Here is a 72,089-nt window from a genome sequence, read left to right on the forward strand (position 1 = left end):
AGATATAGAGAACATTACAAAAAGTGAAATAGATAATTTTGTTTACATTCAATTAAAAAGGGTTTGTACAAATAAAAGCAATGCCACCAAGATAATAAAGGAAACAATATATTTAAAAAAAATTTTAGAGCAAGTGTCTGACAAAAGTTTCATTTCTTATATATATATATATATATATATATATATACAACTGAGTCAAATTTATAAAAATATAAATCATTCTCCAATTGAAAAATGGTCAAAGGATATGAACAGGCAGTTCTTATAGAAATTAAAACTATCTATAGTCATATTTTAAAAAATGCTACAAATCACTATTGGTTAGAGAAATGTAAATTAAAACAACTGACTAAAATTATCAAAAAGGAAATGATAAATGTTGGAGGGGATGTAGGAATTGGGACACTAATATACTGCTGGTAGAACCATGAACTGATACAATCATTCTGGAGAACAATATGGAACCAGGCTCAAAGGGCCACAACACTATGCATACCCTTTTTCTCATCAAGGTCTGTACCCAAAGAGATCATAAATAAGAGAAAAGAACCTACCTGTACTAAGATATTTTTAGCAGCTCCTTTTGTAGTGGCAAAGAATTGGAAATTGAAGGGTTGTTCATCACTTGGGGAATGGATGAACAGGTTCTGGCATATGGTTGTAACAGAATATTATTGCGCTATAAGGAACAAAGGACAAGATGAGTTCAGATGAACCTGGAAAGACTTATATGAAGGGATGCAAAATGAAGTGAGCAGAACCAGAAAAACAATGTATACAGTATGATCCACTGTGAAGGACTAAACCACTATTAGGAGAGAAAGTCTCCAAGATAGCTACAATAGATTCATGATGAAAATGCTATCCACAGTCAAAGAAGGAACTGTTGCAATCTGAGTGCATTCTATTTCCTTCATGAGATTTTTACTGCATGTGTGTATGTGTCATGATATGAGCAATATGGAAATATGTATTACATAAAAGTATGGGTATAACCTATATCAGACTATTCACTGCCTGGGGAGGGGAAGGAGAGAGAGGGAGAAAATCTGAATTTTAAAATGTCAAAAACATCTTTAAAAAATGTTTCTACATGTAACAGGAAAAAAATTAAAAATTAAATAAAATTTAAAAAACTTTAAAATTAAAATTAAAAAAATTAAAAAAACCTTCATCTGCTTAAATCTGGGGTACTGCTTTACACTCTGTGAACTGTAACAGAATCATAGGGTTTCAGGGGAGGAAGAAATCTAAGAAGCCAAGTTAGCATCCCTGAAGAAGAATCCCTTCTTCAACATTTCCAACAAGGGATCCTCTAATCTTTGTTTGAAGACAGATTTTTAGTTGTTGGTTTTTTTTTTCCCCCACTTGGTGGTGGTGGTGGAACCAACCCTAAAGGCAGCTCAACTCATTATTTGGATAGCCTGAATTATTAGAAAGTTTTCCTTATATCAAGCCAAAATTGTAACGGTAGTTATAATTTAAGTGGCTGAAATATAGTTTAAATTCTAGCAATGTGTTCATGTGAGAGCATTTTCATTATGTGAAAGAAATAAATATCTGTCTCATATATGACTTCTATCGTACATTGAATACCTTTCTACTCCTTTCAAGGAAGCTTTCCACCCATTTGTTCTCTGGAAGCAAACAAAAGAAGTCTAATCTCTCCTTTAACCCCCCCCCCCCTTCAAATCCTTGAAGAGAGGCATCATATTCCCCCTAATGATACACTCTGAAGAGGGAAGGGAATGAGGAACAGCTGTGTGCTGAAGTCCAGGGGGGTTTGCAGCTGTTCACAGTTATTGAATACTCATCTTTCTTCTTCCCTATAAAAGGGGCAATTAGGACATTCTCTGGATAATGGCAATTAGTGGATTAGGAGGGGAGAGTGTCACGAATGGAATGTGTGAAAGTGGTCTTAGAGGAAAGGCACTCTCCCAGCATAGAGAACCTGGAAAGGTCTCCATGCCGAAGATGGAATCTGAGCTGAGTCTTAAGGAAGCAAGGGAAAGCAGAAGGCAAAGGTGACATGGAGCCCTGAGAGACATCTTGAAGGGCTAGCCTTCACATGAGAAGAGATTACTAAGGGATGCACAAGCATATGGACATCGACTAAACACTAGTCAGCATGAGGAGGTCTATGACCCGTAAATCTTCTTTGCACCAAGTTAAACCTTCCCAGGGGCAGTTAGGTGGCACAGTAGATAAAATTCCAGTCCCGGAGTCAGAAAGACCTAAATTCAAATCCAGCCTCAGATAATTACTACTTGTGTGACCCTGGGTAAGTCATTTAACCCTCTTTACCTCAGTTTCCTCCTCTAAATTAAACTGGAAAAGGAAATGGCAGATCACTCCAGTATCTTTGCCAAGAAAAACCCAAATGCAGTCATGAAGTGTTGGCATAACTGAAATGACAGAATAAACAATCCTTCAATCCATCCTCCTAGGGCATAGTATCCCTTGCCAGTTACCATCTAACCTGTCAATATCCCACCTTAGATCTGAACATAATATTTTATGTATGGTCTCACCAAGGCAAAGTACACTGAAAGTGTTAATGCCTTTTCTCTGGATCCTATTTCTCTCTTCATGATGCCTAAAATCCCATTAAGTTCTTTGGCTGCCTGTCCCACTATTGATTCACATTGAGTCTGAAGTCTCATCTTTCTTAAATGCGGTTATCCATGACCCCTCTGATTTAACCATGCCTGCCTAAATCTTGTACTTAAGAGTTTGATTTTTTTAAAACTCAAGCTGAGGGTTTCACATTTATCCGTATTAAATTTAAGTTTACTAGAGCTGATCGATTATTCTAACTTTGGGGATCCTGATGCTTATCATCCAATGTTTAGCTATATGTCTGCTAGTTGTGTGGCTTCTATAAGCATGCTGTTTATAATTTCAGCCTGGCTTCTTCCCACCTTTCTTATAGTGTAATCCCTTCTACCCACTCAGTACCACTGGCCTGCTTGCTATTGTTAGCACAATACTCCATCTCAGACTCTGTGCCTCTTCCTCATTCCTGGAATTTCTTCCCTCTTCATTTTCTTTTCTCATCTTCCCTGGCTTCCTTCAAGACTCAGCTCAAATTCTACCTTCTACAGAATTCCTTCTACTCTGTGTCGAATTCCCATCATATCCTATATGTATCTTGCATGTACATAGTTCTTTAAATCTTGCTTCCCCCACTAGAATGTGAGCCCCTCAGGGAAAGAGACTGTGTTTTCACTGATTTCTATTTCCAGCACATAACATATAATTTGGCCTACAGTAGGTACTTATTAAATGCTTAATTAAATTAAATGATTGATTGAGTTGAATCACTGAAAACAACAACAACAACCAAAAACAAACAAACAAACAAATTAGGGCCAAGATAAATTGATGACATGAAATGCCCAGTGTAACTTTATTAGAGATCTCCCTTCAAGATGAAATCCATTCATGATTACTCTTTAGATCTGGCCATTCAACCCATTCTAATCTATCTAATTATATTATCATCTTGTTTTTCAGTCCTTTCAGTCATATTCAATTTATGACCCCATTTGGGGGTTTCTTGGCAAAGATATGGAGTGGTTTGCCATTTTCTTCTCTAGCTCATTTTACAGATGAGGAACTAAGGTAAATGAGGTTAAATGACTTGCCCAGAGTCACACTGTTAGCAAGTGTCTGAAGTCAGATCTGAACACAGGAAGATGAGCTGCCCTGACACTGAATTCACTGTGCCACCTAGCTACCCTATACCATCATCTAACATCTATCTTTTCCACAAAAAAGTAGCATGAGACTTTGTTAAAATGTTTTGCTGAAATTTATGTCTATGACATTCTCATTGTCTACCAATAAAATAAGTGTCTCATCAAAGTCAATGAAATTAATTTTGCATAGTCAGATCTTGGGGAACCCATAGTGCCTAAGTACATTCCCCTAATAATAGGTTCAAGAATTTTGCCAAGAATCTGTTCAAATCATGGACTTGTAGTTTAAAGACTCCAATCTTCTTGTCAGTACATGTGCCATTCTTTGGTACTGTAGAAAACCATGGAGCTCACCAGTTATACATACTATTTCTTTTAGCCTTCTAAGATGCTATTCATCTAGTCCTGAGACTTGAATTCATTGAGGAAAGTTAAGTATTCTCTTACCAGTTTCTTGCTCATCATGGGTTTTGATTTCTAATTATCCAATTTTGTTTTTCCCACTTTGAAGATATTTCTTTTTGGTAAAAAGAAAAAGTAGATGCAAAACAGGCATTACATTTTATTTACCTTTGCTTCATCCACTCCCAGGCAGCAGTCCCTTCTCTTCCTTTTGAATCTGACTTTTTAAAGTCCTTTTTGGGGAAAAGAACCTGTATGTTCCTGAATATTTATAGTTGCTCTTTTTATGGTGACAAAGAACTGGAAATTAAAGAGATGTCCATCAGTTGGGGATAGATAAACAAGTTGTGGCATATGATTGTAATGGAATAGTACTGCACTAAAAGAAATGATAAGCAAGTTAAGTTTTCAAAAAACAAGGAAAGACATACATAAAATTAGGAAGTGAAATGGGCAGAAAGAACCAAGAGAACATTACATATAGCAAGAGAAATATTGTTTGAAGAATGACTTGTGTACATCCATCTTCAGAGAAAAAACTGATCAATAGAAATAAGTAAGGCATAGTTTTTTATCTTCATAAATCTTTTTATAGAATTATTCCTTTTCTAATGGGGGAGAGAAGGGATGGAGGGAATTTTAATGTAAGAAACAAACAAATAAAATAAATTTAAAATAAAATAAAATAAAAGCCTTTTTGTGATTAAAGCTCTGAGCCTGGAGTCAGGAGGAACTGAATTCAAAATCTGGTCTCACACACTTACTAGCTGTGTGAGCCTAGGAAAATCACTTAACTTTGATATTCTTAGTGTTCATTGGAAACTTCATCTCATATAGGCTTTTGTTTTCCTAGCAATATTCCTACCAGATTCTGTGATACTTTTGTATTCATCCTCCGTTACTTGCCTTTATATACATTTATTTTTGAAATCAAAGTTAGTTGATGAGTTTTCTTATGTATCCACATCTGTTTCCTTGACTGCTTTTCCTTTTCTTCCTCACTGGAATTATATGTCTATTTTCAGTATTTTTTTTTTCTTAAGAGCTTCTTACCACTTATAAGCTAACTTCACTTATAAACTCTTAAAATTGAGGGTGCAAGTTAGACTTTGCTTAGCATTCTCTTTCTGCATCTATCAGAAACTTAAGATGCTGTGTTCACTTCCTCCCAGAGGTGCTGCCCTTTCTACTGTACCATCTATACCTCCATATTGGAATCAGGCTCAGAATAACAAGGTGCACTGATAGTTTGCTTCTAAAGCACAAAGTTATCATTAAAGCAAGTGAAAACAATTAATAACTGGTCTACTTTTACCCTCAAGGCCTCCAGTAGATGTCCAAATAGTTAAAGACCCCCAACACAACCACAATTTACTTTTGTGCCAGTTTCTGGAAGCAACTTTGCAATCTGTTACACTTGGCTAGAAATATCTACAATATTGATTCTGCTTTTTTTTCCCCCCTGCCATTGATCCTTGCCCTAAATGCTTTACATTATGTTTTCATTCTCTGCTTCATGGATTTCCTTAGAGGAGGCTATCTTCTTGACAGCACACCACTCCCCCTTTTATCTGCTTCCCTTTATACTAAGGGATAACCTTTCTTTACCATATTCTAGTCATGAGTCATATCCTGCCAAGTCTCAGTAATGCCTCAGAGGTTGAATTTATCTCTTGTAATTGAGATCCCTGGTTCATTGTGCTTATTGCTCATACTCTTTATTTTTGCATGTAGACAATGGCAACCAAGAGTAGTATTATTGCCTGTCTTCCTAAATAGAGTCCTTCGATTAAACTTCTCTATTGGTATGCGTATTTTGGACAGCTAGAACAAAAAAAACAGTGAGCTAGGGCTGGAATTAAAAAAACATGAAAGAGAACAGGCTATATTGCCTTTGAGAAATTATATAGTTCTTTTAATGACTCTAAATAAATTTCTCCCTAAAATAAAGTCCTACTTTTTAATATTAATATTCTTCTGATTATGTTATATGGCTGTGAACCACAGACAACTAATATCTGAAGAATTGAAGTTAAGCATTACCCAAAGGGCAATGGAGAGACAAGTGATAGCCATTAGTAGGCTGAAAAACATTATGAACTTTGAACTAAGCAAAAAGAAACAATATAAAGATATCATCAGTGGAATCTATGAGGGAGAGAGGAAATAATTAATTAAAAATAAAACAAAGTACTTTACAAATATTAATTTATTTAATCCTCACAATAATCCTGAGAGGTGCTATTATTATGCCCACTTAAAAGTAGGGGAAACTAAGGAAGACAGAGGTTATGTGACTTCTGTAGGGTCACACAGAAATTTGAACTCATGTCTTTCTGACTCTAGACCCCACCCCAATATTTTTCTATACCATGGACTTGGCTACTGTAAGATTAAAAATTAATATCGAATACTCCAAGTATTATATTTTAATAAGATTTATTAATAATAACTTGAAGTAGAGGAAAGTAAAACTGTCAGTAAAGAGAAGCTTCCTGGACCCCGCAAGCATGAGAGAGAGAGAGAGAGAGAGAGAGAGAGAGAGAGAGAGAGAGAGAGAGAGAGGGAGGGAGAGAGAGATCGAGCAGAGTTATAGAAACTTTATCCAATAGAACATAAGGATGGAACATGGAGACGAAAGGAAAGGGATGCTGGGAAATGTAGTTCAAGGCTACAAAATTCCAATTAAAAATCCCCCTGTGATCCTTTGGGAGACTAGGCTCCCCAAGGGATCATTTAAACATAACCAACTTATAACTTTAACTAAAGTTACATACACTATTGCAGTTTTTAAAGGGAAATTATAATAATTTGGAGATAAAAGGGAAATAAAAGAGAAAAGGAACACAACCAATGATTGCTATATTTACAAAAAGCCAATTTGGGGGCAGTCTCCTTTGGCATAAAAGTATACATTCAAAACAAATGAGTTCAACCATCCACAGTTCAAATTCACCACATCCCAAAGTTCACTCTGGATGTTTTGGTGCAATGTGTGGTTTCTGCAGGCATTTTCATGGCACCTTCTCCAAACAGTTCACTTTCTGGATTCAGGGAGGTAACAAGTTTCTTATCCTAAAATTACTTTCAAAAGAATTTAAACCTTGCATTATAGGATAATATACTATTTAACTGGGAATAAAATAGGCAATTCTAACAAGGATGAAGTATGACAGGGTCAGCTAGATAGTACAGTGTATAGAGTACCAGGAGGACCCAAGTTTAAATCTGACCCCAGATACTTTCTTGCTGTGTGATCCTGGGCAAATCACATAATCCTAATTCTCCTTATTGCTCTTGGGTCTTAGAATCTAAGACAAAAGGTAAGGGCTTAAAAAATAAAAAAAGAATAACAAGTGGTTATGATATGTGTTTCATTGGTACCCATCCAATATCAAGAGAACTAGCGGAAAGTCCTCAGTATGTTAGGTGAACATCCATGGCAGATTTAAGAAAGGAGATGGATAAGAAGTGTACAAGATGGGGGAGGGGGAGGACTGATGGATTATAATCTGCATGGTGGGAGGAAGTACCTACTTAGTCCAGCAAAGAAGTTCTAAAATTTTCCTGGGTACTGTCTCTTTTGGAATTACTAGATATTTCCACAGCCATTTTAATTTGACATTTATGTAGCACTTCAATGTTTTCAAAGTGTTTGACATTCATTATCACATTTCAATTTAATTCCACTAGCATTTATTAAAGGCCTAACATTTACCAGGCACTGTATTTGATGATAGAGATGCAAAGAACAAGATGACACAATTCCTGTCCTGAAGGAGTTTGCATTCTCCTAGGAAGAAATGGCACACAAATAGCGAATTAAATAGTAAAAAATTATGTAATTTCTGGGGGAGAGCTCTTGTCTGATTTGAAAGACAATTTGTGAATAAAAGAACATGGGTACAGAGGGCACAGGATAAGATAGCCTGGGACAGGGGACATGAGGGATGGGGGTAACAAGGGTAGGTTGAAGAGAACAAGTTGTAGTATCCAGGGAAGAGAATTTCAGTCCTGGCAGCCAACAATTCAGAATGATTATCAAACCCTTCAAAACAGCAAGGGGGAGGTTGATCTGCTTATCATTTATTGAGTAAGAGGTAGGGAGGCAGAGAAAGAGTACAGTGTAGGAGGGCAGATGGGGAGTTTCTCTCTGGTCCTGACTGATGGTCAAATGGCAGAATAATTGAGAGTCTCACTTCTCTCCTTTCATAATCATTTTAATTGAATGAAAGCTCCTTGGGGATGGAGATTATTTCATTTTTCCGTTTTTATTTCCAATATTTAGCACAGTATCTTGCACAATGAAAAACACCTAATGGATATTTATTGAATTGAAATGAATTAGATGCAAATGCCAACTTGATCAAATGAGATAGTATTTATAAAGTGCATTACAAATCTTAAAGTGCTAAGTGCTGGTTATTATCATCATCATTATTATTATTACACCTAGCTGTCTTGTCATCTACTTCCTCCTTAAATTTTTGTTTCCTTACTATTCTAATCCTCACTGTATTCAGTCATATCAGTTGTGTCTGACTCTGTGACTCCACTTGGGGTTTTCTTGGCAAAGATACTGGAGTGGTCAGTTTATAGAGTTAGGTGACTTGCCCAAGGTCACACAGCTAGTAAGTGTCTGAGGCCACATTTGAATTCAGGTCTTTCTGATTCCAGTCTTGCTGCTCTATCCATTATAGCTGCCCCTAGTCCTCACTGCTTCACTGAAATTCCCCATTTCTTTTGGTTCTGTCTTTTGGGGCCAAATAGAGCAAGTCTAATTCCTGTTCCACATAATAGCCCTTCAGATACTTGAAGATGGTTATTATGTCCTCCAAGAGTCTTCTTTTCTCCAGGTTAACTCCAGGTTAACTATGCCCAATTCTTTTAAGCAGTCCTTATATGACATACACTTGTCATCCTGGTTGCCCTCTTCTGGACACTCTCCAGATTATCAATGTCCCTCTTAAATCATGTTGTTCAGAACTGAACAAAATACTCCCCATGAGATCTGGCAGGGGCAGAACACAGTGGGGCCATCTCCTTTCTACTCATGGAATCTCTGCCCCTCCCAATGTAGCCTTGTATTGAACTAGCCTTTTTGACTGTCATACAACATCAATGATTCATATGGAACTTACAGGGGAAGGGAAGGGGAAGAAGTATTTATAAAGGACTTTCTCTATGCCAGGCACTATACTAAATGCTTTATAAATACAGTCCACTGAAATCTTCAATTTGTCTTTAGAGCTATTTATCTCTTTCCCTGTTTCCTTCATCTTAGACTTGTGAAGTTGTCTTTTGGTACTTAAATGTAAGATTTTAAATTTATTCAGGGGCATCCTGGTAAATGTTTAATTATTGGTTCTGTGAAAAACAACTTTAAATTTTAATCTGCATTATTAACATTTTCTACATCACTTTAAGTCTAGACAATCAATAAGCAATAAATCAAATCCTTAATTGTAGTTTGTGGATTTCTGAGATGTAAATGCTCATGCTGAAAATTTAGCAATTGCTTCTCCCAAGGGGCAGCCAGGTGCCTCAGCAGATTTAGAACCAAGCTTAGAAATTTGGTCTCAGATGCTTCCTAGCTGTGTGATCTTGGACAAGTCACTTGACCCCCATTGCCTAGCCCTTACTATTCTTCTGCCTTAGAGCCAATACACAATATTGATTCTAAGATGGAAAGTAAGGGTTTAAAAAAAAACACAACAAAAACCAATTCTCTCTCCTAGGGTCTATAAGTTGGCTTCACCACACCTCTACATTTATCCTTGTGGAATTTCATCTTTATTTAGATAGAACTCAATGTTCTAAATTCAGTTAAGGATCTTTGTGATTCTTGCTTTTCCATTTGGTATGCTAGCTATTCCTCCCAGCTTTGTGTCATCTGTAAAATGTAAGCACAACATTTATGCCTTTATCCAAGTTACTGATGAAAATGTGGAGCAGGGTAGCACCAAACTCAGATTCTCCAGGCATTCCACTGGAGACCGCCTGACATGCTGACATGGAACCATGAACAACTCAACTCCTCTTTGAGTTGAAGCCTGGCTGCCCAACCAGTTTTGAATCTGCCTCACTATGGTCCCACCCAAAGCTCTAATAAACTAGGTAAAATATATGCACAATTTTCCCCTTGTTTTTTAGCTATGTAATACTGTCAAAAAAAAAGAAATAAGGCTAGTATGGCATCACCTCTTCTTGAGGAAGTCATGCTGGCTAGGTGTTATCACTGCCTCCCTTTCCAGATGTTCACCAACCTTCTTTTTAATGATCCTTTCTCGAATTTTCCATACTATCAAAATCACGTTCATTGACTTATAGTCTGCAGATTCTGTTCTCTTCCTATATTTGAAAATCAGGACAATATCAAGCCATCTAATCCAATCTATACCTCGACAATAATCCCTTTTACAATATCTCTGATCAGTGTTTGTTCAGTCTGCCTGAGAGATGGTAAGGAGAAAGAAAGATCACCCAGGGCAATGCATTATGTTTTTTGGAAAACTATTAAGTACAAGGAATTTTTTCCTTATGTTGAACTGAAATGTGCCTCTGTGTACTTTAACCTCATTTCTCTAAGGTCCTTATTCTGGAGGGGGAAGGGAAGGGAGTAAGCATTCATTAAGTGCCTACTATGTGTCAGAATCTGTGCTAAACACTTGTTTTAGATATTAGCTTATTATATCCTCACAACAACCCTAACAAAGAGGTATTGTTATTGTCTCCATTTTAGAAATGAGAAAAACTAAGGCAGATGGAGATTTTGTACTTGCCCAGGGTCACCCAGTTAGTAAGTGCCTGAAGTCAAATTTGAACTCAAATCTTCCTGACTCCATGCTCAGTGTCCTGTCCACCTGAAGCCTAGCTGCCTCTGATTACTGTTTTGCATGACCACCCTTCATATACTTAAATGATCCTTGCATAGCATGGTCTGAAGTTGCCTCTTGATATTCTTCTTCTGGACTTATTCTAGTTTTTGTCATTGTTCTTTCTAAGGAGTGTCAAGAATTGAACACAATCCCAAGGGTATTATTATAGTGGAACTATTGTGTCCTTTGACTAAGCTCTCTTTCCCTATATTTTGAAGCCCTTTGCTTTGATCCTTCTTTTATCCTAATCACATTCTACTTTGTATCATTTTTATTTGTAAATAGTTCTTAATCTTATATTAAGATCATAAGCTCCTTGAGGGCAGAAACTATCATGTTCTCAATTTTCTGTCCCATAAATCTTAATTTGTTGAATTGGTTTGAATTTCCAATTGTCTTAATAGGGGAAAAAATTCAGAGTCAAATAGGTGAATTAATAAAAGGCAAAGTGAGAAAGGCAAATAGATTAAAAAAAACTAACTCTTTACCTTCTGGCTTAGTATTAATTCTAAAATGGAATTGCAGCAAGGACTATGCAATCAGGGTTAAGTGACTTGCTCAGGGTCACAAAGCTAGGAAGAGTCTGAGGCCACCTTTGAACCCAGATCCTCTGGACTCCAGGTCTGGCTCTTCATGCACTATGCTACCTAGCTGCCCCAATAAATATATTTTTAAGTGACACTATTTGAGCAGAAGCTGTCTTTAAAAGACATAATTTAGACTAATCTTCTGGCGAAATATATAAATTAAATAATGGTATTTTTCTTTCTCTGGATCTTCATGGAGACTATGGCAAGAGAATGGTTGCCTCCCAAAGCTTTTTTAATTCCTAGAGCTTAGTTCTTGGTGATAGTATATGTTTTGGTGGAAGGAGTGATCACAGTGATGAATTTACAGATCTTTTTGGTTTCAGTTAGTTAACAAGCATTTAAGTGCCTACTCTGTGCCAGGTGGGGCAGGTAATACTTAGTGGATAGAGCATTAGACCTAGAGTCAGCAAGTACAGAGTTCAAATGTGACCTTAGACACATTATCCATGTAATCCTGAACAAGTTACTTAACCTTGTTTGCCTCAGTTCCCTTATCTGTAAAATGAGCTGGACAAAGAAATGGCAAACCACTCTAGTTATCTTTGCCAAGAAAACCCCAAATGGGATCAGGAAAAGTTGGACATGCCTGAAACCACTGAACAACAACAACAATAACAACAACAACAACAAGAAGTCAGGTGCTGTATTGTATACTACAAATACAAATACAGGGAAAAAAAATTTTAAAAACTGAACAAAAAATGGTCCTTATTCCTAAGAAGGTCACAATGTATGGGACAAACAAGTGTATACAAATAAGATCTATACAGAATAAATTGGAGATAATCAACAGAGAGAGGATACAAACATTAAGGGGGATCAGGAAAGGCTTTTTTTTTTTTTGGTAGAAGGTAGAGTTTTAGCTGGGACTTTCTGAAGGAAGCCAGGGAGGCCAGGAGATAGAGCTGAGGAGGGAAATAATTCCAGGCATGGAAGACTGCCAGTGAAATAGCCTAGAGTTGGAAGACTCATGAAGATCAATAAGGTCAGTATCCTTGTATCTAAGTGTACATGGGGACAGTGCAAGGTGTAAGAAGACTGGAAAGAATAAATGGCTTTGAATGCCAACTAGAGCATTTTTAATTTGATACTAGAAGTGAAGGAAGACTGGTGTAATTGACTGAATGGTCAGTCCTCTGATTTAGGAGGACCAGTTTTACAGATGAGTAGAAAATAGAAAGACTTGAGGCAAGGAGGCCAATCAAAAGATAAATAGAAGAAAGAAAAATTCAATTTATAAAAAAAGAAAAAAAAAGAAAACTTGGTAGATTTTGTGTCCATAACTTCTCCCTCCACTGCCCCATTCTCCAAAAAGAGAGAAGAAAAAGTTCTGGTCCCAAAGTATTCACAGTCAAAATAAAATTTGAAAGTCAAAGAACCAGAAATGTTGGGTTGGGAGGTAGAAGAAAGAAATCAAAGAGATCGTCATATCTTTTAGGGATGGGGAAGAAGAAAGTCTAGAAATGCTAATCAATGCTAACTGCTTAGCTACAGTGGGTATTCTTTCAGAAAATAAAGAAAAGGGACACTCATTCATCAGTGGATAGATGGTGACACAAAACAACTTCAACCAACACTCATTCTTTAGTGGATAGACAATGACCCAAAATAACCAATACTCATTCATCAGTGATGATGATGACACAAAACAACTCAACCCAACATTTATTAAGTATCTGTTAGGTACCAGGCATTTAACTAGGTGTTGAGAATACAAATATAAAAAAGTAAACAGTCCTTGCCTTCAAGGGGCTTACATTCTACCAGAGAAGACAGTATGTACATACATGAGTATATACCAAAAAATACAAGTTAATCTAATTGTTGCCTATGTAATGATTATTGTCAGCTACAGAAAAATTTACTAGTATACATATGTACTGCCTAGGGGAGGGAGCCCTGCTAGGAAAATTCAGTGTGTTGCTGGTTTTCTGGTACTGATTAGCAAGACTGGGTTAACATCTATCTAGGGCACTGAATGGGGGAAAAAATAGAAGAGAAGTGCAATCAATGCAGACCTCAATACTTCTGCCAACTACTGTTAATTAAGTCAATGAGACTAGAGGGAAAAGGGTCACTATCTCTGTCATCTGGGCTGGAATTCATTTAGCTTTAATCCTTGCCATTAATTGAGAAGGTTCCCTTTCCTGGCTTAATTGGTTGGACAGCAGAATTGCTGCCTGAAGCTCTAGGGTGAGTTATAGGATATGGTAGTCTCTTTCCTCTCCCTCCTAACTCTCTCTCTGCTCCTCCTCCTCCTCCCTCTCTCTGTTTCTCCATCTCTGTCTCTGTCTGTCTGTCTGTCTGTCTGTCTCTGTCTCTCTTGTCTGTCTGTCTGTCTGTCTCTCCATTTCTGTCTCTTTCTCTTCCTCTCTCTCTTTCTCTCTCTGTCTCTTCCTCTCTGTCTCTTCCTCTCTCTCTCTCTCTCTCTCTCTCTCTCTCTCTCTCTCTCTCTCTCTCTCTCTCTCTCTCTCTCTCTCTCTCTCTCTCTCTCTCTCACACACACACACACACACACACACACAGTCTGCTCCTTCTGCCTTAACATTGCTCTGAACACCCCGTGTTCAGCCTATGAATCCCTCAGGCTCAGCCAGGGGCTTGTACTATGCTAATTTAATGTTTGCTTCTCAGCAAATAATAATAATAGACTTGTGAGCAGTGCCCTGGGATCTTGAGCTCTGTCCTAGTTGTCAATGGTCAGGCCTTGTAGCTAAACAGATGATGTTTATTGGTGGTTTGCCTTCTGACCTGAGAGGCAGTGGGAACAGAGGAATGGAAATTCTAGGTGGAATAGAAATTCAGTTCATTCAAAAATGGTGGTCAAAGGGTAATTTACCTGCGGTTCACATAAACATGGAAATCCCTGAATGATTAAGACGCGAAGACAGTGAAAAGTAATGACAGGAATCTATGCCTTTGATGAGAGCTAGAGGGCAGCAAGGGAAATCTCATCGCATTGTAAATGGGTTCTCTGTATAACACAGGGTAACACTAAAGTAAGCCAGTAAATATGATATAAAAAATATATATATACAGACAAACTGGATGGGATTCATTAATTCTGGCCCTGACAGTAATTCTAAGGGATTTGTTATAGAATAGGATAGATGAATTATATGGAATAAGATGTTGATTAACTTAACATGTCCAAAACTGAACTCATCCTCTTTTCCTTGAATTGTTCTTCCCTTCCCACCTTCCTATTATTCTAGAGGGCAACATCCTCCCCGCTTCACCCAGGCTCTCAGGGTGGCAACCCAAGAGTCATCCTGGATTCCTCCCTCTCTCCCCTCCCTCTCTTCAATCTATTGCCAAGACCTGTGGATTTCAGCTTGGTAGCATCTCTTGAATATGGTCCTTTCTCTTCTCTGACATTCCCACCCCCTCTCCATCACCTCATACCTCAACTGCTGTAATAGCCCCTGCTGGTGGCTCTGCCTACCCCAAGTCTCTCCCCATTCCAATCCATCCTCCCAATAGCCAATAAAGTGATTTTTCTAAAGTGTGGGGCTAGTCACATCAACTCTTTACTCAATAACCTCCAATGGCTTGATTGCCTCTAGGATCAAATATGAAATGTTCAATTTGGCATTCAAAGACCTTCATAATCTGGCTCCCTCCTACCTTTCCAGGCTTCTTATCCTTTACCCCTTTTCATATACACTTTGATCCAGTGACCCCAGCCTCCTAACTATGCCAAGAACAAGACAATCTATTTCTTGGTTTTGAACATTTTCTCTGGCTCTTCCCCCATGCCTGGCATGTTCTCCATCTTTATCTTGGCCTATTGACTTCCCTGGTCCCAACTAAAATTCCATCTTCTATGGTTAGCCTTTCCCAAACACTCATTTCTAAAGCTTTATTATTATTATTATTATATTATTTTGTTAATTATTATTCTTAATTATTTCCCATTTACCCCATATATAGCTCATTTGTACATATTGTCATATTGTCTTCCCTATTAGATTGTAAGCTCCTTAAGGGCAGAGATTGTATTTTGCCTCTTTCTCTGTCCCCTGGACTCAGCATAATGCTGAGAAAAGTAGGTGCTTATTATAAATGTTTATTGACTGACTGATAAACCTAGACACAAACCTCAAAGACGAAGGATCTATATTCTAGCTCCAGTGTTCCTTAATAAAACTCTAACTTCGTTCCGGGTAATCATGGCTGCAATCTAGATGCCACACACTTCCTCTCCCCGGCACCAAAAGAAATAGACTACATCAAAGGAGCATAAAAATCACCTTTGGAGGAACAGAAGGACTCCCCAGTACTCCCCAGTACACCACAGAGGCGAAAGGACGTGGGGTTTGAACATTTCCACACTATAATAAGAAGGAGGAAAAGCTCTCACAGAAACATGAACTGAGCCACCCTCCCCCCCACCTCCCCCACCAAACCAGAGTGAGCTACCTGAACCCTCACTGGGACAGCGAATGAGTGGGGAACGTCTCTGTCTGGGGGGGGGGGCACTCCAGGGTCCTTGGGATCTGGGGACAGCCAGGAAAAAACATCTCAAGGCAATTTCACGGAGAACCCAGTGCTGAGCACGGGGGTCCTTGGAGCTGTACTTGGGGCGGTTGAGCTAAACATCTGGGCGAAGCTAAACACCAGGGGCAGACCACTCCCTGATTATCTGGGCTGAGCTGAACACCTGGGCAGTTTGGCTGTGATCAGGGACCTAGCTCTCTAAGAAACCTCGGAGGCTGGGAAGAACTAGTCTGAGGCAACCTAAATTCACAGAAAACCCGCCCATATCACCCAGACCCCAGACCAAAAAGGAAAGGTGAACAAAACCACCAAAGGGATGGCTCACATGGCCCAAAATCAAGCCTCCAGGAAGAAAGGGAAAAAGGTGACTATTGAAAACTTTTATGGTGGAAGTACCCAAGGAAAAGAAGAGAAAGAGGATGAAATCCAAAAAAAAAAAAAGAAATCAGAACATGCCTCCCAAAATGGAAACTATCAACAAGCTCTGGAAGATCTCAAACTGGAACTTACCCAAAAGATGGAAACTTTTTGGAAAGAAAAATGGGAGAAAGAGATCAGCAGTCTGACAGATAAGACTGCTCAATTGGAAAAAGAGCTCAAAGCATCCAATAGAAGGGCAGACAAAGCTGAAAAGCAAAACCAGTCCCTAACGATCAGAATTAAGCAACTCGAAGAAAATGAGATCATAAAACAGCAAGAATCAATAAAGCAAACCCCAAAAATTAATGAATTAGAAGAAAACATAAAATATCTCACTGAGAAGGTCACAGACTTGGACAACAGAGGGAGAAAAGACAACCTCCGAATTATCGGTCTTCCAGAAAAACCAGAGATAAACAATAAACTCGATATTATTCTACAGGAGATTATAAAAGAAAATTGCCCCCATGTTCTGGAGCAAGGGGGCAAAATAGAAATAGAAAGGGTTCATAGACCACCCTCTATACTAAATCCCCAAAAGACAACTCCTAGGAATGTAATTGCCAAATTCAAGAGCTTCCAAGAAAAGGAGAAAATCCTACAAGAAGCCAAGAAGAGGAGCTTCAGATATAGGGGGGCTCCCATAAGGATCACATAGGACTTAGCGGCTAACACACTAAGAGACCACAAAGCATGGAACACGATATTTAGAAAGGCAAGAGAGCTGGGTCTCCAACCAAGAATCAACTACCAGCAAAACTGACTATATACTTCCAGAGGAAAGTATGGGCATTCAACAAAATAGAAGATTTCCAAGCATTTGCTAAGAAAAGACCAGAACTTAGTGGAAAATTTGATATCCAAGCAGAGAAAGCAAGAGAACCATGAAAAGGTAAATATGAAAGAAAGGGAAAAGGAGATAAATCTTATCTTTTTCTTTAAGTCAAACCCTCTTCTATAAGGACTACATTTACATCAAATTATATATATTAATATGTGGGGAAAATGTTTTGTGTAACTCTCAAAAATTATATGCATCATAAGAGTAGTTAGAAGAAACATGCATAGGGAAAGATTGGGGCATTAAGAAGATTTGCGGAAAGTGGGGGCAAAGAAAGGAAAAGGGAGGGGGGGAACCATCGATAACACTAAGATTTACTTCAAGAAATAGGGGGGGGACTTAATAGAATAATCTTTCCCATATAAAGATACACATGGGAAGGGGAGGGGAAGAACTCTCATATGAGAAGGAGAGGAAGAGAGCGTGACGTGGAATTACTTAAACCTTACTCTCAGTGAAATCAAATCTGAGAGGGAAGAACATCTAGATCCAGTGGGATCCTGAATTCTATCTTATCCAATAGGGCAAGAAAGAAAGGAAAATTAAGGAGGGAGAGGGAGGAGGGAGTATAAAAAGGGAGGGAAGGGGAGAGGGGAGGGGAAGGGAGCATAAAAATGGAGGGGCTAGAAAGGGAAGCATCTCAAGGGAGGGGACTAGGGGGACTGACCTAAAGTAAATCACTGGTTCAAAAGGAGATAGCTAAAGAAGAAAGGTCAGAACTAGGGGAAGATATCAAAATGCCAGTGAATCCACAAATGACAATCATAACTTTGAATGTGAATGGGATGAACTCACCCATAAAATGTAGACAAATAGCAGATTGGATTAGAACCCAAAACCCTGCCATATGTTGTCTTCAAGAAACACATATGAGGCGGGTTGACACTCACAAGGTTAGAATTAAAGGTTGGAGTAAGACCTTTTGGGCCTCAACTGATAGAAAGAAGGCAGGAGTTGCAATCATGATATCTGACAAAGCCAAAGCAAAAATAGACCTGATCAAAAGGGATAGGGAAGGTAAATATATTCTGTTAAAAGGGAGTATAGACAATGAGGAAATATCACTAATCAACATATATGCACCAAATGGTATAGCATCCAAATTTTTAATAGAGAAACTAGGAGAATTGAAGGAGGAAATAGACAGTAAAACCATATTAGTGGGAGACTTGAACCAACCACTATCAAATTTAGATAAATCAAACCAAAAAATAAACAAGAAAGAGGTAAAAGAGGTGAATGAAATCTTAGAAAAATTAGAGTTAATAGACATATGGAGAAAAATAAATAGGGTCAAAAAGGAATACACCTTCTTTTCAGTACCACATGGCACATTCACAAAAATAGATCATACACTAGGTCACAGAAACATGGCACTCAAATGCAGAAAAGCAGAAATAATAAATGCAGCCTTTTCAGATCACAAGGCAATAAAAATATTGATCAGTAAGGGTACATGGAGAGCCAAATCAAAAGTTAATTGGAAATTAAATAATATGATACTCCAAAATTGGTTAGTTAGAGAGGAAATCATAGAAACAATAATTTTGTTGAGGAAAATGACAACGGCGAGACATCCTTTCAAACCTTATGGGATGCAGCCAAGGCAGTACTTAGAGGAAAATTGATATCCCTGAGTGCATATATTAACAAATTAGGGAGGACAGAGATCAAGGAATTGGAAATGCAAATCAAAAAACTTGAGAACGAACAAATTAAAAACCCCCAGAAGAACACCAAACTAGAGATCCTAAAAATTAAGGGAGAAATTAATAAAATCAAAAGTGACAGAACTATTGAGCTAATAAACAAGACTAGAAGCTAGTACTTTGAAAAAACAGACAAAATAGACAAAGTACTGGTCAATCTAATTTAAAAAAGGAAAGAAGAAAGGCAAATTAACAGCATCGAGGATGAAAAGGGGGATCTCACCTCCAATGAAGAGGAAATTAAGGTAATCATTAAAAACTACTTTGCCCAACTATATGGCAATAATTATACCAACCTAGGTGATATGGATGAATATTTACAAAAATATAAATTGCCTAGACTAACAGAAGAAGAAATAGATTTCTTAAATAATCCCATATCAGAAAAAGAAATCCAACAGGCCATCAAAGAACTTCCTAAGAAAAAATCCCCAGGGCCTGACAGATTCACCAGTGAATTCTATCAAACATTCAAAGAACAGCTAACTCCAATACTATATAAACTATTTGACATAATAAGCAAAGAGGAAGTTCTACCAAACTCCTTTTATGACACAAACATGGTACTAATTCCAAAGCCAGGCAGGTCAAAAACAGAGAAAGAAAACTATAGACCAATCTCCCTAATGAATATAGATGCAAAAATCTTAAATAGGATACTAGCAAAAAGATTCCAGCAAGTGATCAGAAGGGTCATCCACCATGATCAAGTAGGATTTATACCAGGGATGCAGGGCTGGTTCAATATTAGGAAAACTATTCACATAATTGACCACATCAACAAGCAAACCAATAAGAACCACATGATTATCTCAATAGATGCAGAAAAAGCCTTTGATAAAATACAACACCCATTTCTACTAAAAACACTGGAAAGCATAGGAATAGAAGGGTCGTTCCTAAAAATAATAAACAGTATATATCTAAAACCATCAGCTAATATCATCTGCAATGGGGATAAACTAGATACATTCCCATTAAGATCAGGAGTGAAACAAGGATGCCCATTATCACCTCTATTATTTGACATTGTACTAGAAACACTAGCAGTAGCAATTAGAGAAGAAAAAGAAATTGAAGGCATTAAAATAGGCAAGGAGGAGACCAAATTATCGCTCTTTGCAGATGACATGATGATCTACTTAAAGAATCCTAGAGATTCAACCAAAAAGCTAATTGAAATAATCAACAACTTTAGCAAAGTTGCAGGATACAAAATAAACCCACATAAGTCATCGCATTTCTCTATAACTCCAACACAGCTCAGCAGCAAGAACTAGAAAGAGAAATCCCATTCAAAATTACTTTAGACAAAATAAAATACTTAGGAATCTATCTCCCGAGACAAACACAGGAACTATATGAACATAACTACAAAACACTTTCCACACAACTAAAACTAGACTTGAACAATTGGAAGAACATTAACTGCTCATGGGTAGGATGAGCCAATATAATAAAAATGACCATCCTACCCAAACTCATCTATCTATTTAGTGACATACCCATGGAACTTCCAAAAAAAATTTTTTACTGATTTAGAAAAAACCATAACAAAGTTCATTTGGAAGAACAAACGATCAAGGATATCCAGCAAAATAATGAAAAAAAAATACAAAGGAAGGGGGCCTTGCAGTCTCAGATCTCAGACTATATTATAAAGCAGTGGTCATCAAAACAATTTGGTACTGGCTAAGAGACAGAAAGGAGGATCAGTGGAATAGACTGGGGGCAAGCGACCTCAGCAAAACAGTATATGACAAACCCAAAGATCCCAGCTTTTGGGACAAAAATCCACTATTTCATAAAAACTGCTGGGAAAACTGGAGGACAGTGTGGGAAAGATTAGGTTTAGATCAACACCTCACACCCTACACCAAGATAAATTCAAAATGGGTGAATGACTTTACATAAAGAAGGAAACTATAAGAAAATTAGGGAAACACAGAATAGCATACATGTCAGACCTTTGGGAAGGGAAAGGCTTCAAAACCAAGCAAGAATTAGAAAGAGTTACAAAATGCAAAATAAATAATCTGGAATACATCAAATTAAAAAGTTTTTGTACAAACAAAACCAATGTAACCAAAATCAGAAGGGTAGCAACAAATTGGGAAACAATCTTCATAAAAACCTCTGACAAAGGTTTAATTACTCAAATTTACAAAGAACTAAATCAATTGGACAAAAAATCAAGCCATTCTCCAATTGACAAATGGGCAAGGGACATGAACAGGCAGTTCTCAGCCAAAGAAATCAAAATTATTAATAAGCACATGAAAAAGTGCTCTACATCTCTTATAATCAGAGAGATGCAAATCAAAACAACTCTGAGGTACCATCTCACACCTAGCAGATTGGCTAACATGACAGCTATGGAAAGTAATGAATGCTGGAGGGGATGTGGCAAAGTGGGAACATTAATTCATTGCTGGTGGAGTTGTGAATTGATCCAGCCATTCTGGAGGGCAATTTGGAACTATGCCCAAAGGGTGATAAAAGACTGTCTGCCCTTTGATCCAGCTATAGCACTGCTGGGTTTGTACCCCAAAGAGATAATAAGGAAAAAGACTTGTACAAGAATATTCATAGCTGCACTCTTTGTGGTGGCCAAAAATTGGAAAACGAGGGGATGCCCATCAATTGGGGAATGGCTGAACAAATTATGGTATATGTTGGTGATGGAATACTATTGTGTGTGCTAAAAGGAATAATAAAGTAGAGGAATTTCATGGAGAGTGGAACAACTTCCAGGAAGTGATGCAGAGCAAGAGGAGCAGAACCAGGAAAACATTGTACACAGAGACTGATACATTGTGGTACAATCAAAGGTGATGGACTTCTCCATTAGTGGCAATGCAATGTCCCTGAACAATCTGCAGGGATCTAAAAATACTACCCACAAGCAGAGGATAAACTGTGGGAGTAAAAACACAGATGAAAAGCAACTGCTTGACTACAGGGGTTGAGGGGATATGACTGAGGAGAGACTCTAAATGAACACTCTAATGCAAATACCAACCACAGGGAAATAGGTTCGAGTCAAGAATACATGTGATAACCAGTGGAATTGTGCGTAGGCTATGGGAGTGGGAAAGGTGGTAGGGGGGGGGGGAGGAGGAAAAGAAAATGATCTTTGTTTCCAGTGAATAATGTTTGGAAATGACCAAATAAAATAATGTTTAAAATTAAAAAAATAAAACTCTAACTCCAATATATCTTAATAAACAATTATGAATTTATCTTTTACTTTAAAATTAAAAAAAAAAAGAACTCTTACCGTTTTTCTTAGAATCGATACTAAGTATTGGTTCCAAGGCAGAAAAGCAGTAAGGACTAGGATCACATAGCTTGGAAGTGTTTGAGGTCCGATTTGAATCTAGGACCTCCTGTCTCCAACCCTGACTTTCAATCCACTGAGCCACCTACTTGCCCTTATCTTTGACTTAAAAAAAAAATTGATACCTATACTACCTCTTGAGGGTAATGGGTTGTCTAAAGAAGCTAATTAGCTCTAGTGGAAATGTGTTATAGTGGAAAGTACAGAAAATGTGGCATCAGAGCCCAGAGTCTTAATTTTATATCTGTTAGTGTGTGACTTTGGGCAAATCACCTTCTGGACCACAGTTTTCTTTTATATAAAAATGGGGAATGGGTAGGGTAGACTTCATTATTTTTAGGCCTTGCCTGGCTCTTAATGAATAGTAACTAGAGTTAGAATATCAAAAGGTATAGTAACTGGAGTTAGAATATCATTTTAGCTGCCTTCCTATTGTTCTCTATCATCAATTCTTAAATAATGAAGCATCATGTCACAGGAGAAAAGACTCTGGATTTAGAATCAGGAGACCTGGGTTTGGTTCTCTGCTATGAAATTTACTACCTGTGTGAATGTGAGTCACTTCATTTTTTTTGCGACTTGATTTCTTTATCTGAAAAATGGGAAGCTAAGCAAAGAGCAACATAATCATACGTTATTACTATTCCATTATGTCCTTACTGAGTTTCAATTTCCAAAACAAAATTTAATCTTCTAGATACATCCTCTTTATAGGTTTGTACAAGAGTAGTATAATGAGAAGCAAAATAAGCTTCTATTCACCTTCCTGTATTTTTTGGTGTTTTTATTCACAAAAGCATGTCTGACAGCTATATGGAAGGAATATAGCAAAGTATAGTAGAAAGGGCACTAGATATGTATTTTGCCTTTCCCATTTTCAGTTTCACCCACTAAATTGGGTGGGGGTTGCACTACATTTTTGTTAATATCTTTTGTTTTCATTTTTTAGTTTCTTTTAAAATTTCCTTTCTCCTTTCTTTTTCCTTCTTTTTTTCTTTTCCTTCCTTCCTTCCTTCCTTCCTTCCTTCCTTCCTTCCTTCCTTCCTTCCTTCCTTCCTTCCTTCCTTCCTTCCTTCCTTCCTTCCTTCCTTCCTTCCTTCCTTCCTTCCTTCCTTCCTTCCTCCCTTCCTTCCTCCCTCCCTCCCTCCCTCTTTCTCTCTCTTTTTTTTTCTTTCTTTCTTTCTTTTTTTTCTTTCTTTCTTTCTTTCTTTCTTTCTTTCTTTCTTTCTTTCTTTCTTTCTTTCTTTCTTTCTTTCTTTCTTTCTTTCTTTCTTTCTTTCTTTCTTTCTTTCTTTCTTTCTTTCTTTCTTTCTTTCTTTCTTTCTTTCTTTCTTTCTTTCTTTCTTTCTTTCTTTCTTTCTTTCTTTCTTTCTTTCCTTTTTCTGTCTTTCCTTTTTTCCCCTCTTTCTTTCTTTCTGTCTTTCTTTCTTTCCTTTTTTCCCCTCTTTTCCCCAAAGGGATCTCTCCTTTTCTCTCCTCTCCTCACACAAGAGAAGGCATCATTTGACCAAAAAAAAAAAGAAGAAGAATATATAAAACTATGACTTGCTCGTTTCTATGAGTGAAAAATCCTCTAACCCCTTATATGAGGATTAGATTTTAGTGTTAGCAGAGCATGGGTCTCAATTTCAGGCCTTAGCTTTAATTTGCTATATCATGCACCCTCAGCAATAATTTTGGTCTTGAACTTGTGATCCAGTATTTATTACTTGGCCCAACCCTGGGTTCAATGTCTGATACCACCCAGCACCACCTACTCATCATTTACATCATCAGTTCAGGCTCCCCAACTCCCCTGTTGCTTATCAAGTGACTTTCAAGTCATCATTGAGTGACTTCTACCAATGATATTTCCTGAATACTTCAACCAATCCACATCCCTCTATTTTTATCACTGTCTCGAATTATTTTTAAACTGGTATAAAAGTTATCTTATTCTTTAGGGTATAAAAGAAGTCCTCTCACAAGGTTCTGGGTCTTTTGATCTTGACCAGAAGTTCAGCTTTATTGTGAGACTGGCCCTCTACCAATAAGCCTATTTCTTTTTGGCTTGGAGACTTAGTTTCTCTTATTTGTGTTCCTGTGGTTAGAAATTGTGCAATATTTCTATTTGTCAATTCTTTTTCTGCTTTTATATCACTTTTATTTCCAGATATATCTTTCCTCTCTTTCCATAGCCAGAGAGCCAATTCTTGGAATAAAGAATTGTTTTTAAATGTATTCATTATTTACTTGTTAACATTAAACATTTTTTTTATTTCAAACAAATAAAAATAAAAATCTGAGTTCTAAAATCTCTCCCTCCCTCCAGCCTCTCCTCCACCCACTGAGAAGGCAAGCATTATGATATCAATTATACATGTGAAATTATGCAAAAACATTTCTAATTTAGCTATATCACACACACAAAAACCCCAAGAAAAATGAAGTGAGAAAAGTATGTTTTATTTGCATTCAAGGGTTCCATCAGTTCTTTCTCTAGACGTGGACAGCATTTTTGTCTTAAGTCCTTTATAATTACCTTGGATCATTGTTTTGATCAGAGTAGATAAAGTATATAATTGATAATCATTACAATATTTTTATTACTGTTCTATATCTGTTCACTACACTTTGCATCATATAGGTCTCAGATTTTTTTGAAAGCATCTTCCTCATTGCTTAATAGAATTCCAAATTCCATACAATCATTCATATATATATATATGTATATATATATATATACATAACTTGATGGGCATTCCCACAATTTCCAATTCTTTGTCACTACAAAAAAAAGAGCTACTAGAAATATTTTTGTATATAAAGGTTTTTTTCCTTTTCCTTTGATCTCTTTAGATATTGCTGAGTCAAAAACATGCACATTTTTATAGCCCTTTGGACATAGCTCCAAATTGTTCTCTAGAATGGTTGGTCTAGTTTGCAACTCTACCAGTAGTTCTATAGTATACCTCTTTTCCCTCACCTTTTCTAGGATTTTGTAATTTCTGGATGTGAGGTGGTATCTCAGAACTGTTTTAATTTGCATTTGTATAATTAATAGTAAATTTAGAAAAAAAATAGTGATTTAGAGCATTTTTTTCATGACCAGATCATTTTGATTTCTTCTTCTGAAAATTGCCTGTTCATATCCCTTAATGATATATCGATTGGAGAATAGCTCTTATTTTTATAAATTTGACTTTGTTCTCTACATATTTGAGAAAAGAAGCCTTTATCAGAGAAACCTGCCATAAATTTTTTTGTTTTTACTTTATTGTCTATATTGTTTTTTCATCAAAATATAGGTTCTCTGGTTATCTCTTTTAATTAGGTTTATTTTTTCTTTTGCTTTGTCTGAGATCATGATTGTGACTGCCTTTTTTACTCCAGCTGAAGCATAATTGCTTCTGCTCTATCTCTTTATTTAACTCTGCGTGTATGTCTTTCTGTTTCAAGTGTATCTCTTGTGAGCATCATAATGTTAGCTTCTGGTTTCTAATACATTCTGCTATCTGCTTTGTTTTATGGCTAAGCTCATCTCATTCACATTCACAGCTATGATTATTCATGGTATATTTCCCTACATTTGATTTTCTTTTGTTTATGTGCTCTCTCTTTTTATCCTGCCCCTCCTCAAAAGACTGTCTTGCTTCTGACCACTGTCCTCCTTAATCTGCCCTCTCTTTTGTCATCTCTCCACTCCTTTTGGAATGAAGAATTAAAGAGAAAAAAATTGGCAAAACCAACCAAACCATCAATCAATGTTCATAATATAAGAAACGTTACACACGGTACCTAACCTCTCTGATGAAGGGGGGAAGGAGAGTTACATTACATTTGCAAAAAATAAGTTAGACAAAAAATTCAATGTCAGTGGGGCTGTGGAGAATTAGGGACACAATTTTACTGTTACTGGACTCGGGAATTGGTCCGATCTTTTTAAAAGCACTATGGCATTATTCTATCAGAACTATAAAGTTGTTCCTATCTTTTGAACCAGTGAGGCCATAAAGATGACATATCCCAAGGATAGCATAAACAGAGGGAAAAGATATCTGCATAAAAGCATACATATTGGCATTCTTCATCACACACACACAAACCAGAAAATCACCCATGTGTCTAACTATTTGGAAGTGGTTAAACAAATTATGAGAACAGCCAGGTGGCACATTGGATAAAGTTTTGGGCCTGGAGTCAGGAAGATCTGAGTTCAAATTTGACCTTAGACATTTATTAGCTGTGTGACCCTGGGCAAGTCACTTAACCCAATTTGCCTCAGTTTCCTCATCTATAAAATGAGCTGAAGAAGGAAATGGCAAACCACTTCAATTTCTTTACCAAGAAAATTCTAAATTGAATCACAAAGAGACAGAAACAACTGAAGAAACTGAACAGCACAAAATCAAATTATAAGAAATGAATTTAATCCAATATTGTTATGCTTTAGAAGTAACAAATATGAGGGATATAAAGTAATATAGGAAGGATATTTGAAGTTATACAAAAAAAAAGTAGAATCAAAATGAGATTTGCATTGATTACATCTGAGTCAAACAAACAAAAAGCAACAAACTCCATAAAAATCTTCAGAAAATGCTTGGAAGGAAGGTGACCAGGACCAAAAATGTCATGACTGTTATTATCTTGTCCAAGTTAATATAAGCTGTTTAAAGATAACAACAACCTGTAAATAACAAAATTGATGATTGTATGCCTCAGCATTCATTTTTATGTACCTAAATATCATTTTTGTTGATGGATACTAAGTTAAGAATAAATTGTAAAAAATGCAAATCAAAACAACTCTGAGGTACTACCTTATACCTAGCAGATTGGCCAAGATTGCAGCAAGAGAAAGTGATAAATGTTGGAGGGGATGTGGCAAAATTGGGACACTTGATGCATTGTTGATGGAGTTGTGAACTGTTCCAACCATTCTAGAGGATAATTTGGAGCTATGCCCAAAGGGTGCTAAAAGACTGTCTGCCCTTTTATCCAGCCATAGCACTGCTGGGTTTGTACCCCAAAGAGATAATAAGGAAAAAAACTTATACAAAAATAGTCATAGCTGCGCTCTTTGTGGTGGTAAAAATAATTAGAAAATAGGTGAGTGTCCCTCGATTGGGGAATGGCTGAACAAATTGTGGTATCTGATGGTGATTGATGGAATATAAATGTACTGAAAGGAATAATAAAGTGGAGGAATTCCATGTGAACTGGAACAACCTCCAGGAATTGATGCAGAGTGAAAGGGGCAGAACCAGGAGAACCTTACACACAGAGACTGATACACTGTGGCACAATTGAATGTAATGGACTTCTCCACTGGCAGCAATGCAATAACCCAGGACAATTCTGAGGGACTTATGAGAAAGAACACTATCCACATCCAGAGAAAGAACTGTGGGAGTAGAAACACTGAAGAAAAACATATTGATCACATGGTTTGATGGAGGTATGATTGGGGTTTTGATGTTTGTTAAAGGAACACTCTACTGCAAATATGAATAACATGGAAATAAGTTTTGAACAATGATACATGTATAACCCAGTGGAACTGCTCATCAACTCCAGTAGGAGGGAAGAGGGATGAAAAAAATCATGAATCATGTAGCCATGGAAAAATATTCTAAATAAAAAATTACAAAGCATAGGAATAAATTGACCTTTCATTAAAATAATAAATAATATTGATCTAAAACAAAAAAATAAATTGTAAAAAAAATAAAATGAGCAATTTAGATAGGATGATTAGTGAAACACTTTCCAACTCAAAACCCTGATTTCTATGAGTCTCAATTTCCCTTTCTGGGACACTGCATAAAGCTCAGAACCCATCATGTAAGTCTTGCGTGGGTGTGGGTACCGATGGGTAGAGATGGGGGACCTGAGGAATTAGTCAGTCCACCTCTGATTGATTCCTTTCATTCTTCCCATCTTTCAGCTGATGAAATCAGAGAAGAGGCAGGTAACAGAAATAACAAGGTGTTAATATTTTAAACCAAATGAAAAAAAAAAGTCTCCCCCACTTTGTTATTTCTTTATAGGGTGTCAAAAAATTAATCAAGAGTTGCTAACTACTAGACTGTCAAGGGGAGGACCCCTCCCCCCCCCCACCCGTGGCCTTTTAAAGAACAAAACAAAACAAGACATTTCCTAGAGACAGTCGGAGGAATCTACTCCAAAGAAAATGAAACTTATACCACAAAAGAAATCAAAAGACTCAAGAGAGAATTAGTCTAGACAGTCAGAAGTCAGGCTGAAGAAAACCGCATTCTTGGGACACCCACCTGAGTGACCCTGAGTGAAGGGAAGGGGGCAGCTGGCGGGGGTGGGGGGAGTGGGGTGGTGGAGGGGGCAGAACAGTATGAAGTCTTTCCGAGGAGAGAAAGCACATAGGGCTAATGGTAGAACTTGCCCTGGCCATAAGTATTCCGTTGTGATTAAAAATCCGTGGAGACAGTGTATTAATTTAAAATTATTTACTAGTAAAAGTTAGAGAGAGAGAGAAAGAGCACCAGGCTGCCCTAACAAAACCTCCAAGAAGCACCATGCTTCCTCCGCTCCAGCACCCATTTGGGGCTCAAGTGGAACTTTAAGCACTCCAGAGAAGGGTCCAGCCAGAGGGAGAAGCCCAAACAAAAAGACCCAACCTACTGCTCATCCCCTTTCCTATGAGGCCAATGATGTCACTCCTCCTGCTCTGATTGGCCAGGCTTAACTTCAGGCCATGTCCCCAAAGTCGGGACTCCCCTTACCACCAGCACTTTAGACACATGACTCACTGGTGTCTTAACTTAATCAGCATGCATGGGTAAGGGATGTTTCAAATGGAGTAAGGGGCATAAAGATTAATATTAATATACAATAACTGTTATGTTTTATAAAGTTTTATTAATAAACAACTTGAAATAAAAAGCTAGAGTAAAACCTGCCTAATTGGACCATGGTCACAAGAGAAGAGAGAGATACAGAGGAGCTTCAGAATTTATAAACAATTCTGTGAATATGCAAATGTGCACAAAGAAAAAAGCATTCTGGGTAATGTAGTTTTAGCGGTTCAAGATTTTCTAAATATATAGGGGACACATTTTATATTTATTTACTTTTCCCTTGGAAAAGTATATTTATTATAATTTATTACATATTTATAATAAATTTTATAAATTACATTATTATTTTACATGTTATGTTTATGTATAAGTGATAACTAAAAAATAAAAATACAAAGGATATATGCCTATTATACAAAAGAGCTGACACAACACATTTTATATTTAATTTACACATCCTAATGTGTATATCTCACTACTAAAGTTGTCTATCTAGGTATCTACTCTTCCTACTATTGTTGCATGTACTCGGGGCAATGTGTGCCTTGGGTTTATTGGGTAAATATTCTGTAGCTACTGCTCTTAGAATGTAATCTTTTAAAATAAACTTTTATTTTAATAACAAATTTCCACATGTTTTCCAAAATCATATGATCTATATTGTCCCTCTTCCTGCTCCCAGAATTGACTCTTTCAATGCCATCTTAGTAAATGCTTTTGCTTTGAATCCTCTCTTGGTTGACTCTTAAAATTAAGCACATGATCTGGAAGCTCATGATCTAAAGTTTTCATAGTATAGATCCATTAGGTAACCTAAACTTATGGTAGTTGCTAGCCCCTGGGTGTGCGACCTGTAACTTGTGAGTTGGGGCTACAGCCCAGAGAGGAATATATTAGTATATTTTAAAATACATTTCCCTCAACGTATTACTTAGTAGTTATCTAAAATAAAACTTACTTGTCTAAAGAGTCTTAAAAGATCTAATAGTTTTTCCTCAAGAACTGGGCATTCATTCATCTCTCTAGCTCCATATTATCTGCATTTTAAAAATGTGTCTCTCTGCCTCCTTCTTAAAAACTATTTCAAACATGTGAAATAAGATGAATAGTATTCATTACAGGGAGAGGCAAAGTGGTAGACCAGGAAAAAAAAATACTAAGGAGGGCAGTCAGAAGGCTGTTCTCCATTGTTAGAAATAAGGATAGCCACAGGGAGATTTCTCAGTCAGTCAGCCCTCCATTCAAGTTAGTTGGTTGTTGTCCTTCCTAGTCAAGAGGACCAAAATGACATCCCTAGTGCTGTCTGTTGACTCATGCATAACTTGGATTTAAGTGAGGCAGAGTCACACAAGTCACACATCCTTATTCTCTGGTCCAGTCATCAGAATCCAATGACAAGACAAAAAAGTCAAGATGACTAGACAGTCCAGGATGCAGTGGATGACCTTGGCTTCTTCAATGTCTAACCAGGCTTTAAGAGCTCTGTAGGTTCATTTTTGCCACCTTCGTGGTCCTTAGAACAAACTATTCTTATTCATCCTTTCTGCCTAGGGGAAGGCTTTACATGCCTAGGGTAGACAACCAGCCACCCACCCTCCCAAACTCATTGTTTTTTGAGGATTGTTGGTTACCTTCAACCTAGTCTATCTCATCTTTGGGGACAGTTTTACCTCAGTGTGGCTCCTGCAAATGCTACAGCTTCTTGGAGTCACAGATGAGAACTGGGTGGCAGGTGGACACCAAAGAAGGAAAGCAGTCCTGAAAAGGGCTCTGCAAGCTCTCAGGTGAGAGGTATTATTATTTCCTGAACACTTGGTGCAGACCTCCAATTAAATACATATCACATGCCATGAGTTCTGCACAGAGAAGAACACAAAGAAGTATTTTAAATGGTCCCAGACCTCCAGAAACTTACAGTGATTTGAGAGATGAGACACAAACACAACCACAGAAAGTGCTCATGATAGAACCAGGATATGTGATGTAAACAATAATAAATAAATGAAAATGCATTTAAGTGGTTACTATGGGCTCATCATTGTGCTAATTGCTAGTGATATAAATACAAAAAAAAAAGGAAAATAATCTCCACCCTCAAGGACCTTACATTCTAATAGGGAAAGACAACAACTATAAAGGAATGGAGGTCAGAGAGAGGAGTTTTGGTCTTTTAGGGTCAAGAGAGCCACAGGGTTCATAGGATTGACGGCATGGATTTGATTAAGGTTCTACTAATAAGAGACTGAGAGAGGGGTTAAGTGACTCTATGCCCAGAAAAATAGCAGAAAATCTAAAAATGTAAACTCCATGAAGGCAGGGGCTATTTCTCTCTCTCTGTCTCTCTGTCTCTCTGTCTCTCTGTCTCTCTCTCTCTCTCTCTCTCTCTCTCTCTCTCTCTCTCTCTCTCCACTCTCTCTCTCTCTTTCTCTCTCTGTCTCTCTCTCTGTCTCTCTGTCTCTCTGTCTCTCTGTCTGTCTGTCTGTCTGTCTGTCTGTCTCTCTCTCTCTGTCTCTCTCTCTGTCTCTCTGTTTCTGTCCTTCTCTCTCTCTCTTCCCCATCGTTCTCTTTCCATCTCTGTCTCTCTCCCTCCCTCCCCATCTTTCTCTTTCTCTTTCCTTCTCTATCTCTGTCTCTGTCTGCCTGTCTCTCAGCACTTGGGAGACCCTTACTAAATACTTGTTGAACTGAAGTAAATCCAAAGTCCTGTACAAAACGGTACAGATAATAATCACTTTGGCCTTCAGAATAGGGAGACATCAATTGCATCTGAGATGGTCATGGAAAACTTCCTAGACAAAGTAGAATTTTAGCTGATCAGTGAAAAATTGGCAGAAGAGGGTACAGAACATTGCAGGTAAACAGAGTTGAGAAAAAGGGAAAGCTCAAAAAGGAACTTTATACGGGTTAAATTAGCTCACCTCAAACAAAACACTACTTTGTGTCAGAACATAGTGGGAGGTAAAGGATTAGAAAATAATATTAGATTAGATAGAAGAGCTTGGGAAGCGAGGCGAAGGAGTCTATTCTGTGGGATTTGGAATTTTAGGAAGGTTGTCTAAGCGAGGCCAAATGTCGGTTATTGTCATTTTTTACTAAATCTAGTAAATTTCAGTGAAAGAAGAAGCTAGTTTCATTTATTCACACCATGTATAAGCTAATCTCTCAAAGTGCTCCCAGGCAAGAGGTGACTTTGGAACCTGGAGTGACTTATGTGTTGCTGCCCTCTATTGACCTATGCTCGCCCAGCATGCATTAGCAAGAAGTCCAAAAAAAAAAATGCCCCCAAACAGGACAGTAAATGTGACTAGGAGACAGACTCCACATCTAGGAGTCAGATTTTGTTAGGTTGGCCACTTTAAAATGTACAGATCCATAAATATTGACTGCATGACGCTAGACAAGTTACTTAACCTGTTAGTGCCTCTAAGCAACTTTCTAAATCTGGGGAGATTCTTAATATGGGATCTAAGAACTTTTTTCTTAATTAAAAACTGTTTCAGTATAATTTGTTTTCTTTCTAATCCTGTGTATTTATGCAACTAAAACCATCATTCTGATAAGGGGTTCCCAAGACTGCCAAAAAAGATTAAGAACCCTTGCTTTGAACAAATTGCTGAGCAGTTGCCAATCTGCATTGGTAGTTTCCTCCTCAAAGAATTCCTACACCTATTAGTCATGGCTCAGGTAAAAGAAAATTATGATCTATTTTCTTTTTCTTGAGTAATGTCAAGTAGGTGGGATGAGTTAGGAGGTTACTACTGAGTCAGACAACAAAAAAGCCAGGAACACTTACTGGATCATAGGAATGGAGGATCAGAGATCGGGTGCTAGAAGGGATCTCAAAGAGGCACCTCCTCTTTTCATTTTACAGATGAAGAAACAGGACCAAGATACTTCACCCCATGTTCTCAGACTATTTAGAGATATCAGGAGAGCCATGAACCTGGATGTGAAACCTATTATATGTTTATTTTCAATAGCCTTTGGCTTTCTTTGTTATCTTACAAGTCTTATGTAACAGTATTGTAACAAACATTATTCTGAGAAGGCATCTCTATATTTCCCTAGACTGCCAAAGGACCCTATGATACAAAGTAGGTCAAGAATCTTGTTCTAGGACAAAGTTTTTGGACTTCAGAGCCATTGCTCTGTTCCCTGCATCAGGATTCCTCCCCTTCTTGTCACCCACAAAAAAAATGGGCAAGATCCACTTTCTTTGGAGACTTGTATTAAAGAAGGTTCCAGAGAAAGGATTGGATCTAGTTACCTTATTTTTTGACTGCTAGGTGGCTCAATGGAGCCTGTAGTCAGTAAGACCTGATTTCAAATGTGACTATAGACACTTACTAGTTCAGTGACCCTGGATAAGCCCTTAACCTCTGCCTGCCTCAGTTTCCTCATCTATAAAATTGATATAATAATATCACCTACCTACCTACCAGGATGATTGTGAGGATCAAATAAGAAAATATCTATAAGGTGTTAAGTACATTACTTGGCACATAGTAAATGCTATATAATTGTTAATTACTATTATTTTGTGAGCAGGGATTTGAGGAGGAAGACTTTGATACTGAGAGGTCAGGATAAATGGGGGAGACTAGAATATGGGAATTGGGGTATCTGAAGAGATATGGGGGTAGCTGGGTGGTTTAATGGATAGAGCACTAGGCTTAGAGATGGGAAGTCCTGGGTTCAGATCTAACTTCAGACATTTCCTTAATGGGTAACCCTGGGTGAGTCACTGGCCCTTGAGAGAGAGAGTGACAGACAGACAGACAAAGATGGAGGGAGAGGAGAGAGAGACATATAGACAGTGAGATAGAGAGACAGACAGACAGAGATATGGAGAGAGAGACAGGGAAACAGAGAGAGTCAGGGAGAGAAAGAGATGGAGAGATACAGGCAGACAGAGAGATGAGGCAGAGAGAGAGACAGACAGAGACAGAGAGAGGGACAGAAAGAGACAGTCAGAGAGACAGAGTCAGAGAGAAAGAGGAGAGAAGAGAGAGAGACAGACAGAAAGAGAGAAACAGAAAGAGAGAAAGAGAGAGAGAGAAAGAGAGAGACAGAGAGATACAAGCAGACAGAGAGATGAGGCAGAGACAGACAGACAGAGGGACAGAAAGAGAGAGTCAGAGAGAAAGATGGAGAGAGAAGAGAGAGAAAGAAGGAGATGGAGAGATAGAGGCAGACAGAGATATGAGGCAGAGACAGACAAGAGACAGATAGATAGAGAGATAGACAGAGAAACAGAGAGAGGGACAGAAAGAGAGAGAGAGAGAGAAAGAGAGAGAGAGAGAGAGAGAGAGAGAGAGAGAGAGAGAGAGAGAGAGAGAGAGAGAGAGAGAGAGAGAGAGATGGCTGTTGCTGCCAAAGAATTTTCAGGAAGAGAGGGGAGACTGGGAGGGTGGAGACAGAAGTTGGAGCAGGACTAGTCCACAAGGGTAACATCTGTACCAGATTTTTATGTAGAAAGAAGCTGAAGGGGCAACTAGATAGCTTAGTGGATGGAGAGCCAGGCCTGCATTGGGAATTTCAAGGATCTGGGTTCAAATTTGACTTTTGAAATGTCCTAATTGTAACCCTGGGCAAGTCATTTAACTCCAATTGCCTAGCCCTTACTGATCTTCTGCCTTGGGATTTATATTTGGTGTCAATTCTAAGACCGAAAGTATTTTTTTTAAAAATAGAGAAAGAATCCAAGTCCCTCTGTTTTTAATCTCTTCTTCTCCTTGCCCAGGAGCCTGAGATTGATTTCTTAAAAAAAAAAAATAAGGAAGAGCCTGGGCTTGGTTATGGCACTCCCATTACCCAGCAGCCAAGGAGATCTAGCCTTGGTTCCAGTAATATCCACACTTGCCTACCAAGAACTTGGTCACAAATGCCAGGGGCTATGATGGTATATCTAGGTGCCATGACAACTTGGCATTTGTGATCTGTGAGTCCCTAACATTCAAAAACTGGCTAGTCAATTTTGAAACACTAAATAAAGCTGAATACCCTTTTTGCTGGGCAAGGCATGCATGGAGGGTGGACAACAGGGGGTAAATGGCATGCTGCGGTGACCCCACTTATTCTCTTATGCTCAAGCAAGAAATAGAGCATAGCCAGAGAATGCTGGGAAGCAGCAGGTAGTGAGAGCAGAGAGAGGAGCTTTATCGGACAGGGTTCAAAGCTGGGGGTGAGGGGAGTGAGGGGGGGGAGCTCACTTTGTGCAAATGAGTGAAAAGCCTGTGACAGCACTAATAACAGCCCCAACCACAGACCAAAGGGTATGTTTTTCATGTATGCGAAAGAAAAAAATATACATAACACCTCTCTAGCCTTTTCAGTGACACACTAGTCATTAGCAATATCTCTGCATATAAATAATTGGCTAATGTTCCAGGAAGCCCAGAAAGATCAGTGTGTTTTCCCTTCTCTTATTGAACTGTCACTTCCTAAATCAATAGTTCATTTTGTTTCCTGCTGGCTGATGTTCTCATTAGGATCCATTGGTATATTCAATTTAATTCAATGGGCATTTTCTAATCTCATATAATAGTAGAAGATATAAGAAAATAGACAAACATAGATTAAATACTTACTGGGCTCCAGGCACTGAGAAAACAGAGACAAAAAATCGAAATAGTCTTTGCCATCTAGCTGCTTACATTCTATGGAGGGGCAACAACTTCTACAAATATAAGTAGATAAAAAATAAATGTGAAATATTTTTATCTCATTTAGGGGGCTCAGGGAAGTCCTTATATAGAAGGTAGAGAACCAGTTAGGTAGCAGAGTAGATAGAATCTTAAGCCTGGAGTTAAGAGTACCTGGGTTCAAATTGTACCTCAGACAGCTCCTAGCCTTATGTCCCTAGATAAGTCACTTAACCCTGACTGCCTGGCCCTTGCTGCTCTTCTACCTTAAAAATGATGCTAAGATAGGAGGTGAGGATTTAAAAAAAAAAAAGTAAGATAGGGCTTGAGCTAAATTTTGCATAAATGAATTTTTAAAAAAGCATTTGCTGAATTCTATATATGTAACTTGGCCCAATGTAAATGATAGAATTATTACAGAATTATAAAGGAGATGGGATTTCACATTTACAGTGCCCAACATTGTACTAAATACAGAGGACTCTAATACAAAAGCAAGATAGGCCTGCCCTCAAGCTTATATTCTATGAGGGAGAGCCATGACATATAGGGGAATATTGGCCAGGAAGAAATATTTTGGTATGGGGAGTTACATGCACAGAGATATAAAGGATTGATGGATGAGTCATTTCTAGTAGCAATGGCTCTTTGGATCTGATTGTAGTTTTCAGAGAAAGAGGTGGGAAGGGGAAGGAGATACATGGCACCAAAGGCAAAATTAAAAGATGGCAGGCATGGAATTGGAAGTATGGCTAGGATCAGCTGGATCTAGTGGGCCATGTGAATTTGCTCTCACCTACGGTCACCCATCTGGATAGAGTGGGCCCCAGGGTAATAATCCCAAAGTTGAATGGGTTAGGCCCCCAGAGCATTGTTTCTGGAGGTCCAGTGGGTTCAACATTTCAGCAGCAGGTGCATGGAAAGAAGATTTGAAGTATTCTAGGAATTCTAGGAGGTGGAGGTAAAGAGGGAGTGAATACTAGACACAGGGTTCAGTTCATTCAAAAGTACTGAGACAGGAGATGGAATTTCTGGCATTGTGAAGAGTTCCAAGTCTTGTTTGTCACTAGACATGTAAAATACATATGGAGTGATATATAATGAGTCTGGAAAGGTAGCTTTAAGCCAGGTTGTACAGCATCTGAAATGGCAAGCAGAGGAGTTTATGTTTGAGCTTAGAAGCAATAGGCAAACATTGAATCACAGAGAAGAGGGCAGAGGAAGAAGAAATAGCCTGGAGGAAATGGAAACCAGTGAGATCAGGAGATAGTTAGGGGTTTAGGAGAACATAGAGTCAATGATAATCCCAAAGTCTTTAGCCTGAATGACTGGGAATTATTCTAAAGGCAAGGAGTTTAGAAGGAACAGATTTTTTTTGCTAGGGATTATGCTAAGTGCTTTACAAGTATTATCCCATTTGGATCTTGAAACAATTCTTGAAGGTAGGAACTATTATTATTCCCATTTTACAGGTGAGGAAACTGAGACAAATAGAGGTTAAATGACTGACTCCAAGTTCATATAGCTGGCAAGTGTCTAAGGTTTCATTTGAACTCAGGCCTTCCTAAATGCAAGTCCAACACCCTGTTCACTACTCTAAGCATGTCAAATTTTAGCTTCTAGAGGGACATCCAGGTGAAAATAATCAAGCATATTCAGAAATGTCTGACTAGAGCTCTGGAGAAAAACTTGTGTTTAGTATCTAGATTTGAGTTATGATTTGAGAGATAGGATTATTGAAGTCATAAGAATTAATGCATTAATTGAAGGAGTCAATGGTGTGAGAGAGAAACAGAGAGAAAGGAGAGACAGGCAGATAGGAGAGAGACAGAGAGAAAGAGACAAAGATAGGAGAGAAAAGGAGAGAGACAGAGCTAGATGGAAGAAGAAGAAGAAGAAGAAGAAGAAGAAGAAGAAGAAGAAGAAGAAGAAGAAGAAGAAGAAGAAGAAGAAGAAGAAGAAGAAGAAGAAGAAGAAGAAGAAGAAGAAGAAGAAGAAGAAGAAGAAGAAGAAGAAGAAGAAGAAGAAGAAGAAGAAGAAGAAGAAGAAGAAGAAGAAGAAGACAGAGGGAGATGGAAAGAGAAAGACAGGGAGAGAGAGACAGAGACAGAGACACAGAGACAGAGAGAGAAAAGGAAGAGAGAAGAGTCAAGCATGCTCTCATTTAGTTATTAAGGAGAGGAAGAGGAATAGCAGAGGAGATAAATGGTGTTTAATCAAGGAAGGAAAATCAACAGAAAGCAGTATCAGAAAGTTGAAGGAAGAAAGATCATCCAGCAGAAGGATGATGATACTTTGCTGCAGAAAGACTGAGGAAGATGAGGATTAAGAAAAAGTTACTGAATCTGGCAGTTAGGAAATCATTGCTGCCCTTAAAGAGTAATTTCAGGAGAGTGGTAGGGATGGAAGGCATATTGCCAGCACTTTTGGTTAATAGTCAACACACTGACTACATCTTCTAGTTTAGTAAACGGTAAGAATCATATAGGACAATAACTTGAAGGAGTGACATGGTCAAGGGAAATTTTTTTCTTCTTCCTTCTTTTCCTCCTCTTCTTTTCTTGGCTTTTCCTTAGGATGGATCAGTATTGGGAATTTTATAGACAGAAGGAAAGGAGCCAGTAGAGAGAGATTGATGTAGCTGGTTAGACTGGGCCCCTTTCTCCAAAGGAGAGGAAGGGAGCTATGGCAATAAAGACAGCTATAATGATTGATGAATATCCATGAGTGCAGCCTCTTGATACCAAAGGAATTCTAATAACCCTCCTGTGTTGAACCTTATCTGACCTGCTCATAATTGGTTTATTCAAAGGTACTGGGGTTTGTTTGTCCTAGATTGGGCAAACTACCTCATTTCCTTAGTAGAAAACCCCATAGCTCCTAACTACAGGCCATCTGGAATAGGTCTATTAAATGGATAGAACCAATTTCCTGGGTATGTGACTTCATTTCCCAGAGCCAGATAAAAGCTGGACCCAGGTTGGCAGGAAAACAGATGTATATTTCTTCTTCTAAGAATGAGTATTGTTTGTATTATATCAATAAACTCTGTAGTTAAGTTAGGTTGGGAAGAGGAAGGATCAACACATTTTGAGGTTGGAGGGAGAGAGAAAAAGGTGAGTGATGATGTAGGGAGATTTTAAGGTATGAAGAACAGGAGACAAGAAAGCTCGGTGTTAATGGTCCTATTATTCTGATTTAAACAGTATTTTTTTGAATCTGTTAGTGAGATAGTTTCTTCTTTTTTTGGGGGGGGGTTCCTGGTCAAATTATTGGGTGGTTGTTTAAGACAACAAAACTCTTCAAGTAAAATACTTCTAAAACTCTTTAGTGTGGTCAAGGCCCACCACAATCAATCTTCAACCTACTTGGTATCATTTATATCTAACTCAACTCTCCATGCCATTTCCTCCCACCCCAAACACCAGATATCTAAGTCTACATGATTTTTTAGCAACTCTCAAATTTCTTATACTACTTTTGCATTTATCCCATTCTTTATTACACTATTAAAAGAGTTTTACAATTTCCCCAAAGTAATCCTTTCCACTTCCCTCCTTCTGTGTCCAACTCAGTGCCTAATTATACATACTGGTAGAAAAATCTCTATAAGTTGTTTATTCAAATTCATGTCATATATGGGCAATAAACATTCTTTTTTTTTTAACTCTTACCTTCAGTTGTAGAAGGCAGAAGATTAGTAAGGACTAGGCAATGGAGATTAAGTGACTTGCCCAGGGTCACACAGGTAGGAAATGTCCACTGAGCCACCTAGCTGCCCTTTAATAAACATTCTCCATCCACTTGATCTTTATCAGACTCTTTTGAAGTTGTGGTAGATATTGTCTAAAAGGCATTGCACTGCTCTGACTTTTGATGCAATTAGCCAAGATCATTCACAAATAAGAAAACTGGGAGAATTTTAACATGAGTGAGGATCCTTCAACATGAATTCTGTGATGGGTTTCTTCCATCACAATGGCAAATCTTTTTGGCAAGCACAGGTCTTTATGTTTAATGCTTTGCCAGAAATGTATGACCAGAGCATTGTTTTATATAGGGTTGTTTCTGATTTTGTATCTTTTAAATCATGTTGAATCATTTTGAGGAGAAGCATTGTGGTTCAGTGAAAAGAATACTGAAGCTGGAGAGTTGAATTTGAAGTCATGAGACCTGAGTTTGAATCCTGATTTTGTCTGTTTATCCTTGGCAAGTCACCTAACCTCTCTGAGCTTTTATTTTCTCATTGCTTAAATGAGGGGTTTGGACTTGGTGACCTTTAGGTTTTTTCTAGCTCTAAATATATAACTCTGTGAGATATGGCCAGGAGAAACTTTGTTGGAAAAGAGCCTTTAAGGCAGCACTTTGCTGTACTCTCTAACTGTGTAGCCCTGGGCAAATCACTTAACCTCTGTCTGCCTCAGTTTCCTTGACTGTAAACTGGGCATATTAATAACATCTGTTTCCTAGTTTTGTAGTGAGGATTAAATGAAATAATATTTTTAAAGCTCTTAGCACAGTTCCTGCTCCATAGTAGGCAGTTAAGAAATGCTTCCTCCCTCTCTTCCTTCCTTTCTCTGCATCAAATGCCTTTTCATAATCAAAAGTAAAAAATATTATATATATTACATTCTGTCTTTCAGTCAACTGTAAAATGTTAAGTGTATTGAACTCTTGAATTATGCTTGTGAAAGCCTTTCTGTGCTCTGCTAGTACCCTCAATGAAGCTCCTCTTGATTTCTGTGTAGATGACTCTCCTAAAGATTTTGGATCTTTGTATATGGGAAAGTCAGTCTATAGGTCTGTGATTAATGTTTTCTTGGTTGCTTTGTTTTATTTTATTTTATTTTTTATTAAGAAAGTCTGAAGCTTTCCATATATTCCCTTCATTTAGATATTTTGTGTATTGATCTCTCAATACCCTCACTTCTGGCACATATCTCTCCTCTATACTCTTAGTACAATCTGATTGTTTTTACCATCTTTGTTCTCTTTAGTGCCATTTCTATTGTCCCTATAAGGGCAGTAGAATGTCAAGGTTCCTATATGATGGCTCTTCTGTCCTTACCAATAATTTTCCAATTGCCAGATCCAGTGGTCTTTTCTCAGAGTTCATCTTCCTTTAATGACTACAAGTTTCCCAAGGAAACAACAGCCCACCTTTTCCATATTAACATTCTATTGCTTGTGTGTCAGCTATGGGAGGGGGTTAGGGGGAAGGGAGGGAAAGGACATAATTTTTGTAATACTGGAAAAATACTCTAAATTAATCAATTAAATAAAAAAATTATGAACTCCTCAAGGGGAAAAAATATTCTACTGGTGTTCCCATATGACAGTGAAACATAAAATGCAATAGATTCCAAAATGTTAAAAAAAATGAATAACACACAGAGGATATTGAGAGGAATATAGCGGGTGTGAGTAGGATGTAACATGACCAGTGAGGAACATCAGAGAGAACAGAAGTCAAAACAGGTTATAAGGGAAATGTCAGATGAGAAGAAAAGATGGGCTGGCCAGATGGTAACAGTGTGGGATGACAGGTGGACAGACAGGGCACTCCAGTGGTATCCTGATAAAATTAAGGGAAAATGAGAAAGACCTACAACATATTGGTTAGCCCTCTTATGATGAATTAACAGGATCACATGGATAAAAGCCACATAACATGGGTAGACATGGATGTGTTGTGATCAGCATTGTTAGAGTTCTCTTACAAATAAATGAGATCACAAATCCATTTAAGGGGAGAAGCTAGGTGGCTCAGGGGATGGAGAGCCAGGCCTAGAGACTGGAGGTCCTAGGTTCAAATTTGGCCTCAGATACTTCCTAGCTGTGTGACCCTGGGCAAATCCCTTAACCCCCATTCCCTAGCCCTTATGGCTCTTCTGCCTTAGAAGCAATACACAGAATTGATTCTAAGATGGAAAGTAAGAGTTAAAAAAATCAAATCCATTTAACTATTTTCTTACACTATGGTTATTAGTAGGTGTAAATTCTTTCCCTCTTTAAAGTGTATACCCCTCAAAAGAATTGGTGTTGTATACATCTTTGTAATCCTAACACCTAACACAGGCTCTCTATACATTGGACTCTTAATTCAACTCAAGTACAATCTCAAAATTTGTAATCAATAATGGATACAAATGCATCTTACATATATGTACATATACATACATAAACATGCATACATATATACATGTACACATATCACATGAATCTGGAACACTTACCTCCTTGTCCTAACACCAGGATAGCCAATAGATCTCCTCTGTTTCAAAATGCAAATATGTCTTGTATTAAGCAGACTTCAGATCCTGGAGTAGATGGATAACCATGATGGTGATGATGGTCCATATTTCCTTTGTGTGCCATTAGGAGGTAGTACATATTCTTTTTTCTCTAGAAAGAAAAGAAAAGCTGACATTGGCTTTTGGAAAACCAGAAAGAATGCTGAAAGTGCTCTTATAACATGCAGCATTTTTTTAAATCTATGAGAACTGAACAATTCAGGCATGAATTTATAGCAGCAAAAAATTGGAAACAGAGATTTTGACCATTGGCTAAGGAATGGCTGAATATACTGTGGCATATGAATGTAGGGGACCATCACCATCCCATACACAATCATGAATGTAAGGTGTATATGGAAGACTGTAAAGACATATGAAGCCAAGCAGAATGATGTGAGAAAAACCAGGAGAATAATATGTTTATTGGCTATAATTATGCAAATTGAAACAACCTTAAAACCTGCCTAACTCAGACTATTGGCATTGATCAACATTGGTCCAAGAGATCAAATGATATAACATATAATCCAAGATAAAGGAGTTGGAGATCACAGGAGGAAAATATATAGTGTCAGGCATTCATTTTGTCAGTATTAACTGTTTTTCCTTTTGTCTAAGGGAGGAGTCAGTGGGGGGAATGGTGTCAAGAAATGATTAGGGAGCAGCTAGGTAGCACAGAAGATGGAGTACTAGGCCTGGAGTTAGGAGGGCCTAGATTAAAATATGGCCTCAAATACATCCTAGTTGTGTGGCCCTGGGCAAATCACTTAAACCCTATTTGTGAAAAGAAAGAGAAAGAAAGAAAGAAAGAAAGAAAGAAAGAAAGAAAGAAAGAAAGAAAGAAAGAAAGAAAGAAAGAAAGAAAGAAAGAAAGAAAGAAAGAAAGAAAGAAAGAAAGAAAGAAAGAAAGAAAGAAAGAAAGAAAGAAAGAAAGAAAGAAAGAAAGAAAGAAAGAAAGAAAGAAAGAAAGAAAGAGAAAAAAAGAGAAAGAAAGAAAGGAAGGAAGGAAGGAAGGAAGGAAGGAAAAAAGGAAGAAGGAAAGACAGAAAAGAAGGAAGAAAAAAGAAGGAAGAAAGAAACAAAGAAAAATGGTTGGTATGAAAAACAAAATGCATCAATAAAAATGTTTTAAATGGGGCCTATTCCTCACAAAATGTTTTTTTTTTTTTTTGTGCTTGAGTAAAAATAACTGTTGGAACCTAAAACATTTTGATGGAAAGGACTTTGATAGGCCATTCCTAATCTCATCAGGGTTACCAATAATTTCCTAATCATCAAATCCAGTTTTCTCTCCTCAAAGCTCATTCTTTTTGAGGATTTTGCAGTATTTGACACAACTGATCATGCTCTCCTGGATATGTTGATTTTTTTCTCTCCTAGCTTTTATTACACTATTCTCTCCTTGTTTTCTTTCTTGACTTGGTCTTCTTTGCCAGTTCACTAAGCTCCCAACATAACTGAGCAACATGTATGTAAAGGATGATCAGATATTGACAACCCATAAATACTGTCACATACTAGTTTAAGCCAAGATTTGGCTTAAGTCATAGGATCACAGATTTAGATTTGGAAAGACCCATACTAGTCACCTATAAGAATGGTGTGTCTCATCTCAACTCAAATGATTGATTCTAAAGAAGATGTTCTGTGTCCTAATATTTTATCAAAGGAGAACATTTCTTTGATGGACTTACAGAATTAACTATAGGCAGCAAAGAGAACAGAGAATCAGCCCAAAGGTAGTGTAACCTTCCCCCTCCCCTAACCACTTATCACACCATTAAAGAAAATGGACCAGTAACAAACGATGCAACTAGTCTGAGAGAGGACAAAATTGATATATGGAGGGAAGTTCATTTTAGGACTCTTCAATATCCCTAATCTTTGGGGCCAAGGAAGAAGCTACACACATTCAAGGGAATTTCATGAGATCTCTAGAAAGGAAGAAAAGACTTATATGTAAGTAATTCCTGTGAACTACCATTTTGCAACATATGTTCTCTAAGTCTGAGCCCATTTTGTTTTGGACTCTATATGCTTGTGGGAGAGCATGTCTCAGATAGTGAGGGAATTAAAAAAAAACTTAACTCCTTATTATACTTATATAATTAAACATCCCTCTGATAATTGATGTTAATAAAATTGATATTAGGGAGAGATTAACTGGCTAAATGAAGCATACTGGTGGGGGCTAAGATGCTATAGTACTAGAAAATCACACCCAACCTCTCAGTATTACCCTTATAATTTTGAGAGGAGAAATAATTAACTGCTATCTGGTCACCCAACCAGTAAAAATGAAAATTGGCAGAATGAACCTAGAGAGAATGCATCATATTCAATCCATCACTCTCATTCTACATAAAGGAAACCAGGAATTGCTCTTGAACACAAATACAGTGGTCAAGGAATCTGGAATCTGAATTTAGGTCTTCTGACTCCAAACTGTCTTAGGAAATTTGACACATTTTACCTAAGTTATAACTTGTTGATATGGTCAACATTAAATTTGGCTGGCTTTACCCTATACCTACATGTTTCTTATAAGTGGACTAATAAGGCAGATTTCAGGAGATATGGGTAAAAGGCCCCTAGGAAAATAGATGGGCTAAACAAGAATTACTAAGAAAGGATATGTTCTCAGCATTATGCCTTTCCCTCCCTCCTCTTCTTTCCCTTATTCTCCCATCCCCCCTTTTACCAGACCCCCCCCTTATCCCCAGTTAGGACAAAATGGAAAAGTTATATCAAAAGCTAAAAATTATGAATCCAAGACTTGAACTTGTCTGAAACTTCTGCCATCACTTTGATTGAAAACAGTCAGCCAGTTGAAAAGGAAAGGTATAGAGTGGAGGCTTATCATTATAGACTAGAAAAATGTATGCTCTATTTTGAAACTATGCCCAAAGGGCTATCGAACTGTTCATACCCTTTGAGTCGGCATTATCAGTACTTTCTGTATTCCAAAGAGATAAAAACAAAGGGAAAATGACCTATTTCTACAAAAATATTTATAGCAGTTCTTTGTGGGGCAGCAAAGAAATGGAAATTGAGGGACTGTCCATCAACTGAGGAATAGCTGGACAAGTTGGGATATAATTCACATGGAATACACTTGTGCTATAAGAAAGACAAGCATGATGCTTTCAGAAAAAACCTGGGAAGACTTATATGAACTGATGCAAAGTGAAGTGAGCGAAACCAGAACATTGTACAATGTAACAGCAATATTATAAGATGATGAACTGGGAATGACTTGGCTATTCTCAGTAATACAATGATCCATAATAATTCCAGAGGACCTCCAGCGAAAAAACAGGTGGAATATAAATACAAATCAAATCATATTTTTTACTTTATGTTTCATGATTTGGTTGGCTTTTTTTGGTATATTTCCTTTGCAAAATGGCTAATATGGAAATATGTTTTGCATAACTACACATACCTAATCTGTATATCAAATTGCCTTCTCAGGGAGGGAGAGAATTTGGAACTTAAAAAAAACACCAAATGTTAGAGTTTTAAAAATGTAATTGGGAAAACAATAAAACAAGAGAAAGAGAAATGTATTCTCCTTGTATGAAGAGCTGGATCATCTGTCATCTTTTTTGTTCGGGTAGCTAAAGGGTTAAAATTTGAGAGAAAGAAAAAATATGTGAGGATGGGGAGAAGAGGGATCGAGACTGCTCATGAGCTGACCAAGGTGAAGGATGGCCTCTATTATTTCAGAAATAACCTTGCTAGTTTCTGTGTTGTTTAGGAATTTATAAACTGAGGATTTTTTCCTTTACCCAGCATTTCATCTCAAGGAATATATGGAGAGACAGGACAGATAGATCAAAACAAGAGTCACCAAAAAAAGCAACAGGACATCCTGCAAATATCACATGAATGCCAAATTTTCAGGGTCCAAGTCTGGCTCACCAGACTTGTGGACTGAGGTATCCAATATAGGAGTGCAGCAATACCATTACTGTGATGGACAATTATCAAAGAGTCAGTTCTCTAAACCTTGAACTGGGCCTATGCAGGATTATGCCAAAGATATGATAAGAAGGAAAAACAATCATAGGAGAAAGACACCCTGTACTATTTATGAATGGCATTTGGAGAGCAACCTATGAGCATCATGGGCATAAAAGGAGGAAAAGACATTGGCTTATTAAAAATGAAGTGGTGTATTTCTGGGAGAAGACAGTTTTTCACCAACCATTTTTTTTGGTTTTCTTATGTACAGAATGGAGGTGGGGGAAGCCCCTCAACAACCACCTGAATGCACAGTCAAGGAGTGTATGTTCTAAAGGGGGAGACAGAAAGCAAATAGCTAAGTACATACAGAGAAAAAAGAAGATAAAGGGGAAAGCATTAAGGAAAGTCTGAAAAAAGATGGCTACAGGAGGTGGGATTTGAACTGAGACTTGAAGGAAGGTGGGGAGCTTAGGAGGCATAAGAGAGAAGGTAGAACATTTTAGGAATGTGGGACAAATAATGCAAAGGAATGGAGACAAGAGATTAGATTTGTGTCTGTGTATGAGGATCATCAAATAAGGCAGAGTAGCTGAGGGAGAGAGGAACAGGCAAGCAAGAAAAGGACCAAGCAGTGAAGAGTTTAAAAACCAAACAGAGGATCTGGGTAATTGGGGTTAAGCGACTTGCTCAGGGTCACACAGCTAAGAAGTATCTGAGGTCACCGCTGAACTGAGGATCTCCCTTCTCCAGGTTTATTTCTCTATTCACCTGACTGTCCTTACTCTTATTTTTTAGGAGAATCCTCTAGGCAGCTGAGTGGAGGACGAACTGGAGTGGGGGGAAGTGCTGTGGCAGGAAGTCAGTTAGAAGGCTATTGCAACAGTCTAGACAAGAAGTGAGGTATGAGTCAATGGCAGGGACCCAGAAGACACATGTTGTGGAAGGAGAATTTCAGCTGTGCTTTTCATTGTCCCCTACGGCTGCTAAGTTACAGTTACTGGAGAACCACATTTGTGAAATGGGGTAATTGGCAGGTGATCTCAAAGGCAGTCACTTCAGGTCTATCATTTTATGAGTGTTTGAAAACGATAACCCAGTTCACCTCAAGGCTAACTAAATTATAAACACAACCTTCATAGCAGTCTTCATTTACCACCCAGCTGTGTAGAATCAGACCAGGCAGGACTTACCAAACAAAAAGGGGGGAAAGAAAAGAAAGAGAAGGCAATGGAGGGTCCTTTCCTTGGAGGTGCTGCATCAAGTGGCAGGTGTTCTTTAGTAGATGAATTATATCTCACTTTTCATGACCTCATTTGGGTTTTCTTGGCTGAAATACTGGGTGGTTTGCCATTTCTTTCTCCAGCTCATTTAACAGGAGAGGAAACTGAGGCAATAAGGGTAAGTGACTTGCCCAGGGCTGCACAGGTGTGTTTCTGAGGGTAGATTTGAGCTCAGGGAGATGAATCTTTCTGACTCTAGGCTAGGAGCTCTCTACCACAACATGTAGAAATCCAAAATGCACTGGGGCTGAGCAGCAGGTAGAGAAGAGGGAGGGAACTTGTAATCTCTTCTAATGCTAGACTTGGTACAACTACACCTCTTACCTGTGTATGTAATTCTCAAATATGTGATCAGTGGATCACTTCCATAACCTATACCTAAAACCTCTGGGATAAATGATTATATTTCTTCTTCCCTTTTTCTTAGAGGTAGAATGGTATAGTGGACAAGTAGACTTGGAGTGAGGAAGGCCTAGGCTCAAATCTCACTTCAGACATTTAGCAGCTGTAAATCCCTTAATTTTCTCATCTGAAAAATGGGATTAATAACAAGAGCTACTTTGCAATTCAATATGTAAAGGTGGCATAGTGGATAAAGCACTGAACCTGGAAGTAGGAAGACCTGAGTTCAAATCTAGTCTCAGACACTTATCAGCTGTGTCACTTAACCCTTTGCCTCAGTTTCCTCATCTATAAAATGAACAGGAGAATGGCAAACTACTCCAGTATCTTTGCCAAGAAAACCCCAAGTCTGGTCATGAAGAGTCGGGCATGACTAAAAACAATTTTAAAAAGTGTTTTTCACACCTTGAAAGTACTTTTTTAATAGATGAGATCATCATCTTCATTCCTCTAAAGTACCACCTACTGTATTTAGAAAGGCTCTTTCACAGGAGGTGTCACAGAAGTCACTTGTTTTCATAATAAGCTCCACTATCCTAAGATACCCAAAACCCTACTAGTTTTTACCAATGAGAATGCACAGAAAGCAATCAGAAATAGAAAGCAGTAGACGTGGTCATTCAATATAGAGTAACCCTGTGTAGTACATTTTTGTTTTTCTTTTTCCTTTTCAAGGAGACAGGGAAATTAGTTAACCACTCAAAATTTTTTTTGTTCCATTTGCTTTCCTTATGCCTGGTTTCCAGAGTTCAAAAAAATCTGTGAGGCATTATCTTTTTTACAGAAGGAAAAAAAGCCAAAATGTATTTATCTCAGAGATCTTCCTACTGGCATATTAACTATAAATACTGTACAGCACAAGAGTTCTTAAGCATCTAATTATAAGGGAACAGCTTGAGCTACATTATTAGCAATAGTTAAAAATAAACTATATTGATTATATTTTAGGTCCTTGGGGGAATAAAGGTGGTCACTGAGAAACCAAATACTGCTAAGTGACAGCTCTGCCTGGAATTGGAGCTCACAGGTCAGAGAGTGTCAATATTCTAGATGAGAATATTAACATTTGTTCTTCTCTCTGAGGTCAAAGCAGCTTTGATGGCCTCCACTGAGCACCTCTTAGCTAAATCCAGCTTGTTGATGAGGAAAGTAAATTGCTAGCGAAGATAGGATGCAGCAAGGTCAAGGGAGATGATGGCAGATGAAAGATACAGTGCTGCATTCCCAATAAGTAATGACACAGACTTTCCATTTGGATTGTGATGCCAATGAGAAAAAAGTTTTTTGGGAGGGAGTAGTGTTGAGAAAATCTATTAAGTTGTGATGAGTAAGGCCCAGACAATGAGAATGTGAAGAGATTATAAAATGCCTGCCAGAACTGTCCTGGGAAGAAATCTATAGACAGAGCTGAGCAAGAGAGGGCTTGTGACCGAAAACTCAGACAATAAAATCAAATCTGATCTGTTGCTGATTGAGATTACTCAGTCTGTTCTAAGAGCCAGTGAGTCTGACAGAGACCCAGGGAAGGGTCAGCAGCCAGAGGGAACCTGGAGCCACTAATGTCTGTGTGATGGGATTTCAGAAAGGGCTTTAACTGCAATGAACTTAGCTGGAGCAGATAAGAATTGAAAAGTGATTTCATTAGTGATGATCAGTCCCAGTGAGTGTGTGTCAGATGAAATGAGAATAGACAGAGAAGTAAAGCAATCCAAAGCAAGAACTCTGCTAGCAAGCAGCCCATTTTTCTGTCTCACTGTGTGGAGAGCACTGGGGTTGAGTGCAGAAGGTATAGCAACCACCACTATTTTGTGTTTCTAAGGGAGTGGTGAGGGGGCAAAAGAATTATCTCGATTTTCTTCCATATGGGATGACTTATAAGACATAAGAGATCATGGAAAAAACATTGACTTAAATCCACCAACTAGCTGTGTGACCTTGGACTCATGGATTCATAGTTAGAGCCCCAAAGACCCTCAGACAACAATTTATCCAACCCTTCATTTTTATGGATAAGAACACTAAACCCCAGAAGGGTTAACTTGACTTGGTCAAGGTCACAGATATAGTAAGTGGCAGAATTGGGGTTTAAAGTCACATCCTTTGTCTCCAAATCTAGAGTTTTCCCCAATATACCCAGTCTTTGGTCCATTGAAAACCTCAGTTTTCTCATCAGTAAAATAAGAATGTTGACCTGGATAATCTCCAGGGTCCCTTTCAGCTCTAATGCCCTGTGATTCTAGGACTTAATTTGCCAATAGCATAGAGTGATTACAACCACAGAATCTTAGAAGTGGAAGAGATTTTACAGAAACACAGATAGGGTTCATGCTGAAGCTTTACAGAGAACAGAACACCCAGCTTTCAACCATTCTTCCCTCCAGGAAATTTATCTCTGCTAAAGAATGCAGTCATGGAATATGGATTGATTCCTGTGATTACAGAGGATTACAAAAATGCACAGTAAGAAACAATATTAACATGTGAATACTTATCTATCTTATTCATTTTGTTTTAAGGGTATCTTTTTCTCTAAAGGTATATGTAACACTTTTATCCTCAGAGGTGTTATAAGGAAATGATCAGGAGGGATTGCTACAAAAAGAAGAAGCAGGAAGGTTCCAGAATTCTAGGAGAGTGACAGAGTTGCTTTTCCTTGGGGCCAGTTGAAGCTGGAGGTTGGTTGGTCTAACTAAGCTCCTTGAGTGGACCTTGTGAGTTTGACTAGTCTCCTTTAGCTGTCTTTCTGATCCAACTGCTTGTTACTGTGTTCCTGTGTGTATCCAGTTGTTGCTGATAGAGTGATATTTCATCAGAGTTGCTTAAGATATCCAAGAGCCAACTGTCAGTGAGAACTTTTTCCCTTGTGAATTTTAGATTTTCTATGCCCTGATTAGTTTTTAAAAAATCCTAACAAACAGGAATGGCTACACCCCTACTTAAGGATTAAGTGTTGAGGAGGATGGCCTATGACAGACATGTGCTAGCAAGTGACAAATAAGAAACAACTGAAAGACCCTCTGGGCTGTCCTAAGTCAAGCTTAAGGTAACATTGGTACATGTAAATTGCAGGAAGTGATGTAAAAAAAAAATCTATATATTCGCATGACTTCCTCTTGATGGTCTCTTTTTGGCAGTGGAGGCGTGGAGCTCTGGGTCTCTCTCTGGCTCTTTCATGGCAGAGACGTGGCTGGTGGCAGCGTGCCGGGCATCTTGGTGTGCCTGCAGCTCTTGTCCGGTTTTGGTGATGAGGGTCCTTGCTGAGGTGACTGGGTCAAGTGAGGTGTCTTCCCTGAGGTCTCTTGGAGTTTAGGCTGATTCCTTTTTTTCCTTTACCTTTCCTAAAACGCTATCTTTCTAGGACGCCCCTCATCTTGGAGGAGGCCTTGTGGTTGGAAGCCGAGCTAGATTAAATCTTGGAGGAGGCCTTGTGGCTGAGGTCTCTGAACTCCCCTTGGTTTAGGCTAGGCTGGAGAAATCTTATACCCCTTTCTCTCTCTCTCATCTTTTTAATTCCTTCCCTCTATATTAATTAAACCACCATAAAATTCCCAAACTGACTTGAGTATTTTTATTGGGATTTGAATTAATCCCTGGCAACCATTAGTATAATATATTAGTCAAAACTGCTACATTTACCCCTTATACTCTTTTGTCCTGTTCCTGCTTACCTTCAAACCTTACCACCTTTATTCACCATCTTAAGGGGGGTTAATTTGGTTAGTGAAAGGTATTTATTGTAGAAACTGGGACTTTAGGTAGAGAGGTGATAGATAGTGCAGATACCAACTGTCATAAGATAAGACCTGGATTTGGGGGGGAGGCTTATTTATATTATTAAAATAGATCATCCTAATTCTCTTCTCTTCCTTCCCTAAACTTGAATAAACCCTGTTACATAGTATGTTGTTATCCGGTTAACTTTATCCTGTGGGCTTTCCCAAACCCTGAGATCCTTCTGATTACTGGTCCTAATAATATTCCCTGATCTACAAACATCCGTATACTACTAAGTATCATATAGTTAGTTATTTCACTCTCATGCTTCTTTTTTCCTACCTAAACAACTAAAGCACCACTAATCTGTTCAGGGGGGACTAGCACCTCTGGAATGAGGATTTTCCAAATCTTTTTCAGGACTGCTCATCCATGTTTGGTATCCACCTGTCACCCAACTTTCACCTATGGCCCCATGAGGCTATACATGAGCATGCACAGTAGCCATAACCTGGTAAAACTGTCTCTACAGACAGGACAAACAATGTTGAGGGTAAACTATAAGCCTCCAATCCTTCAGTGAGTTAGGGAGATGTCTATCCTAAGCATGTAAAGACTTTCCCTGGCAGAATGGGCAGAGACAAGCGCTCTGCTCCAATGGCCATGAAGGCAGATGAAGTTAGATTGACCATTGGAAAGACCAAGATCCTCTCCTGAATCCCAGGCCATCATCACCAGTTATCCCCGACTTTTGTCTTACCGTTGGACTTCAATGATTCTAGAAGAGAGAGTAAGGCTGATGACTTTGGGCATATTTGCCTCACTTCAATTCAATTCACTCTCTGGTCAATATATCCCCCTATGATGTCACTGACTCTCTTCAAAAAACAAAGGAAAAACAATAACAATAATCATTAGAATGAACTAGAACTGTTTCTAGTGTGGACCAATAAGATCAGTCCTGAGGAATTCAATAGATTGAATTCCTCGTAGGTTTATGAAATTTTCTGTAATGGGGAGAATGCAGCCAAACCAGATCTTGTAGCAAGTTGGAAACCTCTGCCCAAGTGCAAACAGAACTACCACATTCTTTAATCTCCTCTAGCTTACCCTCATAGAGGGGAAAGATTCTAAGCTGCAAAGTGAGCAGCACCAACAAGAGAGAACACCAAAAAGTATATTCAGACAAGAATGGGGGCAAGAGGTGGAATAGGATAGAATAAGCCATCCTTGTTATAACTGCCAAAATCACCTTCCTAAAGCACAGGACTAACCATTTCACTATTCTACTCAAGAAGTTTCAGTAGTTCCCTATGGCATCCAGCATAAAGTAGAAACTGCGTAGGTTGTTCAAAGTCTGGTTCTAGCATACCTTTCCACACATTACTCTTCTTCAGGTATAATAACTAGGTCATTGCCAAATGAGACCATTTGCTATTCCCGGTACCTGGCATCCTCTCTGTGCCTTTAGAAGGACATGCTGCATGCCTAAAATATATTTCTTCCTCATCTCTACTTCACAGGATTGTTCTTTTCCTTTAAGACTAACCTTGGGTACCTCCATCTTAGAAATGCTTCTTCTCCTCAGATGTTTTGCAACTGGACAATGGCTCTTTAAAAGTTCCCAAACTTTCTTGGAGCAATTTACACCTGACAGATGTCTCTATATGTACTGCTCAGAGGGAAGTACCATCCCACTGTCCTCAGCACATGGGCATCTCCATGAAGGTGAAGAAGGAAAGAGAAAGATTCTTATAAAACACCCTTGACAATCTCATTATAACCATGTCTACTTTTGATAGGCAGATCAAAGAGTGGAGAAAAATAGATGAGGCTGGCCAGTCAACCAGAGAAGTTTCCTGTTGTTTTACAACTATGCCCAGCATAAGCTTGTAATCATTAACACCCCATTCCACCTACTGACCAAGAGAAAACATGTAAATGTGTACCCAAGGGCCCAAAGAGGGTCATCTTACTGATTATAACCTCATTTGGCAACAGGTGACATTTGGGTGACTGCGGTGACTGGTGATATAGGGTGCTAAGTAAATATGCTCCAAATACTCATTAAGGCCATGATCGATGTTCCAGAAAGTGTACATAGATCAAACTCCAGGGGGAAATGGACACCTGCAAGGTGCTATGTCAAATGATATATCAGGACAATCTTAACAGAAGCTCTCCTGGGGCAGTGAGGTAGCACAATGGATAGACTGCTAGGTCTGAACTCAGGGGGAGGTGGGTTCAAATCTGCCTCAGATACTTCCTATCTGTGTGACCCATGGGCAAATTGCCTAGCCCACTCTCCTGTCCTAGTATTGATACTAAAACAAAAAGTAAGGGTTTAAAAAATAAGAAGAAAAAGAAGTTCTTATAGCAGCTATTCTCATTAAGAGGAACTCATTGAAAGCAGGGTCTGTCTTTTGCCTTTCTTTGAATCCCCAGAGCTAGGCTCAGTACCCATTCTCAGAAGGCACTTAATAAATTCTTATTGACTGATTCTCACTCTCAAACCTATAGCAATTTGAAGGTCCCAATGGTATCTACTATAGACAGACATAAACACCATGGACATTGACAAAAAAAAATAGGCTCAAGACTTAATACCTCAAGTTTTCCATCTGTCCCATTTTGACTAGAATCAATATCATAAAACTCAAAAATCAATGGTATTTACTAGAGAACTAAGTCAAATGTTGCAGTGTTTGCATTTGAAAGATGGGCCTCAGGATTATAAGATCTAAAGTTGAAAAGGATGTTAATGGATCATTTTTAGAGAAAAGGTAACCAAAGCCCCGCCAGGAGGGGAAATGACTCATCCAAAATCATGTAGCTGTAAAAAACATAGCTAGAATAATGCAGTATAAAAGTAGGTTTCAAATCCAGGTTCTACAACTCCAGATCAAGCACTCTTACTCCAGAAATGTGAGATATCTTCACCAAGGTCATACAGATAAGAAGCAAAGCTGAGATTCCAACCCAAGTCTTGTAATTTCCACTTTGGTACTCTTTCAACTACTTTACATTGCTTTTTATGATGCTGGCTATATGAACTTGGGAAAATAACTAAAGTTCCATGAATATCAGTTACCTCATCAATAAAGTGGAGAATCAGTCATTCTCCAAGCACCAAACTCCCTCAAAGGATACAGATGAAGAAACAGTGGCTCAGGAGGTGAAGAACTCACTTCCCCTAGATCATATAAGCAGCATGTGGACGGAAGAGGAAATTGAACCCAGGTCTTCTGATTCCAGAGCCAGGACTCCTATTTTAGATCATATCCATATTTTTCTAGAAGCAGAATAGAATAGTGGATAGAACACTGGACTCCAGAGTCAGGAATGCTTGGTCTCTCTGATGAGTTCAAATCTCACCTCAGATACTTACTAACCAGGTGACTTGGGCAAGTCACTTCTTATTTTTCTCAGCTGCAAAATGAGAAGGTAGGACTTGAAGGTATCCCAAGTTTCCTTCAAGTTCTAAATCGATAATCTTAAGATACTATAGCTGCCAACTATATTCCAGGTATTGTGCAAAGTGCTGGGGATAGAAAAACAAAAATGAAAACATTCTTGTCCCTAAGTAATAGGAGGAACACAAATACTCTCTCTCTCTCTCTCTCTCTCTCTCTCTCTCTCTCTCTCTCTCTCTCTCTCTCTCTCTCTCTCTCTCTCTCTCTCTCTCTCTTTCTCTCTCTCTCTCCATATATATGTACATGATATAGATATCTATATAGAGAGATAATATAGATATTATATTACATTAACTTCTATGGAGAAGCAAAAGGAATACAGATACTATCTCCTCCACTTTCCCCATATATATGTGTGTATATATAATGGATGATATAGAAATATATAGAAATAATATAGATAGACATAGATAATATAGATCACCTTCTATAGAAATGAAACAATAGGAACGCATATTCTCTCCACATATGAGTACATATATATAATAGATAATATAGAAAGATATAGATATATTACCTTCTCTTCTATGGAGAAGAAGCAATAGGGACACAGGTCTATCTTTCTAGATAAATAGATATAAAACAGATAGTTATTTCTGAATAGAGATAATATAGATGTATATGAATAATGGCAAATATAGACAATTATCTATATCCATATATAAATCTAATATTAGGAGTAATAGCAACTTTGAGGCTAAGAATAGAGATAACAACAGTTTGGCTCCTAATTCTCTTACCCCAATCCATATCATCCAATCTATTGCCAAAACCTGTCCATTTTACCTTTGCAACATCCCTATTCCCTTCTCCTCTAACACTGCCACCACCCTGGTTCAAGCCCTCATAACCTCATTCCTGGAATGACTAAATAATCTAGGTTTCCCTGCCACAAGTCTTTCCCCACTCCAGTGTATCCTCCACTTCGGTGCCAAAGTGATCTTCCTAAACCAGAATTCACCCTGGTCACCCTATTACTCAACGAACTCCAATGGCTCTGCATCACATCCAGGATCAAATATAAAACCTCAAAGCCCTTCATAACCATTCAGCACCGTCCTACTTTTCCAGTGTTCTTATACCTTTTATCTCCCCACACACTCTGGGATCCCATAGTACAGACCTCCTTGCTATTCTACAAACACCATGTTCTGTTCTCAGAAAAAACATTTTTCACTGTAGTCTCCAGTGCCTACAACACTCTACCTCTTCATTGCTGCCTCCTGGCTTTCCTGGCTTCTTTTAAGTACCAGCTAAAAGTCCACCTTTACAAGAAGCCTTTCTTGATCTTTCCTAATTCTAGTAACTTCCCTCTGTTGATTATCTCAGTTTATCCTGTGAATAGCTTGCTCATACTTAATTGTTTGCTGTGATCAACTTGAGAGCAGAGACCGATTTTTCTGGATAGTGGAGGTGGGCTTTTTTTTTTTTTGGCATTTTCAGTGCTTAATACAGTACCTGGTACATAGTAGGCACTTGATAAATGTTCATTGACTTAAAAACAAAACAAAACAAAACAAAACAAAACACTTTGCCTTCTGTCTTAGAACAGATCCAAGTCTTAGTATCAGTTCCAAGGCAGAAGAGAGGTAAGGACTAGGCATCTGGGGTTAAATGACTTGGTCAGGCTCATTGTCTGAAGTAGAATTTGAACCCAGGACCCTAGGGCTAGCTAGCGGCCCAGTGTTCACTGACTTTTGACTAATACTTATTCCTTTTTCACCAGGTGGTTGCGAAGAAAGCAGTTTTGTTATTCTTAAAGCACCCTGTAAGTGCGATTTATTTATCATCACATCTCTGTCATTCAAAGTGCAAGGGATCCTCCTCTAAATTGTGCCCCCACTCCTCTCTTGGCTACTTTATAGTATTTTCTATACTTATATATATATATATATAGTACTTTATAGTATTTCCAGTTCTCTGACAGAACTTGGGGCGCCAAAGTAATGGAGCTTCCTATCACAAAGGGGGCGGGCGGCTGGCAAACTACAAACCACTCCATGGACAGCCTTCGACCGCCTGTTTGGAAGATAAGAATTAGGACCATGACTTGGTGTGAAGGTGTCTGGGGAAAAGTTTACAGCGCAGTGCAAATGCTAAACAGTTAACAACAGTTCTTTTTAGTCTACCTTTCCGTCTCCAGCGACCTCCTCCTCCTCCCGCGCCGACCCTTAGAACCTGCCTCCTCTTCCACTTCTTACCTGGAGGAAATTACCTTGGGGTCGCCCTTCTTGTGTACGTGCGCGCGAGGTGTCTATGTGCGTGGTGTGTGTGTGTGTGTGTGTGTTTGTGTGGAATGAGTGCATGAGGGAGTGCCGCTTTGCCCTTCAAACTTGCGAAAAAGAGTCTGCAGGGCAGCTCACCTCCTGGGATCACTTCCACCCCCCCAGTCTTCAAGCCTTCTTCTTTTCTTCCCAGACTCGAAACAGCGTCCCCCAGGGCTCGTCATTTTCTACGAGGCCATCAGTCTTCTTCCTAGGGGGCCCAGACCTCAGTCCCAGCCTCCTTCCTGCTCTCCAAGAGGTTTGGGTCCCCTCCGATCCCCTCCTACTTCCACAAAAATCCATTTGGTTTCGTCCCGCCCTTATACCAGAGGGTGGGAAACGACCTTTGGGGAATTGCCAAATCGTGCTGTGACAGCAGTCTCTGCCCCCACCTCCTGCCCCCAACCCCGAATCCAGCTCCTCAAATCACTTCAATGGAATGCTTCCTCCTCTGTCCGGCCAAAACTCAGTTCTGCCAAGGCTCTCGCCTCCCTCCGCCCCAAGCAAAAATCATCTCCTCCCCTTTTCTTCTCACCACCCTGGGAAACTCTTCCTACTCTTCCCTCTTACAGTCACGCTCCTAGGACTCCCTCTGAGCACCCCTGTTTTCACCTTCTAGTTACTGACTGCTCGAAGCTAACCTCAAAGGACCAAGAAGTACGAGGAAGAAGGGGGTAATCTGGGTGGTGGGTCCTAAACTCTCTGCCCCTGGCTCACCAGACTGGTGAAGGGAAGCAGTGGGTAAAGAGGAGGGGAGCTTGGGTGTCACCTGCCCCAGGCAGTGGAGGAAGCAGGACTGAAGCAGAGAAGAAAGTTAGAGTGTGCATGCATGTGTGTTGGGAAGAGGGTGTGTGTGTGTGTGTGTGTGTGTGTGTGTGTGTGTGTGTGTGTGTGTGTGTGTGTAACTTCGTGACCCTGTTTTGAGGTTTGCCATTTCCTCCTCTGACTCATTTAGGAAATACACTTGCGTGTAGGGGAAGGGTCATGGGGAGAGTATTAAATGTAGTTCTCTTGATCCTACTCTTCGTGCCTTGTTCATGACCCAATCTGAAATGTTCTTTGCAAAGATACTGGAGTGGTTTCGCATTTCTTTCTCCAGATCATTTGATAGATGAGGAACTGAGTTCAAACAGGGTAAGGTGGCATACTTAGGGTCACACAACTAGTAAGTGTTGGAAGTTGAATTTGAACTTAGGACCTCCAGCCTGGACATTTTATCTACTGAGCTACCTAAATATGGTATTCAGGGCCAAAAGACTAGAAGGACCAATGATTTTAGGTTTGAGGACCAGGGTCTAGAGAGGCAAAGAGAAAAGAACCTTGTTTTAGAGGAAGGAATCAGGGAGAGTGAGTAGATAATGTCCTTGGAGAAAATGTACAGTTGCTAATAACAGGTGCATATAAACCCAAGTTTGGGGTGAGGGAAGGGAGGAGAAAGGGTGATATTGACACTTGGAACTCATCTGAAGAGCTCTAGGAAGAAGACATCCTAGATGTTTGCTCCAAATTTTTGCTTTTCCTTATTTTCTTTCTTTGACTCATTCAAATGCTAGAATTTTCCTCATCCCTCATAGAAGAAAGTATACCAGACCAGTGCTATATTTTAACAATTTGAAATTATTTAATGTTGAAGATTGGGGAAATGGCTTTCAGAACTAAAATCCACTTCCAAGGGCAGATATGAAATCTACCAGTCATTAATGAGCATTGGGGGAATGGTTAGGTGAGCAGAGAAAGATGATGCCATATTTGGGGGGAGGGAGCTGAAGGACTTTTTGTTTTTTTCACTACTTAAACTTCTCTCCCTGCCTTAAAACTGTGTGTAAAGCCCATTCTCAAGGGCCATTGCCTAAATAAAACTTGACTAACTTATTGATTGACTAACCTGAAAAGATAAAGATGAAACGGACTCTAACAATTATGGAGTGAACACTTGACTTTTAAGGCAACTTGATTAAATGACAAATTTTTCCAGGAGGATCTCCAAGAATTTGGTAAGAGGAAGGGATGAAGTAGCTTGCTAGCCATTTCTCTGTTTCAAGAAAAGTTAAGCAGAATTCCTCCCCTCTTTTTACCTCTCTCCCACCTTCTCCTGTACCCTGTATCTTGAAAGCAGGAGGCATTCTTAGCTCTTTACCTTGGAGTTAAAAGGATGGCTCATGTGGGAAGTCCTAGATAAAACTGACAGCCTGGAGCTATTCTGGGAAACTACCAAATACAGAACACATAAACCCATAAATAGTTAGACCCAAGCTCCTTTCTGCCTAATCCCTTGTTTCTTAAAGTAGGTTGGAGGGAAATCTGAGGGGGAAACATGGTTTAAAAGCTCCCAGTGATATTTGTTATTATTTTATAGTTGTTTTTTTTTTATTATAGTCAACAAGAATTTTAAAATCCCAGGCACTGAGATACAAAGAAAAGAAGGAAAAAGTTCTTGATCTCAAGGAGCTTCAGAGGCCCAGCAGAATATCTCAGATATGAGTCACTTAGAAATATTTGTTCAAAGGACAGGTAGGTGGCTCAGTGAACTGAGAGACATAGAGAGAGATCCTGGCTTAATTAAATATTTCAGAGCTGTGTGACCTTGGGGCAAGTTATTTAATTTCCATTGCATAGCCTTTATGGCTCTTGAACCAGCACACAATATTGATTTTAAGATGGAAGACAAGGGTTTAAAAAAGGAAATTGTTTTTTTGGAGGGGCAGCTGGGTGGCTCAGTGGATTGAGAGTCAGGCCCAGAGACTGAAGGTATGGGTTCAAACATGGCCTGAGGCACTTCCTAGCTGTGTGACCCTAGGCAAGTCACTTGACCCCCATTGCCTAGCCTTTACCACTCTTCTGCCTTAGAACCAATATATTGTATTGATTCTAAGATGGAAGGTAAGGGTTAAAAAAAAAAAGGAAATATTTGTTCAGTAGAATTTTTTTTAGTAAACTATAAGCTTCTTGAGCATAAAGATTTTTTGTTTTGCTTTTGTACTCCCAGCATCTAATAATAATAGCTAACATTTATATACCTCTTACTATGTGCCAGGCACCTTAAAATGATTATCTCATGTGAAATAGTGTGTACAAGGGAATGACCAGAAGCAAAGGAAATTTGAAATTTGAAGAAATGCATCAGAAGATGAGCAGAGGCAACCACACAAGACCCTTGTACACAATAGTTGCTATTTATTATTATTATCTACATCATTTTACAGATAATGAAACTGAGGCAAACAGATCTCAAGTGACTTCTCTAGGGTCACAGAGTAATTGTCTGAAGCTGCATTTGACTCCAGGTTAGGTATGACTAGCTGCTTCATCTAGCAATGTGTGTTACATGGAGTACTTAATAAATGTTTCAGAGTTTTAGTTGGAAGGGATCTCAGCATGTATGTGGTCCAACCCTATACCATATGATCAGCCAACTTTTGCTTGAAGATCTCCATTATCTGTGGGGAGTAGGAAACATTGCCTGGCTAGGAAGACCTTCACAATTTTGGACAGCTCTAATTGATAGGAAGTTTTTCCTGATATCAGTCCTAAAATTGCCCCTTTGCAACTTCCATGCTCTTGGGTCCAAGTAAAGCAAATCTTTTTATTTCAGGAAGGACTAGCACTTTTTCAGGGCTGTTCACCAATGTCTAATGTCCACCTGTCAGCCAACTTTCACCTGTAGGTCCAAGAAGCTTTAGCATAGGCAGTCACAGTCTGGTAAAATCATATTGGCAGACTGGCTAAACTAAGTTAAGGGTGACCAACAAAGCCTCAAACCTGTCAGTGAGTTAGGAGAATGTCTACTGGAAACATGTGAAGACTTCCCCTGGCAGAATGGGAAGATGAAAATACATTGAAAATCCAATGGCCAAGAAGGCAGTTGAAACAGCCATTGGAGAGTTCTTAGAGCTTAGTAAGACATCAAATATACCAAGGCCATCTACTGTATCCTGGGCTATCACCAATCACCTTGACTTTTGTCTTGCCACTGGATTTCATTGACTCTGGAAGAGAGAGTGAGACTGATTACTTTGTACAACTCAACCTCACTTAAATCCATCAAGATATTGCCCCATGATGCCATTGATCCTCTTTGAAAATTAAGAGCAAAGAGTTCTGTCCTTCCTCAAAAGTCTATTTTGCTTTTAACCTTTTAATTCACCCTTTCCTTTATCTTTCCCACCCATCTGTTTTCTCTTATTCTCAACCCCTCATTTCTCTACTGGAGAACTTAGCATTTCTTTATGCAACTGTGTGTGTAAATACATATTCTTCCTTCTTGGAATCATTTCTAAGAAGTGAGGTTCAAGCATTACCCATTAACCACCAATTTCCCCTTTCTCTATAAAAGCTTTTCATGTCATTAGCACATCTTTTTTATGTGAGAAAATTCCCCCTATTCTACCTATTCCTTCCCTTTTCTCCCAGTTCATCCCTCTTTTTATCCCCTTCATTTTGGGGGGGTAGGTGTGGGAAGATCTTTCCAACATAATTGACTTATACCTATGTACTCTATCTACATAAACTCCTTTTAAATGCTCTAATAATGATAAAGTTCTTAGGAGTTATATGAATCATCTTCCCATATAGAAACAGAAATAGTTTAACTTTATTGAATCCCTCATGATTACTCTTTCATGTTTACCTTTTTATATTTCTTTTGAGTTTTCTACTAGAATGGAAATTTTATATTCAGCTCCAGCATCAGGAATGTTTGAAAGTTCTTTATTTTATTTTTCCCCTGGGGGGGTTATACTTGATTTTGCTGGATAGGTAATTTTTGGTTTTAATCTTATCTCCTATGCCTTACAGAACATCATGTTGCAAACTTCCCATTCCTTTAATTTTGTTGTTCAGTCATTTTAGTTGTGTCTTACTCACTGTGATTCTATTTGGGGTTTTCTTGGCAAAGATACTGGAATGATTTGCCACTTTCTTCTTCAGCTCATTTTACAGATGAGGCAACTGAAGTAAACAGTGTTAAGTGATTCCCCCAAGATCACACAGCTAGAAAGTGTCTGAGGCTTGATTTGAATTCTAGAAGATGACTCTTCTTGACACTTTGTGCCACCTAGCTGCCCTTTAATGTGAAAGCTGCTCAAGATTTTGTGTTCCTAACAGTGGCTCCACAATATTTGAATTGTTTCTTTTTGGTGCTTGAGGTATTTTCTCTTTGATTTGGAAGCTCTGGAATATGGCTTTAATATTCCTAGGAGTTTTCATTTAGTGTTTCCAAGGTGGTGGAATCCTGGGAGAGGTATGGTCACTGTTCCCTTGGTCTGTGCTCTGGTACTGCAAGAAGTTGCCTCTGGTACCCTGCCACTCTTTGTAGTAGTTCTTCTCTATGTTCTGGTACTGCAACTTGGGCTTCTGCTCCTTTATGATGGACCATTAGCACTCCTTTTCACCTTGGAACTATATATCAAAATTCCATATGGACACTAGAGTTGCCAATTAATATCAACTCTACCTAGGGCCCTGGAGTGTATGGGGTGCTCAGGGAGGAGTAGTATCTCTGGTATGGAGGGCTTGTCATGTCCTTCTAGGGCAGCTCTCCAACCTCTGACCCCTACCTGACACCCAGCTCTCACTTGTGGCTCCTAGTAGCTGCTAGCATGTGGCAGTGGCCACACCCCGGGCAATGGCTTCGACAGGCTGGCTAAACCTTGTGAAGGTAGCCATCGGGTCGTCGACCCCTGGGGAACCAGGGCTTTGCTCACCCAGCATGTGAAGACTGTTTTGGCGGAACAGACGGAAGAAACCAACAAGAAGGTTCAACGGCTGAGAGGGCAACACAGCAAAGCACTGTGGAGTGCTTAGGGCGTGTTGGAGCACAAAGGACAACACAGCCATCCAATGCAGCTGAGGAAGTCTCCAGGTGTAACAATTTTTCGTGCCACTGGACCCAGGCTTCCAATGCTGAGAGAGTGGGACTGTCTGTGCATCGACTTTTCCACTTAAGTCTCCTTCACGCACAAGTGTCTTTGTGCACACTCATCTATACACCATAGATGAAAATGCACAAAGACAATTGTCATCCTCGGTTACCGAGAGAGACTACTACTACCTAGGGCCCAAAAAGCATCTTCTGTGATCTTTTTCTGAGAAGTTGTCCAAACCCTTTACCTTTTTTGGGCTGAGAGTTCCTAAAATTGTCATTCTGCTGCTCCTGCTAAAGCCATTGTGTGTGAGCTCAATAGACCTCCACCAGACCTTTACTTCAAAGTTACAGATTTCTCCTGACTACTTCTTAAATTATCTTAGACTAGAAAACTATCTTACCTTGACTTTGTATTGACTCAGCTGCTCCAAAATTTAATTTGTGACATTATTTCAAAGTTGTTTAGAGGGGAATGCCCCTAATCTGTCATCTTGGCTTCCATTCTCACAAATCTTCTTTCAGGTTATTGTTCTTCAAAAACCTAAAGAAAGAGGGCATTAAGTGTTTCAATGGATTGAGGGCCAGGACTAGAGATGGGAAGTCCCAGGTACAAATTTGGCTTCAGATAATTCCTAGCTATGTGACCTTGGGCAACTCGCTTAACCCTTGTTGTTTAGCCCTTACCACTCTTCTGTCTTGGAACCAATACACAGTATTGATTCTAAAACACAAAGTAAGGGTTATAACGAGACAAAATTTGAAGATAACTATTCTTTCCCCCCCAAAATCTTCTCCTTTTTTGGCTAGGGATATCCAGTCCCTGTAATCGATCCTTATATAGCATTAACTTAGGGCCCTTCATCATATTTGTAATCCTTCATGGATTCTTTTAAATTTATCATTCCATTTTCAAAATGTGGCACTTAGAGCTGAATACAATACTCAAGATATAGGGTAGAGTATATTGGAACTTTTGGCTCCTTTTTCTAGACCCTGTGCCTCTCTTACAGCTGACCAAGCCACTGGCTTTTTTAGTTGCCATATCATACTGTTGACTCATATGAAAGTGCAGCATATTTAAACCTCTAGATTTTTCTCATAAAAATGCTGCCTATCCACAGTTTTTTCATTAGGATACTTGTAAAGTCAATATTAAAAACTCATGTGTAATATTTTACCTTTATAACTATTAAATTTCTTAAGAGTCAGTATGTCAGAGTGGGTAGAAAACTGGCCTCAGAAAACTGATATCCAACTCCTGTCTCCTTCTGTGTGATCTTGGGTAATTCATCTAACCACAATCTACTCTCTAAGTCCTTCAATCAACTCTCTAAAACCATAAGTTTGCAGAGAAGGAATTATTTAATTGAGGAAGCTCCCATTTGTAGTCTCTTTCACTGATAAAGTCACAGGTCTGATAAAAACAAACAAAAAATCTCTTTCAATTTGATCTCTCAGAATCTTCTGGGATTTGAGTTTTTTTTCATCCAGTATAGTCATCTCTTTTTCATCTCTGTGTCATCTTCAAAATTGATAAGCATGCTATGAATGTTTTTATATGTCATTAACCAGCACAGAGCTTGGAATGAATTCTTGGGGACCTCCACTGTAGTCTTCCTTTCAAGTTGATACTGGACCATTAATGCCTCTTCTTTAGGTTCAGCCTCTTAACACTTTCTGGGTTCATAATTTACTAGATTCTTGACTGGCTTTTTCATGAATGAATAAATAAATAAAATCTGGCAAATAAAAATTTTAGTTTAATTTTAAAAATTAAATTAAAAAAATTTCCTCCAAGCTACTTTACCTGTAATTAGGATGAGCTAATAAGAAGTTGATAAAGCTGCAATGGAAGTAAATTAGAAGTCTTCCCAATAAGATCAGTGAGATATTTCATGTTTCTTTCTATTTTGTCATTCTTTTGACTTTGTGTTATTAATTCTTGCTGTCTTGTGAGATCATTAGCTACTGGTTTTCAGCTATGACTTTCCTTTTTGGTTTGGTCTATCCTGCTTTTCATGACTTCTAGCAGGTCAATTCTGGTCTTCAATTTGCTTATTATTTCATGTGATTTCTGTTCTTCTTTTTCCAAGTAGAAGATTTTTGTATTTTGACCATTATTTTCTTTTTGAATGACTTTCATTTCTTTTTCTCACTTTTCTTCCCATTTTTCTTCTATCTTTTTTACTTGGTTCTTAAACTTCATTTTGAGTTCCTCAGGAGCTTGTAACCAATTTCCATATTTTTTGGAAAGTTTGCATGTGTTTGCTTATTTGTCACCCTCTGCTGTGATTTCTGTACTCTGCTGGTTTTCTCCATAGAAGTTATCCAGAGTCAGGATTTTTCTGTTGGAGTTTATTTCTTTTAGTACTTTTAGTACTTATGGACTTCAGTTCCTTCATGTTGTTGGCCATGGCTGTATTCGTTTTTTTTTTCCTCCTCTGTATTTTCTTGGCTTCCTAGCCAGAAGTTTGAGTGAGGTGGGCAGGCAGTTCTGTGGGCTTTAAAGAGTTTTACCCTGAGGCTATTTTTTTCTAGTCTCCCTTGTGTTTCCCAGGGCCAGCTCAGGTCTGCTCTGTCTTGGCACCTGCTCTCTGTGCTTCCAAGCCTCAGGTCCCAAGTCTGGTTGCCAAGACCCTGTGCTGCCCTCAGGGGTAAGTCTGTCATATCCTCATCTAGCCCCTAAGAATTTAGAGATTGTCCTGGCCCTCACTCTAACTCTGGTGCAGTAGGTGTTGTGAGAGAGGAAGGATACGCTCGTGCTTTGATAAGTGCCCCTTATAGTGTGGAAATACCCCAAAACAGCCTACCTTCGAGGTTGTTCCCCATGGCAGAGCCCTTCACTCGTCTGATTTTGATTTTTGTCCTTTTGAGATGCTTTGTATTGGTAGATTGTGAGAAGAGTATGGCCCTTCCTTCTACTCTGCCACCATATTAGTCCAGAAGTCCCTTCCCAGTAAGATCAGGGGTGAAGCAAGGATGCCCATTATCACCACTATTATTTAATATTATATTAGAAGTGCTGGGGAGCAGCTGGGTAGCTCAGTAGATTGAGAGCCAGTCCTAGAGATGGGAGGTCCTAGGTTCAAATCTGGCCTCAGCCACTTCCTAGCTGTGTGACCCTGGGTAAGTCACTTGACCCCCATTGCCTAGCCCTTACCACTCTTCTGCCTTGGAGCCAATACACAGTATTGGTTCCAAGACAGAAGGTAAGGGTTTAAAAAAAAAAAAAGAAGTGCTGGCTTTAGAACTAATGAAAGAAAAATAAATTGAAAGAATTAAAGTAGGCAAGGAGGAAACTAAATTACCACTCTTTGCAGATATGATGATATACTTAGAGAATCCTAGAGAACTGAAAAACTAGCTTAATAACTTTTGTAAAGGTGCAGGATACAAAATAAATCCACATAATTCATCAGCATTTCTATATATTATCAACAAAGTCCAGCAGCAAAGTTAAAAAGAGAAATTCCATTTAAAATCACTAAACAAAATGAAATTCCTGGGAATTTACTTGCCAAGGCAAACAGGAATTACATGAACATAATTACAAAACACATTTCACACAAATAAAGTCATATCTAAACAATTAGAAAATATTAATTGCTCATAGGTAGGCTGGGCTAACATAATAAAAATGACAGTTCTACCTAAATTAACTAATTTATTTAGTGGAATATTAATTGAATTACCAAATAATTATTTTATAGAACTAGAAAAAATATTTTTAAAAATTCATCTGGAAGACGAAAGGTCAAGAATAGCAAGGGAACTAATGAAAAGAAATGTGAAGGAAAGAGGCATACCAGTACCAGAACTCAAGTTGTATTATAAAGCAATAATCATCAAAACAAACTGGTACTGGCTAAGGAATAGAGGGGTGGATCAATGGAGTAGATTAGATACACAATATACGGGACTAAATGACTCTTGCAACTGAGAGTTTGATAAGCCCAATAAGAACGAGAACTCACTGTTTAACAAAAACAGCTGGGAAAATTGGAAAACAGTATGGCAGAAGCTAGCTATAGATCAATATTTCACACTCTATTCCAAGATAAGGTCAAAATAGACATATAATTTAGATATAAAGAGTTATATCATAACTAAATTAGGGGACACAGAATAGTTTACCTGGCAGGTCTTTGGAGAAGGGAAGAATTTGATAGAGACCTGCTCTATCAGATAATTGAAGGGACCCCAGGACAGGGTGGGGAAGATGAGAAAATAAGTTTGGGGATCAGGAGGGCCAGAGACAAGCTGGTAGCAAATCACGGTAAAGTTTAATGATCACAGCTTCTAATTTATAGAGAGATTTGAACAGGCTGAGGGATTAGGTAAGTTTTTCACATGCAGAATGGATGGTAATGATTTACAAGTTTAGTACAATGGATCTGGTTTACCTCATTGAATCTAGACAGTTTTCTATAGACTGATAAATCAATATGTTAATATGTAACCATCTAACCCAGATTCCCAGTGGTTTTGGTAGGAATATACTATTTCAGCAAAGGGGGAGGACAAGGAGGGGTTGAAGCCTCAGGTGAGGAGTTAGCTAGTTAGGAGTTGACTTTAGCTGTACTATGGCTATCCCAGAGCTTTGCTACTGGGAGGTCTTTTTAGGCTTTCCAGAGCTTTGCTCCATGGAGGCCCCTATTATTCTCACACTATCCCCACAATAATTTATGACCAAACAAGAGCTAGAGAATATTAGAAGATGTAAAATGAATAATTTTGATTATATTAAATTAAAAAGCTCTTATACAAAGAATATTCATAGCTGTGCTCTTTGTGGTGGCAAAAAATTAGAAAATGAGGGGATACCCTTCAATTGGGGAATGGCTGAACAAATTGTGGTATCTGTTGGTGATGGAATACTATTGTGCTCAAAGGAATCATGAACTGTAGGAATTCTATGTAAACTGGAACAACCTCCAGGAAGTGATGCAGAGTGAGAGGAGCAGAACCAGGAGAACATTATACACAGAGACGGATACACTGTGGTACAATTGAATGTAATGGATTTCTCTGTTAATAGCAATGCAAGGATCCAGAACAATTCAGAGGGATTTTTGTGAAAGAACACTATCCCCATCCAGAGGAAGAACTGTGGGAGTAGAAACACAGAAGAAAAACAACTGCTTGACCAAATGGGTCAATGGGGATATGATTGGGGATATAGACTCTCAATGATCACTCTAGTGCAAAAGTCAATAATATGGAAATAGGTTTTGATCAAGGACACATGTAAAACCCAGTGGAATTGCATGTCGGCTATAGGAGGGGGTGGGAGGAGGTAAGGGAAAGAACATGATTCTTGTAACTAGGGGAAAATATTTTAAATTGGCTAATTAAATAAAAATTTAAAACAATTTAAAAAAAGCTTTTGTACAAACAAAACTAATATAACCAAGATTAAAAGGGAAAAAAAAACAAACTGGGGGGAAATGTATAACAAATGTCTCTGATAAAGGTCTAATTTCTCAAATTAAGTCAGATTTGTAAAAATACAAGCCATTCCCCAACTGACAAATGGTCAAAGGATATGAACAAGCAATTTACAGATGAAGAGATCAAATTCATCAATATCATATGAAAAAATATTCTAAATCACTCTTGATTAAAGAAATGTAAATTGAAAGAAATGCTGAGGTACTACCCCACACCTATCAGATTGGCAGTATAGGAAACTGATAAATGTTGGAGGGGATGTAGCAAAATTGGGGCACTGATGTATTATTGGTGGAGTTGTGAACTGATCTAATCATTCTGGAGGGCAATTTGGAACTTTACCTAATGGGCTATAAAACTACACATATCCTTTGATCTGGGATCACCACTGGGATCACAGTGGATCACCACTACTGGGTCTGTATTCCTAAGAGAAAATAAAAAAGGGGAAAGGACCTACTTTTACAAAAATATTTATAGCAGCTTTTTTTGTAATGGCAAAGAATTAGAAATTGAGGGGATGTCCATCAATTAGGGAATGGCTGAACAAATTGTGGTACATGTTGGTAATGGAATATTATTGTGTTATAAGGAATGATAGGCAAGATGATTTCAGAAAAAGTTGGAAAGATGTTTTGGAGCTGATTCAGAGCAGAACAGGGAGACTATTGTACATAATAACAGCAATATTGGACAATGATTATCTGAAAACTTGTCTACTTTCAGCAATGCAGTGGTCTGGGACAATCCTGAAAGACTCATGATGGGGAATGCTATCCACCTTCAAAGAAAGAACTTAAATTTGTCTTTCACATTAACCTATTTATTTTTTTTTTTATTTTGGGGTTTTGGATATGTACGAGTTTGCTCTTACAACAATGAATACTATGGAAGTATATTTTGCATGACAAGAAAAATTAAAGATATTTGAAAGAAAGAAAGAATAAAGAGAACTTTATAGTTTGTGCATTCCATAGGTACAGTTAACTAAGAGAAACAGATTAATGTTGTCCATTTCCCAGTTATTGGAAAGGAGGAGAGACAGTTTGGTACAATAATTATGATAGTAGGATAGGAATCAGAGGACCTGAATTTGAATAATGATGATGATGATGATATTTACAAAGAGCTAGGTGTCAAATTGGGTAGAACATTGGGTTTAGAAGCAGAAAGACTCTTATTCTTGATTTCAAATCTAGCCTCAGACACTTACTAGTTATGTGACTCTGAGCAAGTTCCTTCACACTATTGGTCTCAGTTTCCTCATCTGTAAAATGAGCTGGAGAGCTCTTTTTTTAGCATCTTTACCAAGAACACATCTCATTAGTCAGATGCAGCTAAAAAATGATTGAACAAATAACATTTATGTGATAGCTCTTTCATAGAGCATTTGAAGTTTGCAAAGTAAGTGCTTTACATAATTTATCTCCTGGAACTAATACTCACTACCTATTTGACCTTAGACAAGTCATTAACTTCAGTTTCCTCATTTATAAAATGAGCAGGTTGAAATAGAGAGATTGTATGTCAGAAGGTGTGGTTTTAGAGCTGCAAGATCTGGATTAAAATTCCAGCTGCCTCTAAGGGATTTGAGCCATTAGCTGTGTGACTTAACCTCCCTGTATTTGTTGCCTTACTCCTAAAATGAATGGCTAACTGACCTCTAATGTCCTCTTCAGTTCTAAAATCTATGATTCTATGTCTATGTAGCCATGAGTTGAGAACTGGGAGCAGGGAGACTTTAGATGCTATTGTGGTACTTTAATTAGATCATAGGTACTATTGTGGGACATTCTGAAGAGAATTCATATGTTAATAGACATCTGAGTAGAATTTTGTTTCAGAGAACTCCATCTGTTTTGATATTTTATCTAAAGCCTTAAGAAAGAGACTTCTCAAGTTTTGAGTATTAACTTGAATCTGAGACAAGAAAGAGAAGATCAGTACCCAAATCAGAGAAGAGGACTAGAATTAGAGACTAGTCCAATTCAGGAACAAGTTCAATACTGTCCTCTTTTCTTGAATTCCTTGTCTTGTGAATGGCGCCTTAGAATTTCTAATTGGTTTAGAGGAAGCTGGAGCTTTCTTTCTTTCTCTCTCTCTCTCTCTCCCCTTTTATCTCTTCCTTAATATCTTCCCTCTATTGTAAAAATAAACTACCATAAATTTCATTTACTTGAGTAATTCATTTTGGGACTTACAAATTGAATCCCTGATGACCACCAAATTAAATAGTTCATTCCAACCATAAAATTTAACAACCCAGAGCTAGTAAATAACAGAAAGGAAATTTGAACCTTGAACTTCTGATTCCAGAGGTAATGGTATTTTTACTGTACTACAATTTGGGTAAACTGACCCACTTTTCATGATCTTGGAAAAATCAGAGTAAAGAAGACAGAAGGTGAAATACATTGGTGCCTAAAGTTGCATACTCTGACAATTTCTATGTGTCAATTAAGAGGTTTCCTATGGGATGGTGAAAGGTAAAATGGAAGTGCTTGTGGTATAGAAATATAGCATCAACAATTTTTTTCAAGAAAAACATCACAGAGTATAGGAGATGGGGAAATGCTGTTCAGATTTTCAGGGAAGGAAATAATGTATATTATTCAAACTGTAGACTAGCAAATAGTTTCAATTCCTGGCAAAATTCAAGAATGTTTCTTAGAAAGATGATTTGTAAGCATTTAGAAAAGAAAGCAGCAATTTCCAGGAGTCTGCATAGATTCATCAAGAGGAGGTCATAGCAAATCTAAAATATTTTTTTCTGAGAGGCTACCAGTCTGTTAGAATATATAAATGCTGTAGACATGGTAAATGCTATAACTAGATTTTATAAAGGTATTTGATAAAGACTCTCCTATAACCTTTGTGGATAAAATGGTGAGATGTGCATTTGGACTAAATGATAATGCATAGAATTAAACTGATTTGGAACTGATGGAAGGAAGGATAGAAAAGAAGGAAGGATAGGAAGGAAGAATAGGAAGGAAGGAAGGAAGGAAGGAAGGAAGGAAGGAAGGAAGGAAGGAAGGAAGGAAGGAAGGAAGGAAGGAAGGAAGGAAGGCAGGAAGGAAGGAAGGAAGGAAGGAAGGAAGGAAGGAAGGAAGGCAGGCAGGAAGGAAGGAAGGAAGGAAGGAAGGAAGGAAGGAAGGAAGGCAGGAAGGAAGGAAGGAAGGAAGGAAGGAAGGAAGGAAGGCAGGAAGGAAGGAAGGAAGGCAGGCAGGAAAGTATTAAGCATGGACTCTGTACCAGGGACCATACTACCCATATATGAATACAATCTAAAAGAAGGATAATCCCTGACTTGATTAGGGGTGGGAAGACAACACACAAAAGAGAGCAGAAAGATAGAGAGAAATGGGGAAGGTCCTCATCCAGAGGCATAGTTTTGAAGTCCAAAAAAGTTAGGGACAGGCTGGGCAGAGAAATAACCATACCCAAAGCAGAATGGTTAATAAATGTACTTCAGCCCAATGAGAGGTCTTCCCATCTAGATTACCTTCCATCTACTCTAGAATATATCTTGTA

The 72,089-nt window shown here is 38.4% G+C and overlaps 1 non-coding gene across 1 annotated transcript; it reads right to left on the reverse strand.

The window, feature by feature from the left end:
• Positions 1 to 555: 555 nt before the first annotated feature.
• Positions 556 to 57,789, reverse strand: LOC100025157 (uncharacterized). Its single transcript, XR_008916225.1, has 4 exons — positions 57,341 to 57,789; positions 42,080 to 42,248; positions 4,272 to 4,403; positions 556 to 679 (listed from the first exon to the last, which is right to left on the reverse strand). It is a non-coding gene; the product is annotated as an uncharacterized LOC100025157 (transcript).
• Positions 57,790 to 72,089: the final 14,300 nt, after the last annotated feature.

The sequence above is a fragment of the Monodelphis domestica genome, chromosome 2, assembly GCF_027887165.1.
Source record: "Monodelphis domestica isolate mMonDom1 chromosome 2, mMonDom1.pri, whole genome shotgun sequence".
Classification (NCBI taxonomy): Eukaryota; Metazoa; Chordata; class Mammalia; order Didelphimorphia; family Didelphidae; genus Monodelphis; species Monodelphis domestica.